Raw genomic sequence first — 70,929 nt, forward strand, 5'->3', positions numbered from 1 at the left:
CAGTGAGGGGAACAGGGAACTCTTCATCAATGGGAATTAGCAGCTGATGCTGCTCTCTCTTTACCTTTCTACATCTCTGCGCCCCTGAAATCCCTGATATCAGACCTGCTGCCAGCCCCCGAGTACTTTTTCCTTACTGCCACAGCTGTGCTTTGCCAGGCCTGCTGCATCATACTTGTTTTCTCACTCTGGTCCTATTGCATCAGAAACCCTGGGATGGAGGAGGACGCAGGATGACAAACACAAGTACCCTTTGCTGCAGCACCAACAGAGGCGGAGGAAGGTGCTGTGCCAGGGCGGGGGGTGGCATTTCCTCAGGGCAGAGTATAAATTGCGTGGCACTCCCAGCCCACCCCACATTTGTGTCAGCCTTTTGCTGAAATACTTGTAAGCTTGTCATTGCTGAAGTCTTTTTGGCAGCCAAGTCTTAAATATAGTCTCTAATCACAACTGCACATGCTGTACAATCAGCCTAAAAACTGATTAACTTTTGTATAAGCTTATGTTCAAGGGGCAATTCAAGATGTGGAAGCTGGCACCAGCTCAGGGTCTGGGACTGTGTCTCCTTGTCATGCATACCATAAAAACAGAGTATGGCAGACTTAAAAGAGAACCAAATAATATATAATGGGAAATTAAGAGGGAGAACCATGAAACAGCCTTCATAAATTAGGCAGACCATTGGGCTATACTACATATATGTAATATATCATCTGATGGAACAAACTGTTGTGAAAATGCTTATTTCACCTAGCAGTCTTCACATGTTTTACTATTCAGTAGGTTTTTTTCACAAACAGGAAGGTTTTTATTTAATTTTGAGAAAAAAGGCAGGAGGGAGAAAAAAAGCACTCTGGTTCATATCGTTTCTGTAGAAGGAAAAGGATGGTGTGGGAGAAGGAGGCATTTGTACTTATCCAAGCCCATCACCAAGGCACCCTGTGAGTTCAATTCAGACACATCGGGGAGATGCCAGTAACACAGCTAGTTAGGACAGCAGTCATACCTCGTGACATATGCTGATCTACAGCAAGGTCTAAAGCTGAGGCCCAGGAAAATAATTCCCCTCTGGAACTGGACTCCAGAGAAATCTTCACCTTTGCTTGAAAGATTTAGCACTCACCATGCTGGGAGGCACAGAGTTTGCCTTGATGGGCCTTTGATCTCTCCTGGTTCTTAATTTGCACACTACGCGTTTCTGAGCAACTGGACATTATTTTCCATGCAATCCTCCCTACAAAAATACCCCCTTTATTGGTCCATAGTTCCCACTGGTCGTATTTCATATTCCAAGTCCCCAGTGCTTCTCACTGCCCCTCGGTGCACCGAAAGTGAACTGTAAAGCAGCTAGTGTTTGAACAGCTGCCAGGAAGAGCTCCTACTCGAAGGGCTTGCTTTCCCAGGCAGTGGGTGCTTCATCTTTAAAATCAATCTGATGCATTGGCACAAGCCCAGAGAGTGTTAGTCCATCTGCTGCCTAACTCTCCCGGTTTGTTTGCAGAGGCTTGCTGTCAGCTGTTCAGATCCCTCTTTTTCCCCTCCAAGGAATTTCCTTTTTTTTTCCCCCCAAGCCTCCACCAGGATCCCATTAATCCCCACTTTACTTTCACTCTTTTAATCAGCTTCCTGAAAGCCATGGAAAGAAGCTTAGGAGCACACAGAGCAATTAAGACCACGTCTTATTCAGCTGGCACAGTGAGCGTTGCACGATGGGGTAGGTGAGGCAGGAGAAGCTCAGGTTTCCAAGTCAGAGTTTTGCACGGTCAATCCCCAAGCCAAACACCATTTCCTTGTGGAGCTAGAGAACAGGATCCTACATCCCACACTTTCCTCCCACTTACTGCAGAAAACAGTAGACTTCAAATCACTCCTGGTAAGAAGCCAGAAGCCTCTCACCTGCTGCCTGGTGGTGGTCTCAGACAAACTCCCACCACTTGGGTACTTGTCTCAGACAGTCAGCTACTGCAATGAGTAAGGACCTCTGGGGCTGTGGGGACGAGAGCACTGCTGATGGATACAGCAATGTGTTCTGTGGCTGCTAGCCACCAGTCTGAGGTCATGTGCTTTTCACAATCCAGCGGTGCCTGGAGTCCCTGGGGAGGGACTTTCCAAGCTGCATGGCAGGTTAGCTGCCTGCTAAAGCAGAGTCAAGCGTGCTCCAACAAAATTTGAGACGGCATCCACCACTTAACACCTGGCTGAACTCAGGTGTCTGCTAAAGGAACATGTCTCTGCACCACACTTGACATTCTGTCTCCATCCCTACCATCCTTCTTCAGCACCTTCTGAAGCCTTCATCGAGGGAGGAGACCATCTCCCAGGTTAGATTTAGGACTCTTCAATCCCTTGAGTGGAGCCCAAGTAGCTGCAGGAGCAGGATGCAGCTTGTGCATGCCCTGGCTTACTCCTGTACAACCCCTGGCCATACTTCTCTGGGAAGAGCTGTAGCCAACTCCTTGTCCCCTTGTCAGTGCAGAGCAGAAGTGAAGACCAGCATGGACAGGCACTGGCCTCAACCCCACAGGGCAGCCACTGGAGGATGGTGCTGTTTTCCCTTTAGGACATCCCAAGGCTGCCAAACACCTCCCTTGGACAGGAGGAGACACGGGGCCGGCTGTAGCAGCAGCCAGTTCCTCTCTCTCCACACCTCCCTCGGGTGGCCACGCTGTGTGGCACAGAGTTGCAGCCCAGGCTGCAGCACTCCTGCTGCCCCAGCACCGAACAAAGGCGGCCATTCAGCCCCAGCCTCTAATGCTACACATGAACATCCACCATTGTTGCCAGCACTGCAGCCCAGAGAAATTAAATGCAAATTGTCTTTGTTCCCGAGCACAGATCACCATTTCTTCAGCCCTGGGAGCCAAACAAACACCCTCTGTACTCCCCATTTTTTCCCTGCACATCACCTGCTTGTCAGCTAGTACAGGATTTAGCCTTGGGCACAGCCTGTCCACATGCAACAGCGTACAGATAATCTTCCAGGGCTGTAGCTGCACATGTATCTGATACACTGGGATACGTCTCAAAGTAAAAACACCAAAGATCAGTCAGGAGGTCAACAAATGATACATCTAAAAGGAGAAGATTTCCTGCTTGTAAGGGCAAGGCATCACTGCTTTGAAGACTGTCCATCCACAACTCCTCCACAGCAGGGGCAACGGTGGTAGTATGCCTCCAAACCTTCATGCAAGAAACACTACTTCTACTGCCATTGTTCCTTTTATCCAGAAATAAGAGGATAAAATTGAACCAATGGACTCAGGTTTGAGATCAAACAAAATTTCCCATTACAATAATCTTTAAAGGTAGGAAATAACTTCCTGAGGATACTGAGAAAGCCCTGGTTTTGGAGTAGTTAATCCTGCCACAGAAAACAAACAGCATGCAAAAATTCCCAACTTTTGACAGAACAGGTGACACGCCACGTAATTTAAAGAGCTTGGTCTGCCAAGATGCTTCTGATGTAACGGAGACATCCATCTGTGAGACCCCTAGATACACAAATGCCTGGATTGCCATTCAACTGGACTTCTGTCAAATACTCTGAACCTCTGCCTACTGCAGCTCTGTCTCCTTGTGACTTGATGTCAATTACCACTGAGACTGTTCAGTGGCATGGTAACAGCGATGTGCCCTCCACTCACAGTTCAGACACTTGATTAGCTGCTGCAGCTCAGGAGGACACTGCTTATCTGCCAAGCTGCAGCAGCACACTGCTCGCACACTCAGCCTATCACAAAAGTGAGATACAAATGTGTTTGCTTAAATCTTTTTCATTGTGGCTTATGCAAACATGCTTCACCTCAGGTTTGGTCAGAATGCACTCGCCTGCCTGAGCCTGCAGCTCATAGCATGTTGTGCTTTTAGATCCACAAATCCCAAATTCAAGCCTAGATGATGGTGATGCCTAAGGCCATGATGGACTAACAAAGGGCACAGAGCTGACAGCAAGACTAAGGTTTGGATTCTTTATCTCCATGGTATCTGATCAGCTCTATGCACTCCCTGCTATCACTTACCTCTGTAAAGCAACAACAGTCAGCTTTACAGTTTGTGAGCAATGAGGGAGACAAATCTCTAGTTTAGAGAAGGTGAATCTCCAAATGGCTGATGCATAAAACAAGAAGCTTAATTTAAAACAGTCAAATACAGGGTTTTCCCCCACACTTAAAAATCTTCATTACCTGCACACTACCTCGCTATCTTCTTCAAAGACGCATAGGTATTCTCTCTCACAATGCAACGAGGGAAAACTCCATTTCCATGAGTCAGTTCCTGGTAGAGAGCACAGAGAGCTGGATAGTCCTCTGCCGAGAGGAAATGATTAAAGCCAGAAATCAGCCAAAACCATATGGTTACAAAATGTTGGGGTTCCCCACCCTCCCCATAAGGGCAGGGGAGACTTCTTGCAGATGCTGGGAATCTTTCTTTGGCTCACAAAATGCAGATGAGCACATCTGATCAACTCTTAGCTGTGAAAATACCCAAGCCAAGACAGGAGGAGCTAAAGGATGAATGCAGTAGCATCTGGCTTGATTCAGATAGCCCATCATCAGACTGGCAAATGGCAGAGCTTATAATTTTCATACCACTGCAGAAGACCCCCAGAAGTTGTTGTCAGCAGAACCGGGGAAAGAGATGGCATTTTGGAAGGTGTACATTGAAAATGAGCTTAAAAAGTCAAAACGTTCAGAGCAGGTGAAGCTGCTCAGAAGTTTGCTAGAGAGGTTGGCTTCACCTCAAGTTGTCTTACCCACCACATTCATTTCTCAGACCAATTTAAGTTCTCAGAAGACTGAGAGTTATGGACATAGTTACCACATCTGGCTGGGGCAATATTTCACCCTCAGTACTGAGCTGCAGCTTCACCTTTATTTAACAATCACAATAGCAGCCCACATTTCTGGAACCTAAGAAATGCTGTAGTGCAGGCAAAAATTATTTCTGTAACCACTGTGCAAACAGAGGAAGTGCACGAAGGGGTGAAACACGGCAGATGCTGGGACGTGGCACTTGGGAAGGAGGACAAGCTGCCTGACAGGGGTGACCCTGCCCAGGACTGAAGACCAGCAACCGGGCAGGATGAAGGCTCAGGAGCGGAGCTATCCACAGGAGCTGAGCACAGAGCCACCTCAACCTTTGCTGAGTCAGAGAGCAGGGGAAGACATTCCCTGTAACAAGGCTGCAGCACCAGGAGCGCACACCACATCCCAGCTTGTGCAGCCACGACTGGGTAGGGCTCCCCTCGAGTGCTCAACACCTTGAGAGGGAAAAGTGCCACATCCTGTGGGAACACAAGGCAAGGAGAATGCAACCACCCATACTGTAACATACACCACACAGTCTTCAAGAGCTGCTCTTCAAAGCTCTGCAAGGCCACTGCTCCAGCTGTCATCTGCCAGCTGAAAGAAATTAGTCTCACTGTGGCTCTGTTCACCTGCAGCCTACACTGGCTCCAAAAGGGAAGACAGGGCTACCATGGCAGGGCTTTTTTGTTTTAGCTTTTTAGCCTTAACCTTTCCCATTCCATACTGAAATTCCCATCCCAGCCGTCTTTGAAAAAACAAAATAAACACATTCTTGAAGTACTATGAATAGAAACAGCAGGGCAGACCTTGATTTGAACTGAGTTGCACTGGTGATTTCTTCCAGGGAGCTTTTGACTTTAACAGTTCCTACTAGCTTTGAAACAAAATCCTGAAGCAGACTCACATCTGAACTTGTGAATTTACGTTGTCCTTTTTACGTTGTCCCAAAAGGATGGACTCCCAAGCTGTCTGGTTCCTAAACAACGAGGGTGTCATCACTGAACCTTGAAGTAACAAAGCCTTACTGGTTTATCTCATTCACTGAATAAGGTTTAAAGTTCAGTTCTAGCTACAGAGGGAAACTGCATTACAAGCCTTTCAGCCATAAACTTTATTTTGCTCTGGTCCAGTTTCACTCCCTTATTTCTCTTTTGCTGCAGAACAATTCCCATGTTGCTCTAAGAAAGAGAATCCATTCAGGTGTGGAGTCCAAGGCAAGGCTTTAAAGCCAAGGCATATCTGTTTTGCCACCAAAGGTGTAAATAACTGCAGTACATCTGGCTATCCTTTGGCCAGCTTTAAACAAAGTGTTTCTGATGGCAACCCCTGGGGTGCCAGGGTAATGAGGGCTAAAGGGAAGACAGCACTCCCACAACCTCCAAGGCAATTAGTGGCCAGGACTGAAGCTTCACTTTTGAGCTTTGGCATCTGTGGGGAAACAGCCAAGGGCTAGTTTGCCTGCTGGTGCTGTGAGTGTCTCCATCTCCAGCACACACACATAGTGTGGGGCAGAGTGGGAGCTGTGACAGGGCTCAGCTCCACCTGGGGCATGCAGGACCAGCAGTGCCCGGGCATTCCAGAGGCAGCTCCTGTTGGTTGCACTGACCTAGCTGCATCTCCTTCAGGTACTACCTTGAGTTTCAACAGCTGTGTTTATCCTGCCTGTGTGCCAAAGACAACTGTCCCAGAGCAGGGACAGAGAGAGCAGAAGTGTGTTACCTTCTCTGCAACTCATCATGTTATTTTTAACCATCCTCTCCAGGGCTTTGGGGTAATAGATCAGGCTTGGAACTGCAGGGTCTGAGACAAGACCACAGCTTTGCTCCACTGATGCTGCCATGGGGAAAGCAACCTCCAAGTGGGTGCAGAGAGCTTGATACAGCCCTGCACTGCTCTGGTTCAACCAGCTGAAGCTTCTCCATCCCAGGGCTGTAGGAAGCGATTGCGGTGGTGGAGGGGGGCACCATTCCTGTCACAACAAATAAACTCCGGTCACTTCTCAGTGCACATGTTCATCTCACCCAGTCCCTTTGCAGCCTGCCTGCAGTCCATGGCAAATTCTAGACAGCCAAAGGCAGCAAGGGGAAGAAATGAGCTCCTCTGACAGCCAGGCAGGTGGTTAGGAAGGATCCTTCCATTCCCATCACCCTGTCCTGTCACAAACACTTCTATTTTAAGTCAAGGTTTTATTCCTTCAAGATTTCAGACTAGGTTAGCTCTTCCAGTACAAGAGGATGCTGACAAACATTTCCCTGGTCTGACAGAGTCTGAGCAAAGCTGTGGGCATGTCAAATCCACATTAGCTGAAATAATTCTTACCAAAAACCTCAACTTGCTCCACTTGGCCAGCCACTTTTCATCAAAATGGCACAGGCAGACTCCTTGATCCTTAAATTGGGAATTAAGAGATAGAAGAATGGTGCTGATTCTCCATATTTATCAAAATCTACATTTGAGACTCAGAGCATTTATCCTGCATGCCATTAGCAGTAACATTTTACTCCCTTACTGCTGTATGGAGGTCAACGTACTCACAATCTGCATTGCTGGAGAGCAGCTCCTGGCTATGCTGGTTTTGGGTTGGTTTTTTTTTTTACAACCTCCTCCACTGCATTAAAGAGCCCTTCCAATAACTGGTCTGCTGCTCTGCAAAAGTATTTGCATACCAGAATTGAAAAGCCAACTCCTAGTCTCGTTTCTGGAAGCTATGGTTCATATACAGTGGCTGGATTCACAGTTAAAAAGAAAATTCAAAACAACACAATCAATCCAATAAGCTTAACCAATAAAATATTAATAAATTTTATGATGATTAACATTATTGGTATTACCCCTGGTGTTATTTTTCTTGGTGTTGATACTGGTTTAATAGAACTGCTGAGAATCTCTAATTAAAGCACGGATAGAACACAACTCCTGCCCTGAAGAACTTAATGTCAAAAATTTGGCTTCATGGAAGATATGTTGCAACCACCCACAGGTTATTGGGTTCACTACAGCAGTAACTACATCAAGCTCAATCGACTGTGATGTGATACACAAGAGGTCTGGCAAGATGATCTAGTAGTCCCTCCTGGTCTTAAGCTTGTGAATCTAAATAAACAAGACAGGAAGAAGACAGAGGTGAAATCACTTGGCAAATGGCAGAGCACTGCAAAAAAATCACTAAATCCACAGTGCAGCATCCAAGCCACTAAGTCACCGAGTCTCTGAACTTTTTCAGGAGCATGTACTTTTTCAGAGAAAACATTTTACATCCTTCCACCAACATTTACTGTAAGAGTATGAGCAAAACTGCATGTGTAGGATAGCAACCACACATCACGCATTTGTGTGCGCTTTAAGAGCAACAACGCTTGAAGGATAAAGATGGAGAAGGATTTCATTTGCTTTAGAGGACAGCTTTCAACACCTTAAACTCCCTGACATGACCTTCCTCCACCTCTGCAACTCACCTGCTGTGAAATACTGCTAGATTATACCCGTTCTCATAAAAACACCTAAGACACAAGCATATATAAAAGGCAAACATTCACATAGGCTTTCTTCACCTTGCAATTGCAAGCTATTTTCATGTTCTCCTTTTCTGCAGATCCCAGTCATCCATGACCTCCTTTTTTTTTTTTTTTTTTGGCATTTGCGGGTGCTAGCATAAATGTTACATAGATGTGCAATTCCATGTAGGTTAGGGAAGACAGAAGCAAGAAAGCCTGCACAGCTGTCAGCTGGGAATTGCAGAGGAGGTGTAGTTACACCTAGAATCAAATTGTTCCTCTCCTTTCACAGCACAGCTTAATTTGCCTTGGTCTCCTGTTCTCACCTCCCTGTTCTTTTTATGTCTTTGCTCTTAAAGTTATTAGGAAAATTATTCATTCAATTGCTGGTAGAAGCTGCCCAAAGATAAATACATTCAGCTTAATAAACCTAGTTAGCAGGATGGAAGGGGAGAATGCCTAATTAATGTATTAATGATTATAATAGCCTTTGAAGATGAAAAGTGCTGGGAGCTCTAAGGGCAAATTTCTGCCCTCTGAAGTCCCTAGGAATCATGTGCAGAAGCTCGCTCTGAACATTACCACTGCTGGAGGGTGGCAGTGAAAAAGATGCATGTACCTCAACTCCTCCTCAACATCCCAGACCTGGATGCAGAGGTGAGCCCATCTTCCAGACACTGCCTGCATTTAGACAACACAGCTACACAATCTCCTCTAAAAACAGAATCAGAGGAGTGCTGCTATTGCAGGGAAAGGCATGTGGGTCAAAGGAGCTTCCCAGCTGGTGAAGTTTCCATGGCTCAGAAACAAAACTATTTCTACTCCACAGGTTTATCCTCATCCAGACAATACAGCACAGGCTGAGCTCTGAAGAACAGATTTGCCTCTTGCTGCAGTAAGAAATCTTCCTTTATAGCAAGGGAAAATAAGTTGCTTAGAAAGCCCCTTAGATGTCACTGCACAAACAAAATACAAGCTGCTAATAACAGGTTTCTTAGTCACACTTCCTTTGCATGCAGTACCAGGAGGCACATACTCTAGGCTCTCAGTATTATGGGCTTAGGTTATGAAAACTTTCAGGAGCATATTTTAAATTTCAGTCCGAAGGAATCAGGTACTAGCAGCTGACATTTGCATAGCTGTCTCCTGAAAACAGTGAATAATCTCAACAAAGCCTAGAAAAGAGAGTAAAATGCACACTAAAACAACAGTAAGATTCACTTACATTTTGTGAGAAGACAAAAGGGGCAGAAATTATGCAGTCAGTCAACATATTTTCTGGTCATCACTGGGGATACTGTGGATCAGCTAAATAATGCTGTATCACTCATCTCTGTAGCAGTTTAAAAAAACATCTCAGCTGCCTTAGACACCCACAGAGCATTAAAAATTCTGCAAACTTCACAAATCTCTTATGGGGAAGACTCCTGTCAAAGAAAGCAAGGTCTCAGCAAGCAAAGCACACAGGTGACTGCACAGGTGCCACACCAAAGCCACCACAAAGCCCCGAGCTTTACTCCCAGCCAGGGGTGCCCAAAACCAGGTGCACTCCTGAGCCTCAGGAGCAGGAACAAGCAGCAGCCACTTGCAATTGGGCAGAACAGCTGTGCTCAAGTGGCAGTGGTTTTTTGCCAGGCTAAAGTCAGCATCTGTTTGTTCTAGTGTCTCTCCTCGAGTGATAAACACGGATGGCTACTTTCCCTTCAGAGGATTATGGGCTGACAATTACTAGATGAAGAGTGATAAATCAGCCTTCCCTCCATGAGTTAATACACTCTCTGATAAAACTGAGGCTTTGTTTGCAAAGACCACATAATTTACCAATGGCACTATTGATCAAATTGTCTGTTTTGGATTTGTCTCTTATTCCCCAACATGAATTTTTTTTTTTTTTTTTTTTTTTTTTTTTTTTTGTAACACAGTCCTTTACTCTTCCTTTCTTTTCCTGGAGTATTAACAATCCCCAAACCCAAGAATACTCTTCCCTGGGGTTACTGGAGGGAACTCCCACGTGCTGCTCTAAAACTGGCATAAAAAACTAAACACAAATCAATCACTTCTTCCTACAATGTTGTTTCTTCTCCCACCCACTGTCTCTCACACCTGGCAGTGTGTTGGGACAGCGAGTGCCTGCTCACAGTTCACACTACTGCACACGTGGTGGCCTGTTGCCCAGAAAGGTTTCTAGGTGCTTGGAGCAGACCAAATAAAGCAATGGATGTTTAAGATGCACTGAACAGGAACAGCCTGGTTTTAAAAGCTGCTCTGCTTTCAGCTACCAGAAACCTCCTTCTGCCTCGTAAGCTGCTGATTCCTAACCAAGCCATCTCAGCAAAGACTTGATAATAGACTGGATGCATCCTAGACCTCCATTCTTGCTCTTTTCCTTCTCTCCCTTCCTACGGCAGAAGCAGCCCATGGTTGTCATCCTTAGGACAGCAATGTGTCAGCTTTGTGCACATTCCTGAGCAGCCCCAGCACAGCTCTTTGAAAGCCTGGAGAACCAATCCCTCAAGCAGAGGCTGTAAAAACAAAAACAGGGACACCTGAACCTAACAGAAAACTTGAATGAAAGAATGAATGAATGAATGAATGAATGAATGAATGAATGAATGAATGAATGAATGAACAGGGGACCTGTCCCCAGTTTTCCTCTCCTTTTATTCTTTGTTTCCTTTCCAAATCCTCTCTGCCAGCTATCAGCAAAAACACCCTGTCTTCTGGTTGTGGGGAAGAATCTGAAAAGACATTACAGTGACCTCCCAGCTGGAAAGAGGGCCCAGGCCCTGCAGCAGCCTCCACAAGAAGACATCTAATTCAGAGCAGATCATCTGTGGAACTTCTTCCAAGAAGCAATTCTGAATCCAACTTCTACAAAATGTAATTGAAATAATGACAACTGCTTTGGGGCAGAAATTGGTCTCCACCAATATTAAAAGAGAAGCCTCAAAAGCACATGTCAGAATGAAGCTCTCCTGAAATAAACAAGTCTACACCTAGAAAGGATCAAGCAGTCACCACTTGAAAGCCATGGCAGGCCCGTACCTCTTGCCACTCTACTCTTGCATTAGAAGATTCCTACAAAAGACAAAACTGCTTTGGTCAATTTTGTTTTCTACCATCATCAGATATAGGTACAAAAATGTGAGTATCCTTCTTTAGAAGTAAAGGGATGGCAACACAGCTCAGTCACTTGGAGGGCGTTCATTTATTCTTCCCAGATTCTCTTGAAGAACTGCCAACAGGTTTGCTGGAGGGCTCTCCTAGACTAAAACTTCTGAGAAGGTCACAGGGACATGCTTTCTTTCCCAAATTTTCCAGATTTTAAAGTCAATTAAAAAAACAAAAACACTTTCATAATTTTTAAAAAAGATATGTGAATACGAATCAGTACTGCTCCATAGCAAGCCAGGTTTCACTTCCCCTTGTCTGTAACATAAATATTATGGGTAGGTACAGTAACAGGAGCCTTCCTTTCTGGAAATTTTGACTGCTTGCAGAATACATCACTGATCATTCAGCAGCAAATGTCAGTACTGCCTACAATGGCACTTTTGCATGTTTGTCATTGAAAAAAAATCAAGCAGTCATTTAGCTGGAAAAAAAAATTGTTCTATGTTGAGGAATCCACCATTTCCCCAGGGAGATTGCTCCAATGGCCAATTGTTCTCTCTGTGAAAAATTTTCCTCTTGCGTCCAGTTGGAATGTCCCCAGTTTTACCATTACCCTTTGTGTTTTCCATGTGATTCCTTGCAAAAAAGGAGTCTTCATCTTCTTTGTAGCCACCCTTTAAATACAGAAACACAGTGATAAAGTCTCCCTCTAAACCTTATTTTCTCAAAGCCAAACAAACTAGTTGTCTCAGCCTTTCCTCACATGGAAAGCTTCCCCATCCTTTGATCAGTACTGCAGCCCTTCCCTGGACCTTCTCCAGCCTGTTCATATCTCTTATGCATAGCAGGGAATAAAATTATTCCTGACAAGCACTGAATAGAGTGGGATAATGACTTCTTTCCTCTGCTGGTGATGCCCTTGTTGATGGGATTGATGACTTTTTTCCTCTGCTGCTCCCCACATGGGCAGATCCCAGCCTGTGTTGGACTCCTGGATTATGTTTTCCCAGGTGCAAGACCCTACGTTTGTCTTTGTTGAACTTCACAAGGTTTTGTTAGCCCAGCCTTCCAGCCAATCCAGGTCTTCTTGCAGCTTGGCTCTCCTGTCCCAAGTGCTCATTTCCCCTCAGTTCAGTATCATCAGCAAACTGTCACTGGAGGCATTTAGTGGTTCAGTAATAATGGCATAGAAATCTCTCAAAGTACTCCTTTATTCATATTATTATGTTTTAGCCCACAAAGGCGGCTTTGGAAGGAGCCTTCCGTTATCCAGAAGCTCCGGAACTGCATCAAGTAAACAAATAGGAAGCTACTGATTCATTTCAAGCTTAAAGGAAAGTACACAGTCAGTACATAGTCTGAGTACATAGTCTCTTCCAAAAAGGTATGATCAGGAAAAACAATTTTTCAATAAGTAACACAATTTCTAACATCTTAAACCATCTTTTTTTTTTTTTTGACATTTCTATCCACAGTTTCAAGGTAAATCAAGTATTAAGCCCCACTGCCAGGCAAGTAGAAAAATCAGCTGATTTTCACAGCAGCTACAAAAAAATAAGGGGTAAATAAACCCAGCATGATTTTTGTTGGTCTTGACTGTTCTTCTTGCCTTTCCTGTTTCTTGCTATTTGGGCCAGTTTTGGCACAGCCGGCTTGGGCACTGCCCATACACCAGGAAAAACACCAAACACAGAGTCACAGGCTGAGCCAGTGGCACAGCCAGCAGGACCCCGAGATCCCAGCCTCCGAGCTCTGCCTACGGGAGGAATTTCTGTCCATGCTGCAGCAAGAAAAGAGGAGATGTGCTGCATCAACAACTGGAAACCTGGCCAAGAATACGTGTTGCAGAAGCCTGTAAGGCCTGGAGATTCACACGCACAAAGCAACAGTCCAGTGAAACAAAGGTCGTGATTCCTGGCCTTTACCCGAGACGGTATTTCTTCCACACCCTTTACCTTCCTGATGCTCAGAGCTCATAAACTAACGCAACCTGGGAGGAAGGGCTCCAAAACTGACTTCAGACGGTGCTTTGTACCCTGGCAGGATGGCCCCATCGTGTGACAACAGAGGAAACTGCACCCACGTGGGAATGCACTCGGGAGTACAAAGCCTGCTTTCTCAGCAGGTGGTCCTCTGCCAGTGATTTAATTTATTCTAGCTAAAAAAAAAAAAAAACCGGAGCAGTTCTTGGACAAAGACCTGGGATTAGCAAGTGAAAGACAGCCTTCCTTTTAACCCCTTTGCCACTTCTACACAGAAACGCTGCTTTGTGCTTCAGAACTCCACTGCTTTGCATGGAGCAGGAGGGGGAATGTGGGATAAGTGGCAGTTGCACAGGGTGTTTGAAATAAAGGTTTAATTGTGGCAGGATTTCAGATTTTCATTCATTCAAGCACTGGGCCCTTTTGATAGCGGGGGTTTCTTACTTCCATCACCCCTGTACATCTAAGTCAGTTACACATTTTCATTTCCAAACCAAGAGGTTAAAATTGCTAACAATTTAAAAGTTGGTATTAACGAAATAAAACTGATCTCAACTCAACTAGTTTACCTCCTCTGGCTAGTGCTATTTACTGTGGTCTGCACTCAGAAGCTTTTGAGCTGTGTGTGTGGCTTGCACCATATGGCTGCATCAAGGGAGTCTTGACACTCACATGCCAGAGATGCTACCTCACTTCCTTCCTCCCTCACTTCCTTCCTCCCCCGCTCCAAACCCAGCTCTCTTTTTTTCTGCTCTTCTTTCCACATCCTCTCCCAGTGCTCAAAACCTTCCTTTGTTTTCCAGTGTATTAAGGCCTCCACCCTGGAGACCTCCCCTCTTTGGTGCCCCTTTGGATGCCCCCAGCTCCTACATGTTTCCCTTCTGGGATATATGTCACTGTCCCATTTCCTGGTGGGGCAGAAGCAACTCCCCTTTCCATCGCTGGCCCACACGAAATAAAACACAGAAGTGGCCCAGTGGTGCACAGGATCCAGCTTGGACAGAGCTAACTTGCTTCATGGCAGCTTATATGCCACTGTGGTTTGCATTTGTGACTGGAAAAGTTAATAAAATAGCACTATTACTACTGAAGAGAGCTTCCACAGTACCAAAGCTCTCCAAGATGCTTTTCCAGGATGAGAGGAGGGTTGTCTCCAGTCCAAAGGATGAAGTTTAGTGAGCCCTGGTCACCTCCCTCATCTGAGCCACTGGGAGTCTTTTGCCCCAGACAAACTTCATCCTTTGGACATTGCTGTGGAGGCAGATGGACCCAGAAAAGTGGTAAGTCACATTCCAGTCTCCCTCTGCCCACCCCCTATTTACAGATTGAAGCAAATAATCACATGAGAGTATTGAGTTCTTTCTACTACTACATCTATATGTGAAGACTGTTTTACCACTTACATAAAAATTAGATCTTTAGTATGTGTCATAAAAAAATAAACTTCTGTCATTTAGCTAATGAAAGGGAGTTATTTGATAAAACTTATTAAAGTTTCCTGTCAGAAGCTGAACTGAGCTGCAAGAAGTCAAGGGCTTACTCTTTACCTAGAGTGAATACAAAGCAGCAAGGCTCAGCTTAGACCAAGAAGAGTCTCAGCTAGTAACAGTGGTAATTAACATTTGTCACAAGCTAAACAGAGAGTGCACTGAGAGTGACCATAGCTCAGATGACTAAGTGTAACTGCTTAATGACAGTAAATTGAACAGAGCTCCAGGTAGTAAAGTCTTTTTGATTATCATGAGATCAGAGGATAATACAGTTGGGAAGGAAATTCAATAGGTCAGACCAGGTTGCCCAGGGCTGGCTGGACAGCAAAACCAATCAAGCAAAGAGATACAATCCTCCAAATTTTTTTACTTTTACTTCTGCAGGTTTGCACAGTAACCTACTGTACAGCTGTGTAACATTGACAAAGTTCTTCAGTTACAAAATGTAAAATAACAGGGTACAAAAATAAGCACTTTAACTGCTTTAATTCTGCTTACCATGTAAGCAAAACCAGGGGTTATATCCCTCACTGGGTTTTAGACCAGACTATTGCTTCCACAGGAAAGCACCATGATGTGCCAAAGCCTGAAGCCTGACATCTGCTGCCAAACTGCAGTGAGCTCCCCAAGGGTCCCAGAGAGTTCACCAGGGGCCAGCAGAGGCACAGCAGTTCTGCCATTTGTGGCACAACACAGGACCAGAACAGCACAGCACATCCTCCCTCCCCAGTTCCCTTTTTTCCCCACGATGAAGGCTGGCTGTATAGGGATAAATGCAATCCATGTTTAGGACCCTCCTCAAGTTCGATTTTACTTGTCATCCCAAACCAAACAGCAACTGAGCATCTTCTGAGCACTGCAAGATCAATTCATAACTGATTCATCATGCAGTGTACTTTTCCTCCCCCTGCTTCTTTGCTTTGTGGTAGTGATTGTAATCACTATAGAGATCCTTGAAGACCTGCCTCACGCCTGCTGGGAGCGAAGCATTTAAGAACTTGATGTCCCGTTCAATGCAAAGGTCAAGGATGTGATATATTCCTTCTGTGAGATGTGTCTTCACAGCTGGATGCAAAGTCACCTGCAAGAAGAACAAAATTGCCTTAAACTTGAAGACAGAAAGGCAAGAGAACACCACTTCCACAGTCAGTATACATTAATGCTGACAACATTATCCTTTGCATCAGACCACCTGGAACAGCCCATTAGATAAAATCCAAGATTTTGACTTGTACAGTATTTTCCTGAATTTTGCAAACATGTTTTGCAAAACAAGCACAGCCCTTGCAGTAAAATCCACAGGAGTACTGCTATACACATTGCTGAGGTGGCAAAGACACTAATCATCCCAGAATCACATGGACACTCCTCAGCACAACTCTAATTAAAAAACCCTAAAATACTTGCCTTGGATTACACATTTCAGTAGATTCTGTATGTCTTGTATAGGCTGTATGCTATTATGTCAGTTTCATATGAGCACTTCATTTACATTGGGTAGAAACAATTTTACCTTATCACTTAACAATTTCCTATTTATCTAACAATTTTTTTCTGAGTACTTCTATGTGCACGCCTTAATAAAAGAAGCCCTCAAAAATCTCAGAAATGTACATTTCCTTAATCTGTTTTAACACCAAGAATCAGGTACCTTGCCTGAAGTCATACAGAAAGTTGGAGGAACACAAGAAATGAATCAGGACTCAGCACCCTGCTCCTGACATTACCTCTACTCAACCCCACAACCAGTAGAACTGCCACTAACAACCAGGAAAATCAGTGCTGACTCTGGAGCCCTATGCTGCTCTAGGCTAATTGAAGTTTGTCCTGTGCGCACAAATCACTTGCTAAATACTTCACTGCCCAAGACACTGCTGGCCTCTGGCATCGTGTTATTTTTGCTGCAGAGCCACGTCTTATCTTTGCTGAATCCCAAAATTAGCTTTACGCCTCCAGATGTGAGCCTCTGCACTCTAGGCCTAATGAAAATCACATAAAAAGCCATCATTAAAATTCAGGCCTCTTTCTTCCTTAGGCAACTAATAAACTTTCTGCTAATGAAGTGCACTCCTCATCACTGTGACAGGCTCCCGCTCTCTTTCTGCCCTAAATGTGGAACAGCTAATATGTTTTGTTAGATCCACTAATATAGCAGGGAAAAACACATAGCAGGCATTAAGGCACATAAGACTTCCCTTAGATCTGTGACTCTAAAGAGTTTGCACGTGCAAGGGGTTGTAATTTTTCCCCTTCTCTGTCAGTTGATCAATTGGTTTGTTTACAACAGGTGCTATTTCTCCCTACACTGCACAATACAGTTGGAGAACAGCTGAGCATCACAGCTCCCAGTGAATGCACTGGGCTGGGATCCCCCTTCCTAGGGCAGAGGAATGACTGCAGAGAACAAGGACAGGAAAACCCACAGCTATTGACAATATGGACCAGATGGCCCACTTGGGAGAAGCAGCTATCTCAGAGCTGCAGTTAATGGAACTGCATCCCTCACATCACAAATTCATCTGGACCCAAGCCTTATTTGGGCCATTCTTGCTTTGCAGTTTCCTATAAACACCAATAACACCATGGGAAGCAGAGCCAAAGATTTAAACAGCTGCCACTACTGGCTGGCAGTTAATTATACTTGTAAGTGGTTTATGGCCTATACAGTTAGCACAACCAATTTGTCAAGCATTACAGAACTCTTGATGTGAGACATTAAATGTGTGAAGAGGTATTCCACTATTGCTGAATTAAGCAACAGCTCATAGGCAAAAAGCAGAAAGCACTGTCAACAGTATGAAAGAGATGCCACCCACTTCAGTTAGGAATCTTTCTAGATTAATACAAAATAATTCATGTTATAAAGAGGAGGCACTGAGGAAGCTGTTACACAACCACTTTAGGAGTAAGTGACTGCTTAGGCCAATAGCTTTCATCAGTTCTAGTTCACAGACCCTTAAAAGGGTTCCAGTAAGTGTGCAGAAGCCTACAGAAAGACTTAAATCTACTAACATGTTTTTCTCAGTCATCTTTGATGGACCCACAGGGTCCTCATTTCACAGGGAGAAAGCCACTGATCCTGACTTGGAAGAGATGAATGGTTAAAAGAGCTTTTCTCTCCCTCTGCAGAGCAACATGAAAGATGTGTACATGCCCCATTTAAGACATGGCATCTGAGGGCCATCTTTCCTCTGATATCCATCAATTCTCAGCAGTCTAATGAGCAAATAAATCATCACCTACTTGTAATCTATCTATTCTGTCAGACAGAAAACATTCCTTTGCCACAGTGTCTAGAGGCTCACTACACCAATTTCCCCTTCCACATCCAAAGGTTCCATGCATACATTACTGATCTGTGGTTTCAGCTATCATCCATCACTTTCCATTTCCCACTGAACATCCTGCACAAAACTTTCCTAGACATCTCATGAGACTGTGTACTCCCACTAATACTGAGACAAGTGTCCTTTCAACTTAAAAAGGTCGTTTGACAATTCAAGTCAGGCTTTCAGACTTACATTCAGTGATGACCAGATTACAGAATTCACAGATGGCTAAAGGGAACACAAGCTGCCTTAACAGCAATTTTCCCTTTGCTGAACTACTACATTCACTATGTAAACAATAACCAACTAACCAGGAACAGTACATAATATGGCTAAAATCTGACATCTCCCATTGTTTTGCTCCCCCATTCCACCCCCACCAAAAAAAAAAAAAAAAAGAAAAAAAAGAAAAAAGACAGACAACAGAGAAGACAGAGAAGTTTAACCTCTATAATAACCTTCATGCTTAGTTACACTGGTTACACCACAATCCTTGAGAAACACAGCACCAGTTAGGATGTTCTTTTTGTAAAAGGGCCTAAAAACAAAGACTACATTTCCTTTCTGTATTTCAGCCCATGCCCAGGCCAGAACCACAAATAATCAGTTTGCAGGTACTTGCACCAGAAGCAGCATTCAAACCCTGGTGAAATCTACATCGATTGGGCTGAAGAAAATGACAAGCTGAAGTTACCTCTGGATGAGAGAAAACACTGATCTGACTCTGGCATCCCTAAGAGTAGAAGTAGTTGCTTTCAGTAAGGATCAGAATGATATCTTTGGTACAGAAGGAGAATCACTGAAAAGCTAACAATTCTTGCCTTGGCAACATTTTTTAAATTCACTTAATCATTTACAACATATTAAAAGACTTTTTCCAGGAGAATCTTCCACCATTACTTTGCCAGATTTAACTGCTATCAGTCCTGGACAACTGAGACTATTTGGGAGATAAACTTAACTACTAGATGTATAAGGAAGACCTTTATAACAGTGATAGTGGCAAAACTCTGGAACATGCTGTCCAGAGAGATGGTGGATATCTCATCCCTGGAAACATTCAAGGCCAGGTTGGATGTGGCTATGAGCAACCTGATCTATTTCAATATGCCCCTGCCCATTGTAGAGAAGCTGGACTAGATGAACTTTAAAGGTCATCTTTCAACCTTTTAACCCAAACCATTCAATGATTCTGTGAAGAAAAGCAACACCCAACTTGGCACTAAATCAAAACAGCTTTGTACCTGGGCACTGTATTGTTTTACCTTAGAAGAAAAAAGCCACAGCCCATACCTTTAGAAAATTCTCCAGGAGTTTGGTAAGAAAGATTCTCACGAACTCTTGCATAATACAAAAGCCTGGATCAAACCTGCATCTCCATGAGGTATGACAATTGTAACTTCACAAATTTTACAGAATTTAACAGAGTTGCCTTTGGAACAGAAACTCCAAAGCTAGCACAATACTATGGCACTTTCAAGATGGATGAGAACATACCTTCTGCAATTCAGTCACATAGTGAGCCACAATGAAGGCAGAAAACACAGTGAAGTCCTCCATTTCTGCAGCAATGTAAGTATACATCCGTTCCACCAAGTGTGCACATTTCAGTATCATTTCAAATTCATCCATGTTGCCTAAAACACAAATTGAGATGCAGCCTGGCATTTGAGGCTTAAAAACATTAGGAAAAAAACCCCACAGAATCATTCAGTCTTCCATGATCCTTGAACAACATGAGGCCAAGGACAGCTTGCCTATTTTAACATCTTTTCTTATCAAGCCACAGCTAGAGGCCCCCCACAAAACACAAAATACATCTCTTAGAGTGGCTACTTTGTAAGAGCATACTGATTCCAATTTCATGTGCACTGCAAGACAAAAATTACTTGTTATAGATGTTGAAGTTACAGCAGTTACAGTCCTTTCCACAATTCAGTCCCAAACAGCACTGTGGAGGAGAGAATGAGGAGACAAGAAGATTGTATTCCCTGCCTAGAGAAAATCAGAAGATGTTTCTTAGAAACAGCATAGTAAGAAAGCTCTTTGATGAGATCTATTATGTGGAATATAGCAGCAAAAGCTGCATCACTGGAGGTATCTAAAGTGAGGCTGTTGAGATCAGCTGAGAATTAACTCAGTAGGCAGAGAATGAAGAGAGCTAGTACAAACAAGGGAGAAGGGAAATCCAGAAATTACTTCCCTGTTATCTGTTACAAAAACAGAACAATTCTGCAAAGATAAACAGCACCATTTTCAGCTTGAGGATGCCATGTACCTCTAAGCTTCATGTGATGATTACCTTATGCAAACATATTGCAGAAGCAAGAAAATTCTCCAAATCTGGCACCAGTTTAACATACCTTCTCCTCTATCACTGAGCCTCAGCTAATATATTCCTCTACAAAGAATACATACACTTATATTTGCCCACAGTTGTGGGCAACACATCAGCTGAGATAAATCTGAACATGGCACAGGCTGCAGAACGTCAGTAGAAAGCTGGGATACAATCAGTTTCAGGCCATGAAGTCAACTTCTCTCAAAACTCCACTATTAATGACAGGGTATCTGTGTCCTGACCATCTTAATCATTGTGGACATATCTGACTTGTCTACTTGGACTACGTAAACTGTTAATAACTTCCAGTAATAAGCCTGTTTTTTTTCCCCTTCCTCTTAGGATATTTAATTACCCTTATTCCAAATCCTTGGCCATACAGATATATAATCAAATCTCAACTGATGCTTCAGATACAAATAGTGTTCTTATACTTAGCATAGAATGGTGACAGCTCAGCTCTGTAGCAAACATAGTTCCAGTCTCAAAAAATTCCATTTAGTAGTATCCATTTGGGATTATAACTCACACATATTAGCATGAATCACTAGAGCTCACAGCCACTATGCTTGCAGACACAGGGGTTGATAGGAAGAGCAAAAATTTGGCACAGCAAGTCTTACTGCTTCCTGCCTACTTGCCAGCTAATCAGTGAATAACTTATTCACCAAAAGCAACACTGCCTGTATGCAGCACCCCAGTTATCTTCCTAAGCCTACAACCACAAAGCTCATCCCCAGATTTTCACAAAGGACAGGTAGGGATGACAGTTTCAATGCCACAGCCAGGTTTTGAGAACTTTGTCCTGCTCAGCATCTCCTCTTCCAAAGTATAAAGCAAAGGTGGAAAAGATATGGTACCTCTATCTCCTTTCTGACGCCCTTCATGCATGACAGAAACAACCAGACGATGGAAACTGCTCAGAAAGGATGGTGCTGCTTTCAACAGCACCTGAAAAACACATGAAATAAAAACACATGACAATACATAGTAGAGGGAATGAAGAGGGTAGAAACTATCTTCTCATTCTGCATCCTGAGTCATTCGTGCTTCTAGAATCAATCATAGAAAAAGAAACATTTTCTCCTAACCTAGCATCAGATGCTCATAAGCAAGCCACTGCCAAAGAACAACAGTGCAGGCACAAGCAAAGCAGGAGAGCAACTGAAATTATGTGATTTTGAGATTCCCAGCTTTTAAATGACAAGCAGTACAATGCACTTCCATACTATCAAGACAAAATATTTCAAAATCATATTAAAAAATTCTATCACTAATATGCTTTCTCTTTCAAACCTTTTCCCATTCTCCCACCCCATCACAGATATACCTTTGGATGACACTGCACAATAGAGAAGAGCACTTCATGGACCCCCAGGAAGACACCACAATAGTCTTCTGTCTTCAGATGATCCAGAGGGACTGTTAGAAGAATGCTGAATGCCAATGAAACGTGATGTGGATTCACAAGAATCCCTTCTCCCTGCCTTAGCAGAGCTGCTACAGTCTCTAGAATAGGTACAACTATGATGGAAATCAGTGCCTGGTCCTGACAGGCCTCTTTGGTTTGCAGCTACAAGACAGGAAACAGACAATGATTAATGCATTAGCCACTTATCGTTAGTGTTGGAACACCAGAGAACCCTAATGCTCTGACTGGAGTCAATGGAACTAAACCTGTGCTAGCTGGACAGGCAGGGAGACTCCTGCACCTGAGCCATTTTCATGCACTTGTGCCCTGTGTGAGAATTGATGTATTTCAAACAAACACTGCTGTGAGCACTGGGATGGCAACTGGAATGGCAACTATTCCCCAGCCTCCTGAAAACCAGCACTTCTTTGCACCCCTTCACAGGAATCCAATGATGCAGTTCACTCCTTTACATGCATGCAGATCTATCAAAAGGGGCAGAAACTGCAAGCTTATGATTCTCAGGCACTGCAGAACCAGCCACTGATAAATTCTTGCCTAAAGATATCATCCCAAGAGAAGAAAAACCTACATCACTAGCTTTATATGCTGTACAAACAAAGGGCAGAAAACTTGGGTTTGATTAGTTTCAGTTAAGTTTCCCTTTCATAATTCAGTGAATTTATATAACTACTTTTTTCTATAAGCACTTGTTTTGTTTTTCTGCTGTTGGCTTCTGCTGCAACACATGGCTGATGGTTATCTTTTCCTTTGGATAGGAGGAAGGACAGGAGACAGACTCTCTACTCTGCAGTCTAACAAGTTTCTCCCAAGCACCATATTACACAGTGTCGTTCCACAAAATTACTGTGTATAAGAAATGGATGACTGCACTCACAGGAGATTTACTTGAGGAAGGAGGAGAAAAAGGGTCTACACAAAAACGTTCAGATGAATCTGGCATGGATTTGTTTAATTTTTGTTCCTGTGTGCATCTGTGCACATTAGCTGTATCCACTAGAGAGTCTAAGAGATAGGAGTGGTAGGTAATGAAGTTACAATAAAGAGATACTTACAGCTAAAGCTGTGATCATCTGTGGGCTGGCAAACCAGAAAGCTTTCCCTTTGTCTCCACTTAATGGGCAGCTGAGCAACAATTTGGTTAGTGTAACAGCTGACAATACTTCCTGCAGAAAGCAGACGGATCTTCAGTCATGGGTACAAGGCACACTGGCTCCTTTCAAGTACAGAAGAGCTCTTTCAAGGTCAGTGGCACTTTTGAGCATTACCAGAGCCTTGACTCATGAAAGGCCTCCCACCAATACCTCTCTTTGGAAATCGTGAAGAAAGCAGCAGCTCAACAGAATTCAATGCACTGAGCAGCACTGACCCAAATGTACTTTACGCCACATTTGCTTCACAATCAACTTACTGTACAAAAAAGCTTACATGACTTTTAAGAAAGGAAAGCCTCATACAACTGCCACTAGATAACAGAGGGAAGCAGAGGCAATGCAAGGATACTGGTACACTATAAATTGAGAATGCTGCTTTTGGCAGCAGGGTTTTTTTAATTGCTAGTTGTTTATACAGACTGATACAAGAAGCATATTGCAAGCTACATTCAGGTGGCAGGAATTATCTGTGCAGTTCAGGAATTCCAGATACGCCTGCAAAAAGATGCATCAAGAATTGATGCAGCACATCCACCTCCCTTCTGACAAATAAGACAGGCTGGATAATCACACAAGTTTAACCCAATTGTCATTCTCAAATCATTGGTCTTCCTATGGAGCACACAACAGACTTTTTTTTTCCAAAAATGTTCCATACATCACCACTGGTGCTTAAGCTGCTCTGAAGAAGGGCACATAATTTAAAAAGATACTGAGTGCTATCTGGGTATTGTTGAGTAGCCTTTAGAGCAACGAGTACCAAAAGCACAGGAGCAGTTTTGGTTTTACTTAAAAATGCCAGCACTTCTAAAAGTGCCTTTAACTTTGTAAAAAAAGAGCAACAGACAAAACGTGACTGCTGGTATCTGTTGTGCAAGAGCTCTGAGCAGCAAGTAGGAAAAAGCTTTTAGCATGGCCTGTAACACCACAGCGGTGTGATTTTTATTGAAAATATATGGACTCAAGACTGCTGAGTCCTTAAGATGGACAAAGTTTTTTGAGTAGGTTTCCATGATCTTTCCACCTCCTAATTTATATACAGAACATAGTACAGTCAGAAAGCCCTTATCTGTGTAAATTAATCTGACCTGATGACTGAACATAAAGCAGGAAGAACAAAACAATATTTAACAAATGTCATTCAGCCAACAACCCTTTTTTCAAGACACAGCAGACTGCAGAAGGAAGTTGACAACACATTAAGCTCATGCCTTACTTTAGCCTTCTGCTGCCAAATATTCCTCACTTCCAGTCCCTGCAGCACCAGCCTCATTATGGCATAAAACTCCTCGTCAGAGCAGTTTCCCAGCACCTGGACAAGCACCTCTGTCAGCTCCATCTCCATACTTCGGATCACCTGGGTGGTAATTGCAGGACCTGCATATCCAAGAGACAAAAGCAATCAATTCCCAAGACAAGACTTCCACAGGTAAGAATGGGGCAAACTGAAAATACAACAGTTCTGGGGGGTACCTCTTTAACACTCAAATACATAGAGGGCTTGATACTTAACCTTTCTCCCCACTAGTGCAATAACTTGATGATCTCAAGTATATCCTACCCTCAGGTTCAGAGCAGTCATCATACCAAGAAAAAGTCTTCAGTAATACAAAAAGACTACACCAAAGCAGCTGCACAAGCCAAGGGAGCAGGCTGAACAAGCCACAGGTCTTTTCTACAAATGGTAGCCAGAGATCCATCACAAATCATAAAAGCATAAAGCTTTTTCTACAACTACTTAATGACAATACAAACACTGAGATCACAACTGCACTTCACTTGAACAGCAGTCTCCAAAGCAGGGTGTGCACACCCCAGAGTGTGCACAAGACAATTCTTTGGGATGTGGGAATTATAAGTAAAAATATTTAATGCAAAAAGGTATTTTAAATAGTGTTTACTTCATCTTTATCTCATGCTTTTTAAACATTTTCTCTGTGTGTGCTTTATAATATACAAAGTGGAGTAGCACATGTATAATTTATAAGTAAGCTATATTCAGGCTGTGTGTTCAATTTCTTAGGTTTTTTTAATGATAGGTGTGTGCAATCAAAAATGTTTGGAGACCACTGCACCAGACCATGCCAGTAATGTTTGACAAATTCCTGCAGCTTGAAGAAGTCAAAGAGAACAGTTATGCCTGCTCTGTGTTCATCTCTCTTTCTGCATGAGACAATATAAAGGAGCCATTAGGTCCCACAGCTGGCAGCAGATGGTTTTCATGTAATTTCCAGCCCTGGCTCTTTATTTGGTGAGGATAAAGGAACCAACCTGCCAATATCCCACGGAATTTATCAGAATTACCACATGGTGTTCATCATCTACAACAATTAGGTAACTTCCACTGTTCTATAAATTCACATACCAGATACAAAAGCAGATGAGTATTTCACTCTAAAATTTGGCCTGGTGCAGATCAGCTGCTTCAGTGGTGCCTACTATACCAATTACACGAGCAGGACACTGCCCTTCAGCCTTATCTCCAGAAGTATTACCATATTCCAGTTACTTTCAAAATGTTCTACAAAGGATGGGTAACTCAGGACCTCAACTTTATTTAAAGATGTTAACATCTATCAGTGCATTACCAAACTAGATGGCGGCTGTGGTCCAGGTACTACAATAGTGCCTCCTTGAAAATTTTCCTGTTATGCATTTAAAAAAGGATAGCCTGCTGTTTTAACAAAAGTAAATAAATGCAGACTTTTACAGAAGCTGTATGCTTTGCTAAATGGCTTTTAACTTGCAAAATTAGCAAAGGAGGTGGAGAAAGAAGAGTTTTCATACCAGAGAGAAGCTTTTTTATAGCAAAAACAACCATGACTGCAGTTTCTTTTTCAGGATACAGCTCTGGCACCGAGCAGAAGACAGTCAGGAACTGCAATGCAAACTGAAGGAACTGCAGATTACTCCCGGCACAGGGCAGCTCTTTCAGTATCTGAGAGTAAAACTCTCGGTACAGTTTAACACGAGGCTGCTTCAAAAACCCACTGGGCTCCTTTTGCAAGTCCTTCTTGACAGGATGGCTCAGATCTGCTTTGAGGAGAGTAGTGACAGATGGTATGAATGCCACAGGCAAAGGCTGGTTTGGGGTGTTACACTGAAGACCGTGTTCAACAGTTCTGACCATCTGCAGAACCACTGGTTCCAACAGAGCACACAGCACATCCGCAGAATGCAGCTTCTTTTCTGGCAGCTGCTGGAGGTGCAGTGTGACAACATGACAGAGTGTGGTGAATGCTGTGAGCAGCAACTGCTCAGCTGCGGGATTCCAGTTTTTCCAGTCTATGCTTTTGGCTGCACCTGTGTCTGGCCTGCAGCTCACCAGGAAAGACATGAACTTTTCCAAGTTGAGCTTCACACTTTGTCTTCTTTCAATAATCATCTGAAGAAAGTTTTCCAAAAACTCTTGAACTTCCTGGACATACTGTGCCCAAACAGGAACAGTCAAGACATCAGTGAAGAATTTGCAAGCTGTAAGCTGGGAGGTCATGACAGCCTCAAGAACATCGCTGGCATGTAACACCTTAAGAACAGAGTTGGAGTTCCTGCCAGCTTGCAGGCACCTCAGGAGGTGGAGGCAAGTCCTTAAAACCTTCAGCAATAACAACTTGCTGCAAGAGACACTAGCCCTGGTATTAACTAGCAGGGACAGCAGCACCAGAAAACACCGAGTACAGTCAGAGGGAAGAAAACTGTCTAACTTCAGGAGAGAAACAATTTCTAGCAATGCCAGGCATCTTTGTAGCTGATGTTCTTTCAGGATGACAGGGCAGCCATTTTTTGCTAACAATACCATACACTGGGCAACTTTCTCCAGTGTTTTCCAGGACAAGCTCAGCTCATCCTTCTGCACTTTGTTTTCTGATGGTACTTCCAAGGGATCAACACTTTTGCAAGAAGCCAGAATTTCTTCATGCCAAGGAATATTGGTCACAGTCAGCTGCTGCAGTGGCAGACCTACTGAATCCCTGGTAGCAGAGGGCAACACCATAGCAAACTGCTGAATAAGATGGGTCAGAAAAGCGCAGTGCAGGACCCTCATTTCTGGTAGAAGAGAGCTGTGGATCAAACCAAGGGATATCTTTGCAATGCTGATGGAAGGCTCCTGGTCCGTGGCAGCTTCCTGAGCTTCAGCCAACATCAATGTTTCTAGAAGCACATTTGCAATGTACTCTACATCTTTTAAGGAAATATACGGCAACAGGATGGTCAGGTTGGACATGACGAGGTGCCAGTGTGCTGTGGGGTAGCTAAGTTCAGTTATTGCGCTGATATCTCCATCCCATGGTTCAGATTTTCCTCTGCTCATGGTGGATTTCCCAGACTCCAGGATGAAAGCTGCAGCATGCTGCAAGGCCTGTAGGTCAGCTTTGGTCTGCATTAACATCATCTTCATTTTCTGAAGTGTGAGCAGTTCTAAGCAGTATTTACTAGTGGAGGCAAAACTACTTGCAAGTTCCATAACTCTCCTCCAACACTGCTCCTTCAGACCAGGCAGAAAAGCTGAAATGCCCCAGTGCCTTGCAGCAGGTTCAGTAACAGCAGTTTCAGCTGCTGGAGACACGTATTTACTGCAGCTAACACCAAAGAGAGCGTCTACCTCAACCCAAGTGTAAACAAGGAGGAGAGCAGCGTCACTGGCCTTTCTTAGCCAAAGCTCTGACTTTTCTTCCTCTCTCCTAGGAGCCTGCAGCAGCTCCATCAGTGGCTGAATTATTCCCTTCTGTATGTCTGCCATCAAATGCTGAGTGCGAAGCACCACAGGGGAAGGAGTGACATCATCTAGGCTCCTCATGTTGAACAGAAAAGCATGCAGCACCGAGCACACTGACATCAGCTTCAAGGCCATGTCAACTGATCCTTCAACAGCTGGAATGATAAGGGTCTGGCATTTCTCCACAAAGAGACACAGAATGTCCAGAATCTGATTGGGTGGCAGTTCAAGAAGGCACTCACGAAGCTTTGCTGTCAGGCCAGCAGAGAAGACGGATGGCCTCAGTTCATCAACAGCTGGCCGGCAAATGACTGTCAGCACCTGCTCAAAGAGCCGTGGGAACTGCCTCAGCTTGGAGTAAACCTGGAATATGGTGCTGATGAGAGTCTCCTGAGGCTTCTTTGTACGTGGCTCAGAGGCCTCTGCATCAATCCAAGCTGATGACACCAAGTCATCCAGGTCTGGCTCTACTATAAGGTGGTTTAATGACATCAGGAGTTTGAGACACCTGAACCAAGCAGGGATGGAAGCTTGGGAGTGCGTCAGCAGCATCTGTGCTAGCTTCCTGTAAAACCCAAACTGCACCTCCTTGTGCCGGATACGGTCACTGGCGACATTATAGATATCATTGCTGAGCACCAAGTTCAGAAGCTGCTCCAAAGCCAGCAGTTCCATGCTCCAGTCCACAGGGAAAAGCGTATCACTCTTCCCCCCCTCTTGCAGGTCAGAGAGCCTGAGACAGCTGAAAAGCCTGCTGAGCATGTGGAAACACACAAGGTGGTTTTCTGCCTTACAGTACGAGTCCAGGAAGAGCTTATATAGCAGGGACACCGAACCAGCCACAACAGCTCCGTGGAAGGCAGGTTCACACAAGTCACTGCCCAGCTTGGTCTGCACTGTGTTGACTGGTAGCAAAAGAGTTTTCCAAGCTCCTTTCTTCTTCTCCTGGGATTCTTGCTCCGACAGCAGCTCTTCTTTGTAGGATGAGAAAAGCTCAGGCTGAAATAACCCAGCCTGCAGCAAAGTCTCTATTTGGCTTCGTATTTCTCTGCTCAGGTGCTGACACACATGGTTATCATCCGCTTGTGTCCAGCTCCTCGCAGTCAGCAAGTGCCTCAAGAGCAAACATGGCTGGAGCAAGTGACTTGTCACTCGCCCAAACACACGGTTTGGGTTGGCTTGCTGCCTCTGGATCAGGAGGTATTGAGCAAAGGTAAGCTGGAGGACATTGAACAACTGGGAGCCCACAGCATCATCAGAAGCCAGCTGCTGACATGCTAGCTTGGACAGCTTGCTGAGGAGATCAACCAAAAGCTCACACTTTGCTGTGTAAATTATGGACAGTGAAGGAGTAGAAAGGATGCCACTGGAGCAGCTCAGCACAGTGCCAATGTTCTGCTGTGTTTTCTCAGAATAGGCCTCTGATAACCTTTTGTTTATGATCTGAAAAAGGAAACAAAAATCCCAAAAAACAATCAATTTAGCATATAAAAATAAAGCCCATCATAATGAACCAACAACACCTTCTGTGAGCTGTGGCTGCAAGCAAGGGGGACATGCCAACAGCTGCTGCTGGGCCTGTCACATCACAGGCTTCAAACTAGAAGCTCCACTGTCCTTGCATTTGTTTGCAGCACCAGATGAGTAAGGAAGCCCTCATGCACGCTACGGGCAACAGCATAAGACTATCCATACTTGATACTAATAGCTCATCCTGCAGAAATGGAGTAGGGGTAAATTTCTTCCCTTCCTGAATGGTCCCCAAAATTATGCTCACAGCAACAACAAACCTACACACAATACACATCCCTGCTCTGATACAGGGAGCTTATTTGGTTAGAATTTCCATGACTAAATGTCATCTTTATATTTGAAAATGAGACAGTTTCTGGTCCTGATACCTGGAATGTGAAGGACTATTCTCTTTTATCTTTGAGGGATACACATTTCTAGAGAAATTATGTTGCATTTCTCTTCTTTTTCTCAAACTTTATGTGTATTTCCCTGCTGTTTTCTCCTTCAATCCACTTTTCACTCATTCCCTTTTCTCACCTTCAGATAATGTCTGCAAACAAACTCAGTAACAGTTTACAAATCTGCATCTATTTTGTTAAAAACCTTTCCTGTCTCCTTACACCTTATTGCGGGTGGCTCATCTCCTCAGTTGCAACAGTGATGGACTAAAACAGACCCTTAAATTCTTCCCACTGGACCCTCTACCACCTCTGTCCTTGGTGTTCGGGGTACTATACCTCTGACCTGTACCTCATCCAGACAGGTTTTCACATATAGACCACATTTAAATTTGCCACACTTTCTGCATAACATCTCTGAAGCCCAGATTTCATCCAACCAATTCTCCATACTTCACAGTTCAATTTCTACAAGTAAAGACAATCTTTTCTTGCTTCCCTTCAATCTGATCAAAACTAAAAGGATCATTTCCCCAGTCATTTTCACTGCCTTTGCAGCCACTCACTAATTCTGCCATTTTTAACCTTAGCACTGCACAAATACAAAAATGTATTGCAGGACAGAAATAGAGAAACTTTCAGTTTCAGGTCCTGGAAACTATCAGATTAATACATATTTCATGCAACATCTGACACTGTGAGGAAGAGTCAAGTACTGTACAACATACATATTGCTATCCAGAATTTTACCAGATATCCACAGTCATAGTTACCTCTGCAACTGAAAAACTGAGACCAACTGTCTTCCCACTCTTTAAGAGATCCTGGAGTCTTTTACTGTGGATAACATTGTCAAGATATGCCCAGAGTTTTTCAACAACTTCATCCTCCAGTTCATGTTTCTTGTTGTAGTTGGAAACCAATGCTTGGCTTACCCAATCGAGTAAAACCTGTTAACAGAAGGGAAAACAAGAAATCTTTAACAATCCCCAAGCAAAAACAGGACAAAAGCAGTACCTCCTCACAGTTACAGCATTTGTACCTTGAGAACTGTGCTAAATCCAAGCAGAACAGCCTCTGAGTGAGCAAAGAAGTCTGGTCCCAAAGGTTTCAATTCCCCAGAGCTTATGCTCTATACCAAATGTTGGACCTGTGCTTGCATGTAGCATCCCAAAACAGCTTTCAGGAGTGAATATCTTTATATCTTTACTCTGACAACATTTTAACAGTTGACACTGGTTGCAAATGCAGTCTCTTAAATCAGTGCTCAGAGAATCAGCTGGTTTTCACTTTCTGACAGTTGCAATTCCACTCACATCCTTCTCGTCATATGTTTAAATTCACTACCTAGAAATTCAGGCCTAGGAATTTAGATGGGTGAAAACTGGAAAAGATTGAAATCTACTAATTACTGTTTTAAAACTGAAGTTGTGGTGTATGGCTAAGTTTAGTATTTTAAGTTGCTGAAATAACAAGAACCCAAAACACAGATCTCGGATGTGCAAACCCTAGGCCAGAAAGTACTACCAGAGCTGGAGGAATAGGACAAGACACCCCTAACCCAGAGAAACACTGCACAGACCTTCAGCAACAGGGTCAAAACAAAAGACTTAGGAGATTGTGGGTTCCATGAAGAGAAAACCACATCACCTTTCAAACAGCAGTCCATGAATGCACTGTGTGCTCTTTGCTCATGCACAGCAAGTTCTGAGCACCAGAGAACACACACACAGCCTCAGTCAGTCCTCTCATCCTCAAGTTCTTGTTTTTAACTATGCCCAAAAGCATCTGAATTCAGAGCATCCTGTACTAGGATGCTCTGAATACCAAATGGCAATGACAGCTCTAAAGACAATGATTTCTCATGTCTCTGGGACACAGAACACAGGCACTACCCTCTCTACAAGAAAGTTTCTTCCATCCTACACGAATGCAGGACTTGGTGCTGAAGCTACCTTCAATATGTTGTAATAAAAACATTTCCTCTAACGCCAAAGAAATCAAGAGCTGATCACAATCCTAAACCAGTGTTGTACTTACAGTGCTAACCGCTTAGCTAGATCTGCATTTTAAGAACTGATTCATCCACAGCAGCAATCCGCCATCGGTATCACTGTTCACCACTAAAAAGTACTCACTTGCTCCTTATTAGGCAGGACGCACTGGTGAGAAATCCACGCAAACCGGGCTAGTTTGAGTTTGTCCTCCCAAGAAGTCTTGGCGCTTTTGAGCTTCAGGTAAATCCCGGAGTAGATGGCTGCCATGGGGGCGACACTTGGGACCAGCGAAGAGGCAGACACGCGTCTGGAAGAAACGCCGAGCAAGGAGAAGGCGGTCGGACGGGCAGCGGCCCCGCACCCGGCACTCACCCGGCACTCACGCACGTGGTACCGCTCGGGGCCCAAGCGCCCCTCCGCCCGCCAGCCGCCCACGGCCCCGCTCCCCAGCGTCCACCTCTCCCCCACCAGCCCCCGGTCCCACTCGCCTTCCCCTGCGCTCGCGGGACCGTCACTGCCCGCTCCCCGCTCCCGGTACAGTCGGGCCCTGCCCGCCGGCCTCCGTCCCCGCCAAGCCGCGCCAGCCGAGCGCCGAACCCGGGAGGCGGCGCGCTGGGGCGAGCCCGCGCCCATTGGCGGCCAGAGGGCGCTTGCGCGGCCCCGGCCCCGCTCCCGCCCGCCCCGGCGTGTGTCAGCCGGGCCATGGAGCGGCCGCCGCCGCCCGCCGGGCCCCGGGCAGCACCGGCCGCGCCACCGGCACCGGCCCGCAGGGGAGGCGGCAGCGGCGGCGCGCCCGCCGGCAGCGCCCGGCTCCGCTGGGTGCAGTGACAGCGCCCCCCGGCCGCGCCGGCCCCCGCCTGCCTCCCGCCGCCTCCCGCCGCCTGCGATGCTCAGTGAGTGGGGACCGGCCCGGGGCCGCGGCCCAGGGCCCGCACGGGGGGCGCGGGGGGCGGGGCCGGCGGCGGGAGCAGGGCCCGGGCGTCCCGCGGGCCGCCTCGTGGCGGAGGCCCGCAGGCCCGGCGCGGCCGGCGGCTCCCGGCAGCTCCCGGCAGGCCGGCGGGGGCACCTCGGGCACGGGCGCGGCCCTGGGGCAGCCGCGGCCGCGGACGGGGCCGGGCGCGCGCCCTGCGCCCGGAGGTCGCTGAGGGGCCTCTGGTCGTGATACCCTTCTTTCCCTTGGAAAGTGCGCGGGTTTAATAAGCGTCTTCTTATCGCGCCATCTCTCTTCCCTTTTCTTTTTTTTTTTTCCCTCCTTTTTTTTTTTTTTTTTTTTTTTTTTTTTTAATATTGACAGGAGAAGGCTTTAACTTTGGCGTCCCTTCAGCGAGCGCCCTTCGGCCCGCGGAGCAGCCCCAGGACGGGCGCGGGGCCCCGCAGGGCTCCCGGCCCCGGTGACCCCGGCAGGGCCCACAAGCGAGCAGTGCCTGGTGCCGTGGCTCCGCTCGGCCCAGGAAGGGCCCAGCGGTGGCGGAGCCGGAGCCCAGGTGGTGTGAAGTGGGTTGGAGGAAAGCGTGTCCCGCAGGTCCCGCCGAGGACATCGGTGAAGCGCTGCTTGGCACCGACTCGGGGCCGCGGGGGGGTCGGGGGGAAACAATGTGGGATTGGCAGAGCGTCATTCGTGGATGGTGAGCCAGATCTCGGTCCAAATGCAAATGGATTCATGCTCTTTTAAAATCACAGCTGTTCCCTCTCTGCCTCTTCACATGAATGCCACTGCTCAGGCAAAAGCCTTCTTCGTAGTTCCTGCTATCCTATTTTCCTATTTTGCACCACCATCGTGCTCTCCAAGTCAACTTGTCATGTTTACTTGCCTGTTTTTGTGAATTGCAGCCTCTGCATGCGCGACATCCCTTGGCTCTTAGTTCATGGTTATCTCCATATCAGTTTATCCTTATGTCTTTTATTCTGAAATTTTGTAAGTTTCAGATTATCCTGATGTCACAAAATTAAAAATTGAGACCTATTATTGTTGGTAGGCCCCACATTTCACCTGTAGTGATAAAGGATAAAAGATATTTTTTGCTGTCCACAACTGAGACCTGAGACAGAGTTCTTATTACAGAAAATTCAAAAGATGCTTTTGTTTTATGCTTTTATTAGTTTGGGGGTTGGGTGTTTTTTAACTTAGCTCTCTGATGCTCCCAGGTCTTTCCTCAGTCTGTTGGAAGAAAGAGACTTGTCCCAGTGTCAGGACAGGAATACAGAGTCTTTAAAAGCAGTGTTTCCCGTGCTAGTTTTAACTTCTTTTTAGTGTGTCTGTAGTGGGATTATTTCAAGGCTGTGGAATCTGCCTAAACCTGTACCTGAAATGTAGCTTAGGCGGGAAAATAATTTCCTTGGCCCAATGCATAGTTCACACCTAACTTCAAGTTTTTCCAGGAAGGAGGAATTTGCAATGTGTTTTGTGTTACTAGCCTCTACTCTAGTTTTTTTTCGGTAGTTTTGGTTCCTCAAAAAAAAACTACCTTAACCTTTTTTCAGTGCTCCAGTTTGGAACACTGCAGAAAATGCTGCATTGTAGCTCTGCATTCTCACAATGTGATCTTTATTCTCTCTTTCCTTAACTATTTTGCTTATGAGTAAAATTAGTTAGCAGCATTAGTATTTATTATTCTCTTTGGCTGTTCGAGGAGAATGAGACAACTGGGACTTCTGAACAATTGTTTCAAGCTTTATGCATTTTGTGAACAGGGAACTCTGTATGCTTTCAGTTTGTTACATATTTTGGAGTTTATCCTCAGTTATGAGAGCTAGAATCTTAAAATTGATTGGAAGTTAAAAATGGGCAGGCTTGTCCTTTTATGCCTTTAAATTCTGCATTGTTGACCTGTTACGAATTGGTGTAGCTTGAACCTTGAACCAGGCTGACAGCATTTTGGGAGGCCATTCTTATGTTTATTTTATGCTACACTCTAATTTTGATAAAAGGCTCAGTAAAGAAGATTTGTAGGAGCGTTGGTTTTGCTCTTGCACATTTCATGAATGCTTTTCCTGCCTTGGTGACATTGTTCTTTGTAATGCTGAGTGTGAAGTATTAAGGCAAAGTGAAGGAAGAAGCAAAGAGCTGAAATTAGAGTATGGGTGACACTGTGTCTGATGCTAATGGGTGTTTCTTGATGAAGACACGTTTCCTTAAGATAGTTCCCGTTGTGTCACCTGGGAGTAGGGAAAAAAATCTCCTTGAGATACTGCTAACATCCCCTACTGTGACTGCAGTGGGGAGTATATAGGGGAGCAAGAAAGTGTACAGATTGCATAAATGCCTTGATGTGGACCTGGGCAAATCACTTGCACATGCGTCCATGCTGCTGGCTGAAATGCAGAGTGGTAACAGTACATTGGGAAGTTTAGTTAAGGGTGTTTTTTAGGAGGGTGCTACGTTGCTAGTCCATCCTTGGGTCCACTCCACTTCGTGGTCTTGATAAGAGTTCTGTCTTTCCTACAGTTTTGTGCAGCAGAAGTGTTACACTTGAGACAGTGTCTCAGATACAACTTCTTTAATTGCAGGGAAGATGAAAAGGAAGTTTGCTTTTGGAGTGAAAGAAGGTGTTGAAAACTTTTTATTTTAATGGGTCTATCTGAAAATGCTTTGAAAACTCCCACCTGTTGATGCCCCTTCCCCATGCTCAACAGTTACTTAACCTGTAGGAACAAATGGGAATCTTTTTAAGGGTTTCACCCAAGCATGTAGATTTGCAATTTCACGTGTTTGTTGAAAGTGAACTATTGCTGAAACCTTGCATCCTCATCCACTTGTACCTAACTTCACAGAAGGGTTATTTTTCTAACAAGTGGAATAAGCACTAAAGTGTGCATGGGTATTAGAAAAAAAACTCATATGTATTTTTAAAGCTGTCCTTTTGGTAGAAATAATGGTTCTTACGAAAGGAGGAAGGGCATCCTTGTCTCTCTCAGAGAAGTTGAGTTTCATCAGATTTAGGTGGTCAAATCAGGAAGCACTAGCACTCAGGAAACATTAATCTCATTGGTAGTTCAACACCTAACAGCCCCACTATCTCCAGGCAGGCTTTACCTGGTGTTGTGATAGGAAAAAACCCCTGTGGCTTAGTTCTGCTTTATTTCAAGTCTTACAGGTTATCTAAACTTTTGTGTAAAGTCGATGGCTATTGTGAAGGATTGGTGCAGTCAGCAATTACCCAAATAGCAAGGGAGCTATAGCATTCATCTTACCGAGATTCCTTTATTACAAGCCAGGGGCTAAAAGGTAGTGTTGGGCTCATTTTGATTTTGAGATCCTTCCAAGTGGTGTTTGTGAGGATGGGTTCCTAAATGTATATTAAAAAAACCTTTCAAATGTTATTTCTGTTTCAAACTTTTGTAAGAGGGAAACTTGGATAGGTCAAGGCAAGTGATAAAGAAGGCTCTGCTTTTAATTTCCCTCTTTTTTTTCCTGGGGACCATCTGAGTGAAGTGCCAGAAATCTGGCTCTAACCTTTAAGTTCAGCCAATAAGCTTTTGCTTCATGGACTCTCCAAATAGATTTGCTATATAAAGCATTATGTTTCCAAAATTTCCATCTTTGTATGTTAATTTCTCATTCCACTGAATCTTCTGGAGTTTTTTTTTTTTGTTGGTTGGTCAAGCAGAGGAACCAGAAAATGACTGAAGATTACTCTAACTGCTGCTGTCAAAACTCAAGGAGGAGGGATACTCCCTTTTTATGAGCTGTTTCACCATTGTGGTTTTAGTCCAGAATCCTCAAAACTATTTTTGATTCTTCTGTGAAATCAGTCGAATTAGGCAGCAAAATATCTTCAGGGATCTACAAAATGTCTGGGCCATAGTATTGAGAGGCAAATCCCTGAAGGTTCTGTTTCATACCTCAGCAACAAAAATACAGAGATGTTTGTTTTCAATCAGTATTAATGCAGCTACAGTCTAAGTCAATCTCAGCCTGGCCTATAAGAGTCTCATCACCTCTTTCTTTCCTTTTGAGGTCATGAAACGCGTACGCACAGAACAGATTCAGATGGCAGTGTCCTGCTACCTCAAGCGCCGTCAGTATGTGGACTCAGAAGGTCCCCTAAAACAAGGGCTGAGGCTGTGTCAGACTGCTGAAGAGATGGCAGCTAATCTCACAGGTAATCCTATCATATTTTCCATGACTACTTCTTGGCAGAGTTGTGACCACATGTGCTGGCAGCTATATGAATTTGTCTGCACATGGGACATTTCTCCTTTTGAAATTAAGAAATTTCTCACTGTTAAGTTGACGTGAATTATGAACTTTGGAAGAATGAAAATGTGGGTGGAAGTGTAACAAGGTGACGTTCATAGTCAGTGAAACATCAGGCTGAAATACCATGTGAGGGTAGTGGAAAATACATATGTTTTATCCCAAATAACGTAAAGTCTGGTGAGTAGTGGTGCTTTGGAATGGAAGGGAGAAGAACCTAGATGAGAAAGGAAGTAGAAGCAGGAAATTCTGTTGTATCTCTGTACTCCAGTAGAGTTATATCATGTGAATTTAAAGTGATATGGCTGTGTCTTTTTCTGGCATAGTCAGCTTTGTAGTTACGAGAGGTCTGCTCTTGTCATTTGGAAAAAGCCCAAAACCTTCAGTGGATGAGAAAAGGTATGGAGGGATATAAACTTTCTTCTCTTTCTTAAAGACTTTTAAATCCTGCCACACTGCTTGCTTTCCAAATTGTGTCTGTGACAGTTGTCATTGTAATTATTCTTTTTGTTTCAACAAACTCTGCTGCTGCTTGAGCACATAGAAGTATTGAAAGGATGAAAGCTACGTGGACATTATACAGATTAAATTTACTTGTAAAAGTAATAGAAAATACTGGGCTGACATTTTGGGTAAAGAAGCAAGGAGAAACTTTTTTCTCTCAATGAAACTGCTTAGATTATGACAGTATCTCAGACAAAGGGGAGGAGTGGTGGAGTTACTTGTAATACGACTTAATTTGACAAAATATTAGTAGCTATTTAACTGTGTTTGTGGTTAGATAAGGCTGGATGCAGGAACAGGTAAAATACTCTAAAGGTATTCTTTACCTTTACGTCTTAGTACTTTTCATTTCCTTGCTTTTTTCAGTCTAACTGGCAGTTTACTGCAATCTCTGAAAAAGTACCGGGGAAGATGGGGAAAGAATGGAACCAAAGTAAACTGCTGAATTGTTTTTCAATGGGAGATTTTTTTGTGAGAAGTGGGTAGAAAGGTCAGTGTCAAAACATGCTCAGAATGTGATACCAGCCATATGAGGAGAACACAGAAGTGTCTGAAGTAGTAAAGATGAACTGGATTACATGCCCCTTGCATGAGCACATGGCCTCATGCAAAAAAAAAAATCAATAAAGAGTGTGAATGAGTGTGTTTACATTTTGTCTTTTTTACTGAAAAAATAAATTTTCCACAAAATATTATTACTAAATTTCATGTTAGTCTGTATCCTCTTGCCAGTGCATGGTTTTTGTAGATGGTCATTGAGAATTTAGTCACCGGTTTTCATTGGAACTGAAAATGGGCTGCTCTCATGTGTTTAGCTGCTTACTACTTCTTGTCAGATGTGCTTGCAGTGAGCTGTCAGTGAGCATTCTGCAGTTCCAGCAATGACTGTTAGAAAAGTAAACCCAAGCTTGTTACTTAATCTGACAACAGATGCTGAAAATACTTTCTGCTGCAGTCATCTTAGTTTTGCAAACTGAGTAACAACTGAGCAGATTGCAAAGCCTGCAGTGCTTTATTTTGGGGAAAGTGATCAAATGTGTTTTTCTGAAGATGTTTTTGCTTTTTCCTTAGCAAAACTCACCTTGTTTTTTATGTTCAGCTCTATTGTTTGACTTTTAAATTAACTAGCCTGTGTGAATGGGAGACTTGGAGGGGACATCAGAAGATGATCTGGTACAACCGTTTCTGTGGGAGAGGGAACCCAGATGAGATGATCTAGAATTCTGTCTGATTATATCTGCAGTAAAATACAGCACAGAGCTTCCTTGTGATTATTCCATATTTCTCTAGAAAACAAGAACAATGTCTGAGGAGGAGTGAGTGACCAAGGAATAGGTTCCTCTAATACTGCCCATAGCACATATGAGTATCTGAAATAATGTACAATTATACATCATCATACTCACCTAAAATAGGAATCAGTTGCTGTTACACAACATTTACAGTAGTCCCAAATTTGTTACCTGGAAGCAATTCTGCTGGTAGCCAACACACAAGACCAGGAGGGTACTGTCCAAATCCCTGAGTTGGGAGTGAGCTCCTTTGAATTTCCTCTCAGGTTGCATAGCTGGCCACATTTACTGGATGTGAAGGAGCAGATATTTCCAGTAGATGTTCTTACGGCCAGTGGGAAAGATGGAAAAGAAACCGTGGTAGGTTTATTAATGTATGAGAAAGATACAGCCAGTGTTTTATTTCTACCAGGTGGAAAATGTGCATGAAATTTTACTCCTGTTTTGGAATCAGTTGACTTCTTGATCCTTTTTGAAGTTCTCATTGGTTTAAAGTTTTGGGAAGGCAAAGAATTAGAATTTGTTAGAACTGTCTGGTATGTAGGGTTAATTTACCATTTGCTGGATGGGAATGAGCCCTAGCATCGTTACTGAATGAATAGACCATAATGGTTGCCCAGTCAGACTGTTTCAGGACAGGTAGACAAAGATGATACTCCACTTTCTGAAGCATGAAGTGCACCTTAATTTTGGAATTAAGTTGCTTATGCAGAGAAAGTTGTGCCCTGGAGAAAATATCTCATGAAGTCTAGGCCTATGAGTTGAGCTTGCATAGCATGAACAGGGTGGCAGGCCATTGCCATTCTCACAGAAATGAGGCCACCAGATCTCTGTGAAGAGTTGACTGTTACATATAATCCTGTGATAGACAGCATAAGAGACAGGCCCTTGTATTTCTGTATTTCTTGGCTTTTACTAAGAGTTGTATGGGTGGCATTGGAAACTATCACTAAGTATTCTTGAGTAACTATATGTACATATGTGCAGTTTACCTTCTCATGCTGAATATTGATTATATTCAGTTTTACATCCAAATAGCAGAGCCTTTTACTTTGGGTATTGAGTAGTACCAGTATGTGAATGTGGAGTTCTTACCATCTTTGAGTTTCTGGAGCAGCCAGGCTGTAGAAAGCTCAGTGCAGCTGTGCCTTTGAGCAAGTTATATTCATTTATATCTGAACTGATTTAAGAGATGATATCATATTGGTGCTGGAATCTGGTTTTGGTTTGGTTTGGTGTTTTTTTTTTTTTTTCCCCCAAGAGAGGATGATGAGCTCAGCCCATCTATCTGTTTCAAGAGCTGAATTCAGCTTGCCAAACATACCTCCTGTATTTACATAAGCTGAAGGAAGGTAAACCTGTGTCTTACCAGAGAGAAAGAGAGAGAGGAGTGGGGGAAGAATAGCGGCAGGCTGCCTGTGTACCATGTGCTGATCTCTTTCTAATTAGAGGCATTGAGATGAGCTGGAGGCTGGCCTATCTCTCTTTAGCGTGTGAACATTTGATAATGTTGTTTATAGACTTCCAGGGATGTCGGACTTGTGCCTCTGTGCATGAGCCAAATGCTGGAACAAAAAGCCCCCCAGTCAATCAGAAGTAGAAAAGCAGAGGATGGAAAGTGGTGCAGGGCATGGAAGACCAAAATAAATTGAAGTGAAAGTAATAAAAATAGGGGGTTTGGAGGAGACGAGAGTTATGATTTGAAAAAAAAAAAAAAAAGGAAACTGAAAGGAAAGTAGTGAAACTCCTTGTGCTCTATTTAGAACAGCAAAACCTGGGTTTCTGATCACTGGCATTTGCATGTGCTTGGGGTTTCTTGATGCATGTCTGTAAACTTGCACAAAGTCCCCTGTGGATTCCAGGCCGTTAGCAGAGCAGCAAGGTTTGGTGCCAGAGAAGGAGAAGCCAATTCCCTTTAAACATTTTGGAACCACTTTTTCCAGAATCTGGTTCTGAAAAAGAGTTTAACAAGCCCATAACAACTGGGCTTGTGGTCAGTTGTCAGCTACCCCTCAACCTAAAATCCTCAGGGAGGAGGGCACATTTTGGTTAAAAAATACAGTGTTTGCTTAGACATTCAGTGTTTTCTCTACCACCTCTGTGAGACTTAATAAATTATAATAATTTGTTGTTAATTATAATCACCAGGACAAGAAATTTGAGAATCTGAAGTAGTGTCACTTTAGACCTGTTTGTGATGGTTGGTGGGACTCACTGAAAAAGAAACTATACTTTGGAGAAAGTTATATGTTGCTTTCCTCATCTTTTCTGAGTGTAAAGTTGTAAAACTTCTAAGGGGTCTCTGATGGTGGTTACACTGAACTTCTTGGGAATTTAAGGTTATATTTGAAAACTTGAAAATGTGTTCTGGGTGGAGCAGTTGAGTTGCTGAGATTTTTCGGGTGGGTTTTAGCTTTCAGTGTATTTTCTCCTTCATTATCTGTCTAGGTGGTTAGTGCCATGTTTAGATGCTTTGGACTATGTCATACCTGGATGGTTTAAAGATGAAATATTTTAATGCAGTCATCTGAGTGGCTGCATACCTTGGATTTTATGAGAAGCTTTGTTTTCAGACACACATGTAAAAATCCTTCAATCCTTATATAAAAGTTTTGCTCTTTTTATTTCACAGTCCAATCTGAGTCTGGTTGTGCCAACGTCGTGTCTGCAGCTCCCTGCCTGGCGGAGCCACAGCAATATGAAGTACAGTTTGGACGATTACGCAATTTTCTGACAGGTAAATCAGGAAACATGGAAGAAAACTGACTCTTTTTGTCATTTAAATGAGTAAAGGGTGATGTAGTAAAATTTGAAATCATGTCTCTAACAATGTTTTGATTTCTAGTTTTGAGATTTCTGTTAAAATAGAAATAATTCATTTTTTCTTTTTTAGTTGGTTTCTGTATGCTGAATAGCTTTAAGTTTTGTAGATGGCTGGCTCTTTGCCTTTTCCTATTCAAGCATTTGCCCTTAGTAGGTCTTCTAGACAATACCATATTTATATAGGCCAGGAAAGCAAATCAGTGTTTTAAGTGAAAGGCAAGTAACAAGAAAAGACTGTAGTTCTCTGTTGTATTCTAGTTTAAGGTTTTTAATTTCATCCATAATTGGCTTGTTTTTATGATGGTCTGGATTTCTAAGGGAGAATTTGTTCCCGTAAATTTAGCTGTACTGGCTTTGAGACTGGAGCAATACAGCAAAAAATTCTTACTCCATAATGATGCAGAAGTCAAATAATTATTTAATTTTTTTATAATTATTCTATTTTTTTTTAAACAAGTACTCTTGGGAATGTCCTTATTTCTTCTATAAGCCCCCAACATGAGAAGAAAAAAGAAACAGAATTTTTAAAGAATAGTACCAAGGAAAGTGAAGTTGTCGCACACAGTATTTGTCCAGTGTAGGGATTTCATCCCAGTGTGCATAACATTAGGATTATTCTTTCTGATAGTTTTAGAAAGGAAGGGAGCAGGAAGCCAAAGGCAGAAAATAATGAATTATTGGAGCCTTGTCATCTACAGCAGTTCAATACCTTTGCACTTTAGTATTTGAAGTAAATCCTTTTGGTTTAATAGATTTTTACAAGTATGATAGCTCTGTTGTGCTTGGTGAAGTGCTTAATGCTTGATGAAGTGCTAGGTTTTGGTATTCAGGTTGACTACTTTCATCTTTTTTGTCCCTCTTGCTCTAGTTTGATATCTTACACAGATGAACTACCTCTGTTTGTTCAAGGGAGTAGCTTGCCAATCAGCCACAAGGCACAGCAGGGCACTTCCCATTTCTGTAATGCCTGCCCCACTGAGGAGTGGGCAGGGGATTAGTGACACGGAGTAACTTAACTAAGTAGTCTCTTGTTCAACCACCTGTTCAAAGCAAGATGAGTGTTTGATCAGGTTGCTCAGAACCTTTTCCAGTCAGGTTTAGAAAATCAAACACTCTGGAGATTGCTGTGCATCTCTGGGGCCCTGCTGCAATTCAGTGAGAATTTCCCTTGCAGCAGCTTGCCTGTTGTCCTTCCACTCAGCACCTCTGAGAAGAGCTGGCTCCTTTTCCTGTATAATGTCCTACTGGGTACTGAAGGCAAGCAGTTGAAAACCCCCTTATTCTTCAGGCTAGACAGATCCAGCTCCAGTAACCTCTTCATATGTTCCTAGGGAACATTTTCTTTGTTCCTGTTTCTGCCAACTCCCCATCTCTTCCCTTTTTCCCCTACTACAAAGTGAGGTCCTTCCTCTTGTTTCATTTTTGGGCTAGTGCACCTGGAGAAAAAAGAGACCTGCTGACTGCTTACAGTTTTTACTACATGCACACCACTGTTTTCACTGGCTTTGGCCCAGTTTCAGTGGGACAGGAAGAAGAGTGATGCTCAAGTATGCAAATATGTATGCATACTCTGCACTCCATGCATACTCTGTAGTTACTCCTGTAGAAATGAGGCAGAGGCACAGTATGGACTAGAGAAAGTCTGGAGGAGTGCTCAACATAAAGGAAAAATAACCTAATGGAAAGGGAGGAAAGAGATCCTGGGTTGGTGAGTGGCAGGAGGGGGGAGCATGTTGAAAAGCAGCAATGCTTTTTGCATTTTGAGGATCAGCAAATGTTTGAGGATCAGCAGTGCCTATTTGTTTTCCAGTAATTCAGACCATTTGGTCCTGTGGTAGTAATTCATTGTGGCCCTGTTTGTTGCTATGGTGTTCAGCAGGCTCCACTCCTCACAGCTCCCTGCAGCTGGCAAACAGCCCCAGAGAAGCTGGGGAAGGAGGGGTGGAGCTGTTGCACAGATCAGCCTCTGCAAGGTACAGCACAGACTAATCGGGGTTTGTTACACTGTGTACTAGGAATTACTGCTGGGATTTGCCTTGGCAGAGAGAGAAAAGCATGTACTTGAGCAGGCACAGAAATAAAACGGGAGCACAGCATATTGCAGTATATTTTGGAAACTGTAGCTTCCTTTCCCCTGAAGACAAATCAGTTCCATCCAAAGCACCACAGTCACATTTTACAGAAGCTGAGAGGAAAAAAAAAAAAGCTCAGGCCAGATAAGCTAGGTAAATAATTTTGGCTTAAACATTTAAAATACTCTTTTAAATATAATTAATACAATTTAAAGTTCAGTTATCACAATGAGCAAAGGGTAAAAAGAGCAAACATTTTCTTTTGAAATAAATGGGAAAATTGAACTATCATGTATTTTATTTGAAATATCTGCATTTTGTTCTGACAAGGTACCTCACTAATGTGGCAATCTCTATTGTACCTCCTTGAGATGACAGAAGTTTGCTTAGATGTGCCAGCAAATGTCTCTTTTTTGCTTGCTTTCCGATGACACTGTCAGGGCTTTCTCAGTAGTCTCCTTGCTCTGTTTTATTCCCAGTAGGAAGTGGTTTGAGAAGTCATTCAAAGTTTGTTGTTGTTTTTTTAATATAGATTCAGATTCTCAGCACAGCCATGAAGTGATGCCTCTTCTATATCCCCTCTTCGTCTACCTCCATCTGAACATGGTCCAGAATGGCCTAAAAAGCACAGTGGACAGTTTTTACAGCCGCTTCCATGGCATGTTCTTGCAGAATGCCAGCCAGAAGGATATCATTGAACAGTTGCAGACTACCATGACTATTCAAGATATCCTGTCCAACTTGAAGCTTCGGGCTTTTCTGGACAACAAATACGTCATCCGCCTTCAAGAGGACAGCTACAACTACCTTCTTCGCTACCTCCAAAGTGACAACAACAACGCCCTGTGCAAAGTCCTGACCTTGCACATTCACCTGGATGTGCAGCCTGCCAAGAGGACTGACTACCAGCTCTATGCTGGTGGGAGTTCCTCACGCAACGAGAGCAACGGCCTGGAACCCAGCGACGTGCCAGCTTCCATTCTGCAGAACGAGGCAGCGCTGGATTTACTGCAGGACAGCATTAAACGTGTCAAGGACGGGCCCCCTTCCTTAACCACCATCTGTTTCTATGCCTTCTATAACACGGAGCAGTTGCTGAACACTGCAGAGATTTCACCAAATAGCAAGCTGCTCGCTGCTGGGTTCGATAATTCATGTGTGAAGCTGTGGAGCCTGCGCTCTAGGAAGTTGAAATCTGAGCCCCACCTTGTTGATGTGTCCCGCATCCGTTTGGCTTGTGACATCCTGGATGAGGAGGTTTGGATACCCTTTTTCCCCCCCTTCTACTGGCCTGCTTTGAACATGGATTGTTGAGTATGTAGTCATGTCTTAGGGAACTCTGAGGCCATTGCAAAACCTGCCTGCCTTGATGCACAGATTTGATAACCTTCTGTCATCCTTGTTCTTCCCTGCAGTGGTTGTAAGTGGTAAACTGAGGTGCAGTCCGTGCTTAGGTCATAGTTTGTTAGTCCTGGGTGCTGGTCCCCCTACTCCAGCTGTTCTTGAACAGATGACAGTAGGCAGGCAACCCAGAAAGGACAGGTGACTAGAGTACACTCTCTTCCCTGAGAAGCATGGAGCCTTCTTTGGGATGAGAAGTAGCTCAGAAAAGACAGGCAGAAAGGTTGGGTGGAGAGAAGGGCAGATGCACAGGAAGAGGAAAATATAGACAAAGTTAGGAAAAGAGCTAAAGAAGTCTGATCAGATGCCTATGTGCAAAACTGTATTTCAGGTGTCACCTTAATTTACCAGAGGTCCAGAGTTACGGAAAAATTATGCAAAATATCTCTGTTAAGGAATCTGAAGTGTAGAAACTTCCGAGGTTTCCTACTCCAGAATGCTGGAGACAAGGACAGGGATGTGTGTACTGTCACTTCACATACAGTGCTAGGTGGCATCTTTTACTTGACTTTTTTTTTTCCCTTTCTAGTCACACCTTTCCTCCCCTCTCCACACAACTGCCCAAGTAGCAAGTTATATCTGGTTAGAGATCAAAATTTTGACTCTTCTGTTGTTTAATCACTCTTCTCCTTAAAAAAAAAAAAAAAACAACTAACTCATTTGTTCTTGGGTTGAGTGTTTAGCAGGAGAGACACCCTTTTTTCCACTGTTTTTTCTTCTAAAGAATACTTAATGGCAAGGTTTTATTTATTTTGGAAGAGTGCCGAGAGCTTGGTGTATTTAGGGATCTGTGATTAGGAATTGCTTTGTTAAACAGCTTGAGAAAAGAGGCAAGCATCAAGGTGAGACAGCACAGCAGCATGTTCACTGTTTCCCAGGTTAACCCTTTTTGCACAGTGAGCAGGTAAGTGGGTCAGACTAGCCCAAAATAGAGTTATGAACTTGTTTTCATTGTAAACTGCAAGAGTTCATAGGGCATGTGACTGTGTATTGTCTATCACAGAAGCCAAATGTCAGCACCTGCAACTGAGGAAAATTTGGTAAATTGGCAGGTCACCTTCTTTGGCTCTGGACTGTGGAAAAGTGAGATATTGCCAGGTTATCAGGAGTGTGTGTATTAGTTTTTTTTTGGCATGTAGTCATAGACTTGCTTATTGTACATGTATTAGGAGACAGCCATGGAATCCTGGAATTCATGGAATCCTGAATGCAAATAGCTTTTGGTGGCTATTTGATGTTTTGTGCACATGTCTGAAGCAAAAAACTGGTCAAAAACCAGCACAGATCAAAGTCATCATTGCCCTGAATAATTTCCACCACTGACAAAACAAATAGTCACCTTAGCAGGAGTTCAGAGAGGATACCAATCCCAGCCTCAACACAAATTTGGTTACCAAATGCAAACGAAAGCACCTTGACTACAAGGAAATAATTTCAGTTATCTGGGAGCCCTAAGTGGAAATACACAGGCACCCACAGCATTGCAGGTGAGAACAGGAAAGTAATTGCTTTGATGCCATGGGAGAGGAAGCCAAAGATTCCAAGACCAACCAGACTACCTTGACTGGGCTGCAGCTCAGTGTGAGCAGGAGCTGTATTTCAGATTGTCACTGAAGTCTGATCAGTATCAATTCACGGGGATAAAGCTAATTCAGACTTTGACAAAGAACAAAAATTCTAAATGAGCTTTGACATTACTTCTGTGAGTTCTATGGAATAACTTGTGAGGATGTTAAAATTCAGTTTGGTTGATTTCTGTATTGTATAATTACCTTTGGATAATGTATTTAAATAGTAATGCATTAAATAAGTAGTCTTCAGCCTGTTTTTTTTTTTATTTTCTGCAAGGAAACCGATCCTTTTATGCAGTCACAAAGGTCTAAAATCATGCTAGTTTCAGTGGATGTTGTTCAGGGTGGCACTAAAGGTACTCTGTTGGGTTTATTAGTTCTTCTTTTAAGGGCATGTGTGTATATATATGTATATGTAAACCAGGTTGAGACTTAGCAAATGTGTTAGAACAACAGTTTTTTCCTAGTCCATGTGAAGCCTTTGTGTCACTAAGGTTCAAAATCATCTTCTAGGTGTAGTTTTACTAAATTTTGCTCTGTGTCATGCTGCAGTGTACTTCATTAATGTAATCTTGCTTCTTGCAAATAAGAGAGGCTTATTATTTGGGATACAGTAATTCTGTTTTCTTTATAGTAGCATGTCACAAATGCCACTTTATAGTCTCTCTTACCTTGGGTCCAGTATAAAAATGGAGTTTTGTAGCTGTACAAATGGAAGTATTGTTTGTCTCTTTGCAATTTTACCATGCTTATTGCTGGTACTCCATAAATCAGCATCGGAAAATAATGCTCTGTTCCAAGCCACAACAGTGCCAGCCTTTAAATCCTGTGAAGACTGACTTGACCCCATTTAGCTCTGCTTCTAAGGTTTTTAAGTGGCAGTGGTCCTTCAAGTGACAATGAGTGGGGATGATGCTGACACCTTGTAGTGTCAGCATCTTGATGGCAGATGGAAGGGAATTCTGGAAGGAGCAGTAAAAAATGTCCTGCAAAGTATGCCATCCTTCTTCATCATTCCCTGCTAGAGTATCTGCTATAGGCAGATATGAGGTCTTCCCTTTTGGCATCTTTAGAGCACTGCAGGATGAGAGAGATTATGACATCCAGGAAAACCTGTTACTGGTTAGAAAAAAAAAAGGGGGGGGGAGGAATGTGAGCTTATGGTTTGTTTCTCTTTGAGGCTATCATTGTTGCTTTTTGAGGCTTGGTGGCTGCACTTGCAGCTGCCTTGCTAATCTGGTCAGCAGACTGACTTGGATGGGGAGGAAACTGAAAAATGTGGTGACTCAGAAGCATTATAGATGTACTGTTTTCAGTGAGCTGTGACAGGAGTGTGCAGTTGGGTTAAGTGGGTGTCAAACAGAAAGATAAGATTTGCTACCTGTAACCATATAGGAGTATGAGTTTCAATGCTGTAGAAGGTGTTATCAAGTCTCCTGGTACGGTAATACAAGGAGGGAAGAGGAGGTGCTTGCAGACAGCCCATGTAGCCTTGTATTTGAATGCACAAAATTAGGTACCTAGACTTGCAAAATTTGCAGAAACTGTAGTACAATACAGGCAGCTTGAATGGGCTTCCACTGGTAACTTGTCAGGAATCTTATGGTCATAATTAAATAGTACAAAATGCTGCAGGTATCAGCCATTCTCCTTTAATGTGGCAACACAGCTTAGAGATGCTGTAGATTCCAGTAAGCCATGCTCTGAGGTAGAAAAGCAATTTGAGTAAGAATGGTGCTTTGCATGCTAGAGCCTGCAGTTTCTCTGCCTCACCTCCATAGCAGAGAGGAAGTTGGCTTCCAGCCACATCATAAAGCTCCCATGGGCACTGACTATGAAGAGAAGCAGCATTGCTAAAGATGGCTTGCTGCCTACTATGTACTGTGCTGTTGAGATGGAGAAAGGCAAGGAGATGGCCAAGTCAGAGTTTGCTCACCTCCAGCGTGAAATTTGAAACCACCGGAGGAGAAATTTATTGCTAAGCCTGAAGCCAAACTGTCTGTGGGTCCTGAGGCGTGGGAGATAGAGCGCTGCTTACAACACACTGACTTCTGCTTCTCTGACTTCTGCTGGTTGTCAACAGTCCAGCAGCCCTGGGGAATTGGGTTTCCTCTTGGGGCAGGAAGTGCTCCTTCTGCAGGAAATGGGCCAGTTCAAGATGATAAATGATAAAGGGCCTGCTCACAAACAAAAGGATGTTGTGTTGAATTTGATGTGCAGAGATTGTCTGTGAATGAGTGTTACTGATTCAGTACTGAGAAAGAGTGTCTTCCTGACAGCCCTGAGGAAGGCTGGTCTCAAGCTACTACGCAGTTGTACCCTAAGCAAGGGTTATCTTGTACTGTCAGTGAGACCCCAGCTTGTAAGGCAAGGACACTTCTGAGATCTGTTGAAACCTGTGTAGTCTGTAGCCTTAGACTGTCAAAAGGTGCTACCTGAGTAGGCTTTTAGAGACTCTTAACACCCATCAGGAGATTCCTTTAGCTCAGCTCACTGAATAGTCTTTAAACACAAAAGCCTTTACCTGTTGACTATCTGCCCTGGTACTTGAATTGGAGAATAACAGATAGAAAGGTATCCAGTGCCATTATTTTTGTGATTGTTTATCTTCTCCTACGCCAAAATAGATACTTTGGCCTAAATAAGCTGCATATACTTGCTATTCTTGAAGGTTGTTCTTGGAGGGTGAGGATGTGACAGCATCCTGATGGAGCTTGGAGGTAGAAATAGATGTTAGAACCTTGCTGTGTTTCTGTTCACATGTGGGATTGAGAAAGAATGTTAAGCAGACAGCTTGTCAAATATTCTTTGTCTTTCCATCTCCTGCCTTTTGTTTAAGACATCTGTGATTGTTTCCTTCTACTGTGAGATTCACTTCCAACAATGACCACACAAAAAGAGTAGATGCCAAGATCTGCTTTCAACATCTTAGCCAAATGTTTTTGTAGTAGAGTAGGTAGAGACTATGCATATGTTTTTAGCAAAAGGAAAAATGTCATTAAATATTTTTTCCCCTCTGTGCCTGCAGTCTCAGGTTAAGATGCCTCTGGACTGAGCATAAGGCTACCAAAATTAGTAAAAGTCTTATCTCACCATCTCTTTCAGTATTCACTTGTAGCAAGTGTACCAGCAATGCTGGTGTCTCAGAGTTGCAGAAATTGTGCCACATCTAAAGTAAATAAAGTAAATAATCTAACTTCTTCTGTATTCACACCCTCATGGTTTCTTCATGGAGGTTTTTATATTTGTTGAACAGATAAACACGCTTTCCTTCCTTGTTTCTTTTTCTTCTTCATGACCAGGAGGAAGAGGATGACAACGCAGGCACAGAAATGAAGATCCTGAGAGGACACTGTGGACCTGTGTATAGCACAAGGTTCCTTTCAGACAGTTCAGGACTCTTATCTTGTTCCGAGGACATGTCCATCAGGTACTGGGACCTCGGAAGCTTTACAAACACTGTGTTGTACCAAGGACATGCCTATCCTGTCTGGGATTTGGATATTAGCCCCTGCAGCCTGTACTTTGCCAGCGGTTCCCACGATCGCACCGCACGGCTCTGGTCGTTTGATCGGACGTACCCGCTGCGAATATACGCGGGCCATTTGGCGGATGTGGACTGCATCAAGTTCCACCCCAATTCCAACTACTTAGCGACGGGCTCCACGGACAAAACCGTGCGCCTGTGGAGCACTCAGCAGGGCAACTCAGTGCGGCTTTTCACCGGGCACCGGGGCCCCGTGCTGGCCCTCGCATTTTCCCCCAACGGTAAGTACCTGGCATCGGCAGGTGAAGACCAGCGGCTGAAGCTGTGGGACTTGGCATCAGGAGTTCTTTACAAAGAACTGAGGGGGCACACAGACAACATAACCAGCCTTACTTTTAGCCCTGACAGTAGTTTAATTGCTTCAGCGTCGATGGACAATTCAGTTCGGGTCTGGGACATTCGGAACACTTACTGCAACGCCCCTGCGGATGGGTCTTCCAGTGAACTGGTTGGTGTATATACCGGACAGATGAATAATGTACTGAGCGTACAGTTTATGGCCTGTAATCTTCTTCTAGTGACTGGAATTGCACAAGAAAATCAGGAACATTAATTTTGCTTTTTGGCTTAGGGAAGTGGGTGGGTGTCTTGTATGCCAGAGTCCATTGCAAACTGAGATTATTGACTGTGAAACACTTCTCTTCCTCTGCCCCCTTGAAAGGCATGTTCAGAGAGATGCAAATGCTTTAAGATGTCACAAAAACACCTGTGTTGTTGAACAGAATAAGGAAAAAAAGGAGGGTTGATGAAAATGCATACACATTCTAATTTTGTACTTTTAGGAATGGGAAAAAGGGGAGTAAATCCAGTAACTTGAGGAAACTGAAAGCCTGGCCCAGACAAGTGAAACTGCCAACCAGATAAGCTGGTGACCTGCACTTAAATATTCTTCATTGATTGATGGGCACATCTTATCTACTGTTAATTCAGCTTGAGTGTGTGGAGAACTACTGGCCCAGTGGTTTTTGTTTTGTTTTGCTTTTGCTTTCCTGGTATTGCAGAGGACCAGCATTTTTAAGACCCTTCTATTAGAAGAACATTATGTATTTTCTACAGTGATAGTAGTCCTAAGTATTTCAGCTCCCTATAGCACTTCCGGAATATTTTGGACTAAATAAGTAGAAAATACCCTTGTTCTTTTTCAGTAAGGGCAAGGAAATCTGACCTCAGTTGGGGCCCATCTCTGCATTGTTGTTTGGGTTTGGTTCCTGGTACTAGCTGTGATTATGTGTATTTATGTTCCATTAATTAGGAAATTTTCTGACTCTGGTTGCACTGTGTTTTGAGGATGGGAAGATAGTGGGGACAGAGTGGTGGCTTTAAGAATAACTAACAACTTGCCTTGTCTGGAGGGAAGGCACCATAGAATGGAAACAGCCAAGTTTGGACTCCTATGGAAACAGGGCATGGCAACCCACCACTGCACCTCACGGAAAGATTTCCATAAATGGAAGTTGGCAGTCTAGGGAGAGGAGGATGAGGAGAAACACACAAAGTGACATGGGAAAAAATAGTATTACTAAATTATTGTGTGTACACAGAGGCAGCTCTGCCAGTGTTGGATTTTTCTCAAATGTTGCAATACCGGTTTCATGAACATTTTGTGAGATAAATCATCAGCATTTACAAGGATCTGCAGAAAAAGCACGTTCTAGTTTGTCATTTGGAGAGATTAAATATTTCTGCTTTCTGGAAAGAGTTATTTTGTATTTTGTTTTCTATTAAAAGCATTTAGTTTAAAAAGAAAAATAAAAATTGTTTGGTCCCTTTCTGGGAAGTTCACTCTGACTTGTATGAGAAGAAGAGGGAAACAGCTTCCCCTACACTGCATGAGACAGACCCGCTTGGAGGCTGAATCTGGTGGTCTCGCTCACTTGGTGCTGATTTGATGTCACCCTACTTGTTTTCCACAGAGCTGATGGGACGCATCATGGAGTGGGATATTGATACAGCTTTGTAGGCCAGCTGATATATATGGGGAAGATCTAGGTACGCCCTGACATTAACACTGTGCACCAGAAGGCCTCATTCTGTAGTACTACATGACCTTTACTTTGTGGTTTGATCTGTCAAAATGCCTCTTTCCAGCAGATGTCTTCTAGACAGGCTGTGGGTATTAAATGATAATTCCCATCAGCCTCCCTCAGCCCTGCTGGATTTTCATGAGAAAATTCTCTTGATTGTCTAAACAATCTAAAAGTTCAGACAACAACTCACAGTTGCTATTTTATTTTATTGTGTATTTACAAAACAGTAAACTACAAAAATCTTTTACCAGAAACGTGTTTGACCTTTCTGACATTAACACCAGCATGTGCTGCAGCTCAGTGCTGGGAGTACCAGAAACCCCTCTGTACACCTGGAGTTGAATGGCACTGCTGATCTGATAGCTGCATATCAGAAGTGTAAAGCAGCCTAATCCCAGACCAGGATTGGGCATGTTGGGGAAAAATGTATGAGAGAGTTGTGTTGCTGATGCTCTGTGCTATGCAGGTCTCTAGAGAGACCTCCTTCAGCTCTGTTGAGTCAATACTGCTCACCAGGCCAAGCACAAGGTATTTTTCAACCTGCAGTAATCCCTCTAATTCCTTTGAGTGGTTTTGCTGGATTCTGTAGATTCTAGCCCAAAGACTTTATTGTGAAATGACTGTTTTGGCTGAATGCCTGTGTGAATACCCAGGAAGGATATGGCCCACCAGTGCTCACTGGAACTCATTTTGCTGTTTGTTGCCATATGTCCTGAGCAGTGTTTAGATTTAGAGCAGCTGGAGTTTTGGTCCTGAAGGACAGCAAACAACCACCAAAAGGGGAGGGGAGGAGAGGAGGGAGGGGGAAAAAGTAGGGGGCGGAAGTAAGAATGAGACGGGCTGCCAACAAAGTTTCCGTTTAACATCTTACTTCTACAGCAGAATTGGGCTTACTACTGCTTGGGTTGCTCTGAAGTATTGCATGTAGAAGTGGCAAGGGTAAAGAGACTTCAGAAGCAAATCCTGTTATATGCACATAGGCTAAAAGATGTAAAAGTGATTCCTGAATTGTTGGGAAAACAGTCATTAGTTACGTGCTTCAAACATATAAGCAGCAATGTACTGTGTGGAGAGTTTTTGGTGCTCTTTGAAGGAAGTTAGGAAATAATCTAAACTATAAAAATTGTCTGCAGTTGATTGACAGGCTGAATTTTAAGGCAGAATTGGGTGTAAAGTATAAGTGGAAGGAAGGAATACCATAAAGTCTAGCAAAATTTGGACTGTAGTCTCTATTAGCTATCTAGTTCAAAAATAAGTATACTTGCATGGACCACTTCCTATTCTAAATATATACCAAAAACCACAAAAGCACTTAAGTTGACATAGTTAAGCGCTCAAATGTTAAGAAACATCGTAGCAGGATCTTGTAGTTTGTGTGTCCATGTGTAACATCGTTCTCAGTTGGATAACTGGGTCCTCCTTCTGCTTCAAAACTTTTTACTTTATGTGCCTCCTGGATGATGCACAGGGCACACGGCACTGCATAGTACCAGCCAGTGGCTGTCAGGAGATACTCAGAAAAAGATGACAAATGGACAGCGGTCCTTTCCTGGTTTACAGAATCCTGTCTTCTCACAGTTAGGTGTGCTGGGATTTGGGGTTTGTCATAGTAGACCCCTGGCACTGCATGCTATGTAGCTGCTGATGCACTTAGTTTCATCTAATATAGAGTCATCTCTTTTATTAATCAGCTATATACTTCCACATAATTTGCTGCAGCAAGAAGTTCTGCACCTTGATTTTATGGGGGGGGGGGGGGGGGAAATATTTCCTTGGTTTTGACATTTTCTATCTGATAATTTTGTTCTGTTCCCTAACCTCTTGAACTGAAAAAGACGATGAAGAGCAAAACCCCTTTCCAGGGTGTAAGGTAGTCCAGGCCACAGCAGGTATAGACAAAGCTAAGGTAAAAGTCCATGCTTAGTCACTGAATACTGAGGAAAGAAAAGGGTATGTGCTCTAATAAATTGCTATACCCTTTCACAGGTCTATACTAAATTTGCCCTTCTCACTTTACACAGGCATCTCCCAGGCAGTGTGCTGCCACCCTGTTCAGTCTATAAATGTCTTAATTCCTGAAATGGTAAAGTTCATCCTATTCCTCCCCATTCTTGTCACTTTGTGAAAAGATTGTCTCTTAAAAGTGTTTTTAGGTCTAAAAACATTTTACAGAAATGGTATTTCCATTAACAGGTCCTTCAGGTTCGCCAAGAAAAATAAAAAGGACTTCAGGCCATGTTGTTAACATTGTTTCAACAGTGGCTGCCTTTTGTTAGACCTCTGGGCTCTGTGGGTTCTTTAAAAAAGTCCTGAAATGGCCTTTCTTCTGAGTGGTGTCTAGTTGCTTATGGTAAGCCAGGCTCTAAAACTGTATCACTACAAAACACCAATGTGACAGTAAAATTAACAGTAAATTAACCAATGTGACAGTAAAATTAAGTGCCTGGATATCCCTTGCCATAATAGACTATCCTGGCATGTTGCACATCAGCTCTGGGTTTTGTTTTTTTTTAAAGTACTGGATAGGAGCCCAAACTGACTGAAATAACAACGTTCACCCTGCTCAGTGTACTTCAAGTACAAAATACTAATAAAACTTTTCCTCTGGACTGGTAATTTTTTGCAACAATTTTAAACCTCTCTCTGGCTTTCTGTTTCATGGATACTGCTATACAACAGCACTGAGCAGCAGGTGAACAGAGAAGGTGACACATTCTAAGTGCACAGCTTAAGGCAAGGTGTTATCTACTGTGTGTTATCCTGAAGAAGCGGGACAGGGAAGTTGTTGGAAAGGAAGCTGTAGAAGTTATTTCTATAACTTGATATTACAAGTGTTACTCTTGCATTAAGTTAAGGGTTAGGGGAGGAAAGAGACAATTTCGGAAGCCTGCTTTATCAGTAGCCCTGGTTTCCTACCTAGTCCAGGTCTTTGCAGTTGCTTTTAGGATAAAATTGTCTTCTCTTTGCACAGGTTTGTGATCTTCGTTGAAGTTGTGGTCTTCTGCTTATAACAAACCTGGTAACAACAATATTTTAGCGTATACAGATGGGAGATCAGCTAACAGCAGGGCTTTATAGTGTTTGGTGCTCTACAAACAATTGGGCAGTGCTCCTCTGACACTTGGCCTGAGAAAAGGAGGAAGTAACTCCATCCTAATTCCTCTACCAGGCTGCCAAAGGGAGGAGGTATGCTGGAATTGATATCCCAGTTCTGGAGAATGGGATGGGAGGCAGCTCAGGAGCCATGAATGTCAGGGCAAGACAAGGGCCATGATGGTATCCAGTTCTGTTTCTTTGCTATCACTCTTTTCCCCAACGGAGTAGTGATGCTTCTGTTCACTGCCGCACATCGCACATAGTGCATCAACACTTACTCCAGCAGCCCTGGCAGGGCAGCAGTGGGGCTGGTCTGGTCAGGCAGCTAATTGAAATGATCACCCTGCATTCCTTGTAAATGGCCTGTAAATATCAAGCCTGGGGTTTGGGTTGGAGTGTTTCTTATTTGTTGTTCTTTTGTTTATTCGATTTTTATTTGCCTTTTTTTTTTAATTGTTTTGTTTGTTTTCCCTGTAGCTTAAAATTATTTAACAGACATAGGCTGTAGCAGAATGAATTGCCTGTTTCCATCTGAAAGAAACCTTTGATCATGGGATATTCTTTGGGATATTCAGGGCTATCTTGAACCCCTGCCCCTAATTTGGAAGCTGCCAGATCAGACTCCATTTTTACACTTAGACAAGCAGGCTACCTAGACAGCAGTGAGTGCTGTAGCTCTATTCGTAGATACAGCAATACCCCACTGAAATATCCAAAGGCTGAATTGCACATGAATCTTGGGAAGTTCCTGGAAGGAACTGAGGTAGGTGGACACAAAGGGGAGAAAGGCTGCTAGATAACAAACCGCTCCTGCCAGAAGGTGTTTCTTGTTCTCTGGACAGCAGTGATATTACCTGTGCTCTCTGATGTCTGCCTTAGGCCATCCTTGTGCCTGGCTTTGCAACAGCCACTGATGCTTTGCAGATCATGGAGAGGGACAGGGCAAATAAGGGCAGAAGCTGCTGTGTGCTGCTGCAGTGATAAGCTGGGGTCATGCTGTAAGACAACTCCAGACTAGCTAGTGCCAACTGCATGTGGAGAATGGCCATTTGTCTGGCATTGAGAAAAGCACAACAAAACTCATGTACTGACAAGTTGCCCTTTAGAACTAGCACGGATCCTTCTGGATCTTCAACACCAGGAATCCGCCAAGCCCTAAACATTCGCTCCCAGGGACTGGAGTCGTGAGTGCACGTGTCACTTTGAAGTATTTTATATTAACACGTCTCAACTTCAGCCCATTACTGCAGTTGAAACAAGGCATGTTTGTACAGCTTTTTTTTTTTTTTTAATTGGTGACTAGCTTAGCTGGTGACATGTGCAGGACTGCTGCTGCTTTTTGCCGTTTTTGCTTAAGGCAATAGCAGAGCAATCTGCATGCAGTTAACAGACTGGAAAAGAATAGCCAGAATTTTAGGCACTCTCTTCCCCCGTGGCAACTCCACTCCACTAGTGCAAATATTTCATGGCCATTTAGGATGACTGTGGAACCATCTGTGAGTTTGGAGGTGGTTGTGTTTTTATATTTTATTTTTTAACCCAGAAATAAAGCCTAAACCAAACAGGAATGTAAAGCTGTGTTGCACCTAAACTTTCTGGTGCCTTTGCTAGACAGATCTCCTTGTTGTGCAGGAGGTGGGGAATACTTGGCTTTCTCTTTTCTTTTTAAAATTATTTATCCCTAAGTCTCACTTCCCCAAAGTCTCTCAAGAGAAAGCCCTTATCCCACAGCCCTCATCCTGCAACCAGCATAGGATAGACACAAATGCTGAGAACCTGCCTTTCTGAAGCACTGTTTGTGTCTCCATGGATAGTTTTATTGCACAAGAGAGATCACACACCTCAGTGGCATCTACATGCAGAGATGCTGGAGCCCCACCCTGCACACCTCACTGCTCAGGTACACTGAGAACTGTATGCTTCATTCAGGTTTAATTTCACAATGGAAATGTTTCATTTTCCTTTAAACAGCACTTTGAAACAACAGGTACTATGGGATTTCAATGCTCTGTTGCTTTCGTATTGTTTGCTTCACTCAATGCAAAGACTTTTGTCCTGAAGTGCCTGTTTTTCTCTCCCTGAAGATGCAGAGAGGCTACAAAACTATTTCAGTAACATGCAATAACTAAATAGAAATTTTAGCAGTTTAATCAACAACATCTAACCCCATCAACTTTCATACACCCAATCAGATAACCTGGGGACAGTACAGATTTGACAGCACCTGAAGCTTCACTAGACACAAACAAGAAGGGTGTGCCCTTCTTGTGGTGCTTTCACCTGTATCCTCCCTTGCATTCACTAGGTCTCCCGTCTGCACCTTCCAGCACCCCATACGGGCCAGTGCTGCAGCAGCTCTGGCAAGGCCCTGGCCCTTGGCATCACACCCAGGTTTGAAGTTTGCTCTGTCCTGTGTCCCAGACCCCATTTAATCCCCAGCCCTCCGAGATGGGGGGCAGCCATCCCCCTGGTGTGGGGGACGCAGTGCAGGCCCCTGGGGCACACCATGGCGCACAGCCTGCAGTGGCGTGAGGCTCCTCAGGCCACTGCAGGGCCAACTCACCAACCCTCTCACTAAAATATACTATTTGAGTGTTTCCCCCATTAACAGCATTGTGTAGTGTTGCCCCAAAACTACACCAGTAGTTTTCCAAAACTAGGCTGTTTAGCCTACAGGAGGCTCAGGGGTGACCTTATCACTCTCTACAACCACCTGCAAGGAAGGCGTAGCGGGAGTTGGCCTCTTCTCCCAGGAAGTCAGCAACAGGACAACTTCAGCTGTGCCACGGGAGGTTTAAAGTTGGACATTAGGAAGAATTTCTTTACAGAAAGGGTGATTAGACACTGGATTGGGCTGCCCAGGAAGGTGGTGGAGTCACTGTCCCTGGAGGTGTTTAAGGAACGACTGGATGTGGCACTGGGTGCTATGATCTAATTGGCAGGGTGGTGTTTGGTCATGGGTTGGACCTGATGATCGCAGAGGTCAAACCAATTGATTCCGCCCCTCGGTTTGAGAAACGCGGGTTCGGCCGGGACGATCCCGCCGAAAGGCGCCGCCCGCGCCCTCTCCTGGCCCGCGGGAAGCGGCCGCGCGCTGCACTGCCTTTTCCAACGGGAGACAATTACTCAAAAGAAAAAAAAAAAAAATCGCCCTACACCTGGGCATGGGGCGAGCGCAGCCCAGGCTCCACGCACTTCCCCACGGCCCCTCACAGGGAGGACGGCCCGCCCGGCTGGGCCGATCCCCCGGGAGCTCGGCGCGGGAAAGCGGCGCCCACAGCCGCGCCGCGCGGGCCGGGCCCTGCCTCCTGGCGGCCTCCGGGCCCGGCGCGCCGCAGTAACACCGGCCTGGCTGCCGTGAGGGCCCTCCAGCGCTGGGAAATGGCTACGGGATTTCGCCTCGAGACACCACTGAGAGGGGGCCTGATTAATGTGTGTAAATAGCTAAAGGGTGGGTGTGAAGAGGATTCAGCCAGGCTCTTCTCGGTGGTGCCAAGCAATAGGGCATGAGGCAGTGGGCAGAAACTAATACACAGGAAGTTCCACCTGGAACAGATTGTCCAGAGAGGTTGTGGAGTCTCCCTCACTGGAGATGTTAAAGAATCATCTGGCCACAATCCTGTGCCAGGTGCTCTAGGATGATCCTACTTGAGCAGGGAGACTGGACCAGATGACCCCCCGTGTTCCTTTTCAGCCTGACCCATTCTGTGATTTAATACACAGTATATACACCATGCCTTCCTAGCAGTGCCTAAGAGCAGCGTTATAGAGGGCAGGAAGGCTGGGTGTGGGAAAGCAGGAAACCCAGGTACTGGGGTGAGGTTGTGGAACTACTGACCTTGCACTGCAGGCCTCCCGCAAGGAAGGTTTATGGGAATTCACTCAAGTATCACGGGAGTTTATGCTAATTCACTCAAATATCAAGGGAAACTGCTACAGTGGTTTTCCCAGGATGAGGCTCCATTCTTCAGCACTGTTGCTGGGTGTGCTAACCCCTTGATTTCCCTAAATACTCGGAATTTGGCTATATCATTTGCAGTAGTAAAAGCCTGATCATGTTTTCTTGCTATCTTTTAATACAATTTTACTCATTTGTAGACTTGAAAGTGTGATTGTTCATTGCACTGTGGCAAACCTAGTCTCACAAACCAATGTTAACTCATTTATACAGAAGTTTGACCCAAAAATTTAAAATTAAAGTACAGCTATCCCTATACTGGGCACTCTGGTAGGGAAAACAGGACCCTGCTCTGGCTGCTGGTACTGTGTGGCCTCAGGAAAGCTATGACTGGGTTTCTTTTCTTAAATCAGGTTTGGGGCAGAAGATTATTTGGTAAATGGTTTGCACCTTGAGCAGTGATATGTGAAAAAAATAGTAACATTAAGGGGTAGGAAGGGACCTTAAAGACCATCTAGTCCCAACTCCCCTGCAACAGGCAGAGACACCTCCCACTGGATCAGAGCTCCATCCCAACTGGCCTTACACATTTCCAGGGATGGGGCATCCAGAACTTCTCTGAGCAACCTGTTTCAGTATCTAACCACCCTCACAGTACAGAATTTCTTCCTAATATCGATCCTAAATTTCCTCTCTTTCCATTTGAACCCATTAGTCCTTCTAATCCTGTGGGCTCTAGCCCAAGCATGGGCACATAAGGCCAGTTTATATCGATCCTTTAGACACCAGCCTGAGCATGGGATCAAGCACATGGTGTCCCTAAACAACAGCTCTCCTCTGGATGCACATTTTCCCTTGTTTGGACCAAGACCAAACCCATGGACACAGGCCAGCAAGGTCTGGTAGCCAGCCCGAGATGGCTGGAGACATTGTGACCAATGCAGGCCTGGAAGGGAGGAACAGGGGAGAGGACCAAGTCCCTGCTTTCTTCTCCCGGTATCGGCTGCCTCAGCTCCTATCCCCTCCCAGGTGGGTCTCTGCCATCACTGAGCGAGGCAGGATCAAACAATCATAGACTTGTTAGGGTTGGAAGGGACCGCTGGAGATTTTTGAGTCCAACCCCATAGCAAGGCAGGGTCACCTAGCGCAGGTGACACAAGAACGCGTCCAGGTGGGTTTTTAATATTTCCAGACAGCGAAAATCCACAACCTCCTCGGACAGCCTATTCCAGTGCTCCAGTGTTCTGCCACCCTCAACATAAAGCTCTTCCTCACATTGAGATGGAACTTCTTATGCTTTCAGTTACAGACACTGCTCCTCACTGTCTCACAGGGCACCACTGAAAAAAGTTTGGCACCATCCTCTTGGCACCTGCCTTTGAGATATTTATACGCATTAGCGAGGTCCCCTCTGTCTTCTCGGGCGCCATTTCGGCAGGCCCGGGCCCCCTCCCGTCCCTTCCCGGGCCGGGCGGCGGCAGAGGGCGCTGGCCGGGGCGGCCGGGAGGAGGCCGACAGCCGCAGCCTTATCAGCGCGCCGCAGGCCGGGCCGGGCCCGCACGGCCGCGGGTTCCCGGCCGCCGGCCCATGGGCGGCGGCGGCGGCTCGGAGGCGCCTCCTCCTCCTCCTCCCGCCGCAGACCCGTGCGGCGGGGACCCGCGACCGCAGCAGCAGCTCGGGTGCCGCGCCGGCCGCATGGCGGGCTACGCGCCGCGCCTGCCCTGGCTGCTGCCGCTGCTGCGCCGGGCGGCGCCGCCCCCCTGGGCTCGGGCAGCCGCCGGGGCCGCCGGGCTCCGCGCCCCGCCGAGCCCGCCCGGCAGGTGCGGGGCGCACCCGACGCCGCTGCCGCTGCTGCTGCTGCCACCGCCGGGCTCCCCGTCCTACCGCCGCCGCCTCCTCCCCGCCGCGGCGGCGGCGAGCGGCGCCCCGCGCTCCCTGAGCACCGCGGCGGGCGCGGAGCCACCGCGGGAGGCTGCGGGCGCTCCGCCGCGCTTCGAGGCTCGGAGGCTGCTGGCCCTGGCACACCCCGAGCGCCGGAGACTGACAGGTACCGAGGCCGCCCCGGGGCTTTGCCCGAGCGGGAGGGGGCGGCGGGCGCCCCGCCCGGAGGGGCTGCCGGGGCCGGGGTGCGCGGCCGGGGTGCGCCCCCGGAGCGGACGGCGCCGGGACGAAGGAGAAGGTCGTGCTGCCCTGGGGAACCGGCTCTGCTGGCAACATCCCAGCACAGCGCGGAGTATTGGAGCGAGCCTTCCATACATGTGAAAAGCTAAAAACATACATTCTCCCCCTTCTTCTCACTTTGCCATCTCTTAATCTGTTGGTTTTTGAAGGGAAGGCAAAAGTTTTGGATGTTAACAGAACTCGGTTCCGTTTGTTTAATGCCTCTGTGCATGTTCAGCACTGGCTTCACAATCTACCTGCAATAAATTTGGGCCCTAGACTACATGAAATTAAGTAAAAAAGGGAACCTGATGCATTCAATTAAAAAAAAAAACCTGGAATTCTCTCCCCCAAGAATTTTTTTTGCTTAAAATTTTTGTAAGATGTTTTGAAAATTGTTCATTTTGTAGTGCCTGTGCGGTGAAACCAAAACACTGTAGCTGTATAAATTACACCCTTAATGCTGATATTTTCGACATAGTATGAATGAACTTTTCTTGACATTGCTTTTCATGGGTTAATATGATAATAGCTGTTGGTAAGAAAACAATGTCAAATTATTATGTGCTTTGGGTTCTTTAAGGTATCTTTGTTGGCAGACAGCATGTTCACTGTCTCATGAGTGAGAGGCCTGTAGTCCTCTGTAAAAATATAGGTAGTTCCTATTTAATGAGTAAATGGTGTTTGAGAGGAGAAGTGAGGTAGTTAGACATACAAAGAGGTGGTTTGTGGAATGCAAAATACTTTGCACAAGATTTTATTCACAGTGGATATTTACAGAGTTTCATTACATATGGGTACTATATAGCCAACATAATTTGGATCCAAATGAATGTTTATAGATTTTAGACTACCTGCTGGTTTTACAATGAAGTTCTAAAAGACTGTGGTTTTCCCATTTAAAGTTAATCAAGTAAATAAATCAGTTATTTTAAGGCAGGCTTTTAGGACCCTGAGCTTCTGAATAACTGAAAATTTAATTTAGTTCACTTTACTGGGCACTCGCTGCCAGCTTGTTTATTACAGGCAGGGTTATGGTATGCTTGTTTGTAATTATGTTTTGAAATAGAGAAAAGTATCCTTAGTCTGTGCAGTCTGCTGATGGTGTTATCTAAGTAATCAGCTATCACAGTTGCTAAAAAGCAGCTACATGCAATTTTGTCTTTTGAGATAACAAAATGGCCTGAATTAAAGTTTAAAAAAACTCTAACACAACAACTTGATCATATCAAGTCATGAGAATGGAAAAAATATGGAAATGTAGTAACTGCTTTTCAGTGTTCAGTTGGTCTTCATTCTGGGAGAGGAGTGAATTTATGTAGCATTCTTCTTTACTGGCACCCTGCTTAAGGGAAAAGTTGTAGTTAAGTTGTAATTGGGTGGGGAGATGGAAAAGCTAACAGGAAAAATGCTTTTGGTCATTATAGAGTGCAGGGATAACAAATATGGGTAAAATGCATTGTAGGTGGTTGTAGGGCAAATGCAGGTACCCATTGTATCTAAAATATGTTAAAATAGTTGCATTTTGTTCTTGTTGCAGCTTTGTACAGAGAAACAAATCCTTAAAAACCTAGTATGTCTGGGTTTGCTGCATAAAAAGAGGAAGGTTAATGGTTTCACTATATGAAACAATGAACCAAGGGTAAAACATTTCATTTCCTCTTCAAGTCCATATAACTGTTAAGCAAATGCTGTGAGAGCTCTTCAGAGGTCTACAGGTGCTGTTCAGTTCTGCAGGAAGGCCGAGTTCTTCCAGGTTTTCTGTCTTGTATAGAATGGGCGGCTGGTAACATAGGGGTGTAGTAGTACCAGTGTGGAGTGCTGTGTGCCTTTTCTGGCATCCCACGTGGCAGAGTCGTGATGCTCTGCATGCTCCTTGCAGTTGTGAGTTGAAATTCACAGTCACAGAAGGTGAAGTGGTTGCCGTGAGGACAGTGGAAGAGATTGGGAGCAGAGGATGATTTATGAGGAAGTTGAGCAAGCCCAGCTTCACCCGTCTTGGTGCGCTGGGGAAGTGGTGTCAGCTGATGAGGTGTAGGTACAGAGGTGAAGGTGACCTGCTCCCCTTGTGATTGGCAGCAGAGGAGAAGGTCCCATGTTGCTCTGTGCAAAGCCTCTTCACAATCCAATGGCTCAGGAAGAAGCGGTGTGCTCTGGCCCAGACTTCCCATGTGCTGGCACACGGCACCACTTGTAGCAGGAGCTCCTGACCCTCTAGAGGCTCCTAGGAATGAAAATAAATGTATCAAATGTCATAATGTCCAAAAAAAAAGTATCAGTGTAATATGTTGCCTGTCCAGTTACTTCTACAGCAGGGTAGAGCTATGAATGTATTTTAAATGAGACATGTGTGTTAAATTTTGTTTTTTGCAATTAAAGTGGTAAAAAGAAGCCCAGATACTATGGTGGGAATTCACTCTGTTAGTGACTATAATTTTGTGTAGTGATTAGGAGTTCGTAAATCCCGTAGTACCTCCCAAGTTTAACAAAGGAGAGAAGTAGTTGTAGGAATTCCTTGGCCGATCTGGTGTAGTCAGGTAAGGTAAACCCGCATCTTCGGTTAAGTTCAGTTCCTGGAGAAGAGGACAGGACCATTGTTGGAATTATTAAATCCTGCTCTGTGTGTGTGAGACCACAAAAATGGCTTTTCAAAATGATCTCTTTTATATCCTCCTGCCTCCTTGTTTTGCCCCGTGAGAATCTGTCTGTTGCACTTTATCCAAACCACACTCGAAGGAAACAATAGTTGTATTGAATTGTAAAGTAAGCCCAAGGAACTCTGAGATTTTTAATCCCATAGAAAAGTGTGCGCTTTCCCTCTATCAAACTTTATGTGCACTGAGTAAAAAGGTTTGTTTTGTACACCGATCTTCTTTAGAGGCATTCAAGAAATGTAATCTCAGATATTTTATTTGGTAATTTTTGGTAAGTTTGTAATAGCTGCTTTCCTACAGATTAAAATTTCAATTAAGTTAGGAGAGCACTGCTTTATTCATAATCAGATTTTATTTTACTTTAAAATTACACCAGGTGATGTACTTTGATTTTTTTGGAAGGCAATTCTTGTGGTTTTAAAATCATAATTCCTATATGTGTATATATGTAGAGGTAACTTACTGAGTGTTTTCTCATGTGCAGTGCACCAATGAAATATAGGCTAGGTGCTTTTTGTTGCTTCTCCCCCTAGTTTTTCTTCTGATTTTGTCAGTGTTTGGTATGAAATTCACAAAAGGTCCAAGCAGCCTTGCAGCTTTATCACAGAAAGTTTGTTTTTCTGTGTAATTGATTGTTTATTTTAAACTGGGGGTGAATTGTTAGCGAAGCTACTTCAGTAAGACATTGCAGAAACAGTAGCTGCTTATCACTGTGATCAGGTAGGTGCTTAGAGCTTAATTTCCTTGGGGAATATTGTTGCTGCATTATTTGTGTGAACTGTGGATATAGAAGGAGTAATAGCTAGGTTGGTCTGACATAAAGACTGTCTTCTATACAGGGTAAATGTGAGCAAGTGAAATGCTTTACTGTTAAATGCACTATTAAAAAGAGAAGGCATACTCTCTCCTCTAAACCTAGAGTTATTTTGTTACTTTCTAGCATTTTGCAAACTGTATTTTCTTTTTCTGAGCACAGTAACACCGTTGTTCTTAACAATGCAAGGAGTATGGTTCTAAAAAGTTCTTGCATAGTAATACATGCAGTGCAGATGTCATGTATGAATTTACTTTAACACAGAAAGGAAAACACACCACTCATACCTAACCTAGAACTGTACAGAACATCATTAAGTGTTCACAGTGTACTCTGGAATAAGATTTTTGTCTTGTAGTAAGTATTTGCAGAGCTGACTCTTTGCAGGGTTGGTACCTTTGCAGGGTTGATACCCAAAAATATTGTGGTTCAGGATCCACCAAAAGGAAATGAACTTTATTTGACCAACAAATATAAATTTTACCAGTGCACCTTTCTCCCATAAAAGAACAAATGAAGAGTCCAATCTTCCTGAATGCACATTATAATGTGGTAGGTTTTATTCAGCGCTCCAAATGCCCTTGTGGAAGGCCAGTCAGTGTTCAGCTTAAAAATTCCCCACACATTAAGTAAAACTGCACAGATAACTGGTAAAGGGCAGACATTCATTGTTACTGGTAGAAAGATATTCTTTACAAACCCAAAGCTCGTTTCTGACCCAGCAGCCCTCTATATTTAAATGAAACCAGTACAGTACCTAAAAGATTTCAGGAAGTAATACTCATAACTTACGGAACAGTAAAATCTAACTACTGTGACCTGTTGCTGGGTTACTGTGCCCTGCCAGATCTCATCAATACCTCATTTTTCTGTCTTTCATCCCTGATTGCCTTGGATGATCTTAATTCATCTGTGGTAAAGTCCTTATGTATTTGTCTTCAAAACAGCCCCTCATCAAACAGGCTTGCAAATATGTTGTCTTCATACACTTCCAGATACTATACTGGGTGAGAAGGGTGCTCTGGTAAAAACCAGCATAATTAGAAACATTCACTGTCTTGGTGTTGTTTTTATGTGTGGAAAATTAATTTATGATACTTTGGAGTCACTTAGTCTACATTTTGAAGAGAGGTTTCTGATAGCTCTGCCTAGTTTTTGCTTGTAAATGTCGTGGTTTATCAGTTGGCAAACTCATCCTCTTAGGAAGTTGCAGGTTTGCTGTCAAGAAGCAAGCCATGTCGGCCTTAACAGAGAGTGTATTGATCTTAATAGTGATAAAGGCATCACATTGTGCAGCAATCTGGATTTCTGTGCAAGTAGACAAGCAAAATGTTTGCCTAACGTTTCCAAGAGGGTTGCTCAGCTGCTGCTGCAGCCATCTTTCCTTGTCATTGCTCCTGTTACCACTTTGAAGTCCTGGTTTTATAAGTTCCACTGATCTGCCTCACATTTTCTTTACGGTCATCTCAGAGCCTTCCAAAAAAGTTACTTTAAAAAATAAAAGGGTATGTTGTGGTTCTTTGTTTGATGTAATTCTCTGGGTAACAGAATAAGCCATGTGAAACTACTGCTACAGTTTACTCTGACCTTTTTTTCTATCAGCAACAACCTTCAGTGTCACTGGTGTGTCCTCATATCTGGTTGCTGAACACATTGAACTGCTCCCTTCAGCCAGTTATCACCATGATAGCTCCTTTGAAGGAGGCGATGCAATGAGTGTTTGCTGGTTCATATTTTTTCAACTAGTCAACATTTTAAAAGAAACAAAAAAGAATAGCCACTTGGCAACTGTGCTATTTTCTACTTGGTCTGCTGGTATAATCAACATGAGAGTTTCAGTTAGGGAACCTTATTTTACATGTGATTTGTGATTAAATTAATAAAGACACGTATGTTGCTTAGTTCAGTAGTTTTCAGTTTGCTTTAGATACTAGTATTTGCTTTTCATTCAACAGTTCAGGCTGTTGGAAGTAATTACATTGAAACCTGTGCTAGTTTGAATGAAGAAGAACTGAAGAGAAATTCAAGCCACCAGACAGAAACATGTGAGGGGTTTAGCTATACAGTCCTCTTCCTTCTGTGAATATTTATATCTGCAGTTCATATGTACAGTTCCATCCATAGCTGAGAAATTGTCTGGACTCATGGAGACTGAGCTGGCATGCAGTACTGTGCTTATAATCAATGCTTTTGTCCATCTCCAGCTGCCTTGGAGACCAACCAGCTTTTGCCGACAGTAATATAACCTGGAAATAACCTGGGTTTTATTGGATTTTTCCCTGCTGCTTCACAGCTTGAATCACCAGTGCTGCCAGGCTGTTAATAAGGTCATTCATGTATTTTTAGCTAATGAGTAATATCCTTATGAGATGTGCCTATGGCCATAGATCAATAATTTTGCACCAGAAAGTTTTTCACTTTCTCCTCTGGTTTCTTATAGTTTCTATAGCTTCAAATTAAAGATCCAAATCCTCTATTTTTCATGCACTTGCTGGCTGGGCTGTAACACAAGGGAAAGATTGCAAATAAATCTTGACTAAGAAGCACAGGCTGCAGCTATGCATTTTTTGTACTCTGTATTCTTCCTTATAAATACACGGCGGTACTTACACCCCAAGTACAAACTGAAACAAAGCTTTCCGTGTGTGTGGAGGTGGTAAGAGGCATCAAACCACCTGTGTCAGGTGTTAGAAATACTGCTTACAGCAGTGTGCAGTAGGGAGGCTGACTGCTGTCTTCATCATAGAAGTGGTACAAGAAGCTCAGTAGAATGGGTCTAAACTGCAGGACTTTCAGCACAGTGTATTTTTTGTCTTCAAAGACATTATTTGCTAGTAGTTTTGCAGCAATCCTATGAATGGTTGCTGTAAGTGTGTGGTTGGTTCTTGGAAAATGATGCTATATAAATGTCACTACTGTGGTTTTCATATCAAGTTTGTTCAGTTTTCAATTAAGATGTGGTTTTATCTAGCTATCAGCCTTCCAAGCTTGGCTTGCCTTTTTAAAATTAAACTTTGTTCTTGGCTCACGAAATTTCTTTGCAGATTTAAGTTCAACAGGCTAATTTTTGGTCCAGTGTAATTTTCTTACTTTGTGATACACCTTCAAAAAGCTATATAGGCTGTTCCATGGGGGATCCTGCACCTGGGATTCAAGAGTTCTGCTCATCAGCCAATGTACTTCTAATTAAGACTTACACTATTTTTCCTTTTAGACCAACAATAGTAAAGAGTAAAACTAAATGAATGTTTATAAATTTTAAAATAAAAATAAATTCTAAAATTTATCAGTTAAGACGAAATCAAATTTGGGGGGTATTTTGATTTTTGCTTTGTTTGGGGTTTTTTTTCCCAATAAAATTGCATAGTTCTCAGATCAGATCTTTACTTCAGTCCATTGTTACCTCAAAAACAGACAACTGGAAGCTTCCATACAGTGACAAGCATGAATAATAAAACCCAAACCAAACAGGAGTTGAAGGATTGTGTGTAAGAATTAGGTAACTGTCAATGTTCTCTAAGGGTGATACCTGTGAAAAGTTAACCTTTTTGGGTGGTTCTGTTGAAGATTAGACAAGAGAAGCAATTCCAGGACTGTGATTATATACAGAGGCTTTTCAGAGTCTTAAAATGTGCCTTGCCTAAGTTAATTTATACAGTGGCTTAAAATACCCCTTTCACTGGGTGTAAAAGACTGATGATTATTTCAATTGGCACTTGTAAGCTTAATAGAAGTTTCAAGTGAAAAATCATTTCATTTGTACTATTAATGATCTTGTAAGTTCAGAATAACTTTCTTTTTTCTTGTTGATTTGCAGCTGCTGTTGGCTTTCTGGCAGTTTCCAGTGTCATTACCATGTCAGCCCCTTTCTTTATGGGGAAAGTTATTGACATTATTTATACAAATCCCAGTGAGGATTTCACTGACAGCCTGACCAGACTGTGTGCCTTGCTGAGTGGAATCTTTTTATGTGGTGGTGCTGCTAATGCTACACGTGTCTACCTCATGCAGACTGCAGGTAAAAACAGAAGCAGAAGTGGTACTGAGAGTCATCTTATTTTTTGCAGTCAGGATATCTAATGATCTTAGACAAATTCTTGGCCATGGCCAAGAGATGATTTTGGAATCAGTACCTTTTTTTAACCAGACCAAAGGTAAACTAATAGTGCAAACATAAGTATGCTGGATGATTGCTCACTTTTATTTGCTGTTAGATGAGATCTTAAAGATCTCATCTAACACATCTTACCAGACTATTCCCTGTAATGTGCCTTGTTCGGTGCTGTGCAATCCTGTGAATTTTATATTGTTGGTGTCTATGTAAAGTCTCTTGTGTCATGCCTGACTGACTTATGCTTTTGACAGGACAAAGAATTGTGAAACGTTTGAGAGCAACCATGTTCTCCTCTATTGTGAAGCAAGAAACGGCTTTCTTTGACAAGACCAGAACAGGAGAGCTGATAAACCGCTTATCTTCAGATACAGCCCTTTTGGGCCGCTCAGTGACTGAAAACCTTTCAGATGGGCTCAGGGCAGGAGCACAAGCGTCTGTGGGGGTTGGAATGATGGTATGGTGGTCTCTTACTTGCTTGACACTACTTGTAGTTTCACATTTGTTTCAGTTCTATTAGGTGAGTGTGAGTCAGACCAGTAACAATTGTGTGCTCTTGGGTACAAGTGTATTTCACTGGTTATCTACAACAGATGCAGAGATTATTGCAGTAGGTGATGTGCGTGTAGCCAGCCACTTGATGTTTACTCACAAGCAAAATTTGGAGGATGATGGATTGACATTAACTACTGTTTCTACACAAAGTTTTTTTTGTTATCAAGCAAAATGTAGTAGGCAAATTGCTGAATTCCATTCTTACTGAAGATACTAAAATCAGTGATAACATTCCCATGGTTTCAGGTAAAATATGGTGTGAAGGTCCTCATAGAATATCATTTAAGTTGGTTGATTCTGGTTAAGCAAAGGCAGCACTGCATATCTAATTAATGCCAAGGATTTTTACAAGTCTTAGCCTTTCTGCTTTAGTCTGTCAGTAAAGAATATGTTTATGTAGGAACCTTGTTAATGGAGGCTTCAGTACAGGGCATCAGTTAATATTCCTTGGTGGTCAGTTGGATTACATGAACATCTGACTTCTCTTGAGGGTCTTTTTTTGTGGCCTTAATTTTTTTATGCTTATGCATTGGTGTGGTAATTTCTGCTGTCTACTTGGAGTTAAAAACAGACAGCAAATAGTCTCCTCATAAAAATACTCATCCAATATTGTCATTATTAGAAACTGTTAAGAGTTTCCACTGTGACACTTTAAAGCTTTAATATTTTGTCACTGATAAGAATTGCTGACATGAATGGCTTTCTGTGCTCTCTTAAAAAGGGACTCTAAGGCTTTATCTTACCATAGATAAAATGAGATAACTTTATATAACTCATCCTGCCCCAGAATACTGCCATGACACGGTCGTAAGAGGAGTACTGTATAAGCTTGCCAAGGAAAGGAAGAAGATATTATTATTAAATAATTATAAAGCCTATCAATTATGTTGATTTTGAATCTTTCTGGAAATTTTTGTTTTCAATAGAGAAAGCAAGCTGAAATTAAACATATTAGATCTAATGTCAGTAAATCTTATGAAGAGAAACTCTTTAGGTTCATTAGAAGCAATGATCATTACAAGTGATAAGTTTTACAGCAATAAATTAAATCCCCTGTTCCACCCATTCGTGGGTGCTAGGGAGTACTGGTGACTCCATCTGGTTATTCCTCAGTTACCCAGAAGTACTGTATGATATTTCTCTACTCAGAGCTTCTGTATTACACCATCTATTTAATAATTGTGAAAGCACTTTAGAAACTGTGTAATAGCTTATGTCTTTCAGCATTCCCAAGAGATTTCCTGGTAGGCCTGTTTACTGGCAGGTTAAGGTGCTTGACTAAGACCACACAGGGTACCAGTGAAAAAGCTAGAAATTAAATCCATATGGCTTTGTTTATAGTCCTTTGTTCTAACTTCCCAAATGCTGTGGAAGAATGGATATTTTGCCTGGAAAAAAATGAAGACATGATAAATGAAAGCATGGCAGAACTAAAT

The 70,929-nt window shown here is 43.6% G+C and overlaps 3 protein-coding genes across 5 annotated transcripts in view; 2 read left to right on the plus strand and 1 right to left on the minus strand.

The window, feature by feature from the left end:
• Positions 1-15,235: 15,235 nt before the first annotated feature.
• URB2 (URB2 ribosome biogenesis homolog) lies at positions 15,236-32,381 on the minus strand. 2 transcript variants are annotated; one of them, XM_059841585.1, is made up of 10 exons: positions 32,260-32,381; positions 31,913-32,078; positions 30,548-30,724; positions 25,932-29,304; positions 24,361-24,521; positions 23,046-23,156; positions 21,889-22,131; positions 21,419-21,509; positions 19,715-19,854; positions 15,236-15,969 (listed from the first exon to the last, which is right to left on the minus strand). In XM_059841585.1, exons 2-10 carry the CDS (start codon positions 32,036-32,038, stop codon positions 15,772-15,774), a joined length of 4,620 nt encoding a protein of 1,539 aa, XP_059697568.1. In that variant the 5' UTR covers positions 32,039-32,078; positions 32,260-32,381; the 3' UTR covers positions 15,236-15,771. The 2 variants fall into 2 exon arrangements, with proteins under 2 accessions (XP_059697568.1, XP_059697567.1); XM_059841584.1 differs by lacking the exon at positions 32,260-32,381 and having other exon boundaries at positions 31,913-32,196.
• Positions 32,382-32,514: 133 nt separating this feature from the next.
• On the plus strand, positions 32,515-51,933 carry TAF5L (TATA-box binding protein associated factor 5 like). Of its 2 annotated transcripts, none has more exons than XM_059841586.1 (5): positions 32,515-32,664; positions 36,729-36,873; positions 41,397-41,501; positions 44,192-44,916; positions 49,934-51,933. In XM_059841586.1, exons 2-5 carry the CDS (start codon positions 36,732-36,734, stop codon positions 50,729-50,731), a joined length of 1,770 nt encoding a protein of 589 aa, XP_059697569.1. In that variant the 5' UTR covers positions 32,515-32,664; positions 36,729-36,731; the 3' UTR covers positions 50,732-51,933. The 2 variants fall into 2 exon arrangements, with proteins under 2 accessions (XP_059697569.1, XP_059697571.1); XM_059841588.1 differs by lacking the exon at positions 32,515-32,664 and adding an exon at positions 33,066-33,255.
• Positions 51,934-60,771: 8,838 nt separating this feature from the next.
• Positions 60,772-70,929, plus strand: part of ABCB10 (ATP binding cassette subfamily B member 10) — a 23,293-nt gene continuing 13,135 nt past the window's right edge. Inside the window, exons 1-3 of the mRNA XM_059841591.1 lie at positions 60,772-61,246; positions 68,645-68,845; positions 69,193-69,395. Coding sequence (XP_059697574.1) covers positions 60,787-61,246; positions 68,645-68,845; positions 69,193-69,395 — 864 coding nt within the window. The 5' untranslated portion in view covers positions 60,772-60,786. The remainder of the gene's footprint in view (positions 61,247-68,644; positions 68,846-69,192; positions 69,396-70,929) is intronic.

Source organism: Haemorhous mexicanus, chromosome 3 (genome assembly GCF_027477595.1).
Source record: "Haemorhous mexicanus isolate bHaeMex1 chromosome 3, bHaeMex1.pri, whole genome shotgun sequence".
NCBI classification, from domain to species: domain Eukaryota; kingdom Metazoa; phylum Chordata; class Aves; order Passeriformes; family Fringillidae; genus Haemorhous; species Haemorhous mexicanus.

Excerpts from the sequence above, each read along its gene's own strand:
- TAF5L (XM_059841586.1), top strand. The coding sequence starts at position 36,732 with ATGAAACGCGTACGCACAGAACAGATTCAGATGGCAGTGTCCTGCTAC. Across the intron at positions 41,502-44,191 it reads ATTACGCAATTTTCTGACAG|ATTCAGATTCTCAGCACAGC; the intron begins GTAAATCAGGAA and ends TTTTTAATATAG. Across the intron at positions 44,917-49,933 it reads GTGACATCCTGGATGAGGAG|GAGGAAGAGGATGACAACGC; the intron begins GTTTGGATACCC and ends CTTCATGACCAG.
- URB2 (XM_059841585.1), bottom strand. The coding sequence starts at position 32,038 with ATGGCAGCCATCTACTCCGGGATTTACCTGAAGCTCAAAAGCGCCAAG. Across the intron at positions 24,522-25,931 it reads TATAAAAAAGCTTCTCTCTG|GTCCTGCAATTACCACCCAG; the intron begins GTATGAAAACTC and ends TTGGATATGCAG. Across the intron at positions 21,510-21,888 it reads TTGTGCAGTGTCATCCAAAG|GTGCTGTTGAAAGCAGCACC; the intron begins GTATATCTGTGA and ends TGTGTTTTTCAG.